The sequence below is a fragment of the Sabethes cyaneus genome, chromosome 1 (assembly GCF_943734655.1).
Source record: "Sabethes cyaneus chromosome 1, idSabCyanKW18_F2, whole genome shotgun sequence".
In the NCBI taxonomy this organism is placed as follows: Eukaryota; Metazoa; Arthropoda; class Insecta; order Diptera; family Culicidae; genus Sabethes; species Sabethes cyaneus.
In genome coordinates this window covers 17,743,569-17,815,657 of record NC_071353.1, presented here as the reverse complement: position 1 = coordinate 17,815,657, position 72,089 = coordinate 17,743,569, and the positions used below count along the sequence as shown (strand labels likewise).

General features: G+C 40.8%; 3 protein-coding genes across 3 annotated transcripts; 1 reads left to right on the top strand and 2 right to left on the bottom strand.

Moving 5' to 3' along the window:
* Positions 1-20,089: 20,089 nt before the first annotated feature.
* On the bottom strand, positions 20,090-20,846 carry LOC128745443 (odorant receptor 49b-like). The gene is made up of 4 exons (XM_053842518.1): positions 20,755-20,846; positions 20,433-20,691; positions 20,217-20,372; positions 20,090-20,149 (listed from the first exon to the last, which is right to left on the bottom strand). Exons 1-4 carry the CDS (start codon positions 20,844-20,846, stop codon positions 20,090-20,092), a joined length of 567 nt encoding a protein of 188 aa, XP_053698493.1.
* Positions 20,847-31,116: 10,270 nt separating this feature from the next.
* LOC128745441 (uncharacterized) lies at positions 31,117-31,899 on the top strand. Its single transcript, XM_053842517.1, has 3 exons — positions 31,117-31,276; positions 31,504-31,604; positions 31,669-31,899. Exons 1-3 carry the CDS (start codon positions 31,117-31,119, stop codon positions 31,897-31,899), a joined length of 492 nt encoding a protein of 163 aa, XP_053698492.1.
* A 12,226-nt stretch (positions 31,900-44,125) lies between these two features.
* On the bottom strand, positions 44,126-59,618 carry LOC128745440 (alkyldihydroxyacetonephosphate synthase). The gene is made up of 5 exons (XM_053842516.1): positions 59,539-59,618; positions 47,122-47,208; positions 45,847-47,035; positions 45,399-45,503; positions 44,126-44,515 (listed from the first exon to the last, which is right to left on the bottom strand). The coding sequence occupies exons 1-5, from the start codon at positions 59,616-59,618 to the stop codon at positions 44,126-44,128; spliced, it is 1,851 nt and encodes a 616-aa protein (XP_053698491.1).
* Positions 59,619-72,089: the final 12,471 nt, after the last annotated feature.

Below are 72,089 nucleotides of genomic sequence, written 5' to 3'. Positions count from 1 at the left end.
AACCGGGAGGGCTTACTCAGTTCTGACCTGGTTAATTTAAAGGCACCGGGAGAGTCAACTAAATTCTCTTGGGATTGCTGGCCATGTTTGCATGATGTTCGTGGCGCACCCGCCTCAGATATCTTGGAGGTACGTTCAGTGGGTCCACAGTAAAATTGAACCTAAGGTCTACCCATTTCATTTCCCAACTAGATTTGGGCTACTATACTTGGTCTCAATTCCAGTCATTCTATGCTCGAGTTTAGAATAGGCCTCCGACTACCAGAGGCTTTATTCGACAGTATTTTTTTTTAAAGGAGACTGCCTATTTGGCATTCGCCTCTGTTTATTGATAATAATTCAAATATGATTGTACAGTTTTGTAAGTTTTAAAAATTTTAGCACTTTTTCTTCCATTTTCTTGTTGTTACTTAAGGTCTTTCTCATGTTGTTAGGTAGTCCAGTTCTTCTCCTTTCATTGGCGTATTTGCAGCAATCGAGTAATATGTGGTGAACAGTAATTGGTTCGCTGCAGAGATCACATATCGTAGGGGTTTTCTTTTCGAACAGGTGTTCTTTATATAGCCGGGTATGCCCTAGGCGCAATCTCGTTAGTGCTATCTGTTCTCGCCTTATTTTTCTGTCGTTCTATTTCTTTATGGTTCCCTTGATGGATCTAAGGCCTCTTGTATCTATGGCATTCCAGTTAGATTGATGTTTTCTTTGCAACATCTTTTTACACCAGCCAATCGCATCTTTTGCAGGAAATGAGTGGTACACCATCTCCGCATTTCGTCCTTCACGAGCCATATTGTCCACCTCTTCATTTCCGTTGATTCCCTGATGACCGGGTACCCAGCAGAGAGTAATTTGCTTATCTTTTATTTCGTTTTCAATTTTTTGGATAAAAGGATGACGCGATTCCACTTTTTCTAATTCCTGTCGACAGCTTGCCGAATCGGTGAATATTACACTTTTATTTTGTATTTGTTTTGTGGCTTTCGCGATTGCAGCAGCTTCCACTGAATATACGGAACATTCATTGCGAAGGCTTCCACTGAGTCGGTAATTTGGGCCTAAGATTCCAACTCCAACTTTCGATTGTGCTAGTGAACCGTCTGTAAACCAAAGATCGCAATCGGCATATTTGTTTTCCACATGTTTTTGGAATAATTCTTGGGCAATACGACGCCCTTGACCAACTTTGAAGCGTTTTTTTTTAAAACCAGTCGATTTGTGGGTTCGCTTTATGCCAAGGTCTGCCTAGTTTAGTGTGGATTTTTGCGATTTTCGGCAGTTGTTGACTGGTTAGGGTATCGAGTGCTTGATTGGCTTTTTCCCATGCTGTTTTTGTTGAAGCCCTTTCTCTTTCCATGGTTCTGCAAGCCTTTTTTGCCAGCGTTAAGGTTGCCACAAATTCCCACGGAAGTTGTGCTGCTTCTACCATCATTGGTTGTATTGGTGTTGTTCGAAGGGCCCCTGATGTCGTGCGGATAACAGCGTTATAGATTGAAGTGAGCTGGATAACGTTCTGCCACTTGAGTACCTCAAGTCCATAAAACAATTTGGATAGGACGATAGCGTAGCCAATTTTTTCGAGAGTGTTCCTATCAGCCCATCGAGTAATGGCTTTCAGTAGATTAAGGCGACTTTTGCATTCTTCGACCAGTTTTTTGGTGTGACTGTTGAAGAAACATTTTCTGTCGAAAATCACACCAAGGATTCTAGCGGTTTTTGGTCTTTGGAGTTCGACTCCGTACATGATTATCTTCCCTCCTTCGAGTTGCCATTTTCGGTGTTTTTTTTAATTTGCAGCAGTGCATAGTTGCAGATTTATCGGCTGAAATTTCGAAACCAACGCTGGCAGCCCATTTCAAGATCGTTTGGGTGGCTCTTTCTAATCTTACTCGCAAGTATTTGACCATTTTTCCAGTACTTATAACCACAATATCGTCCGCATAAACAAATACGCGAACGTTCTTAGGAGCGGCACTAAAGATGGGGTTGATAGCCAACAAGAATAGTGTCACAGATAGCACCGACCCTTGGGGCACACCATTTTCTTGGATTTTGGCTTGCGATAAAGATCCTCCAAAGCACACTTGAAAGGATCTTTCGTCGAGGAAATTGCTTATGAATTGTATCATGTTCTTTCCTGGGTGGTTGCTGATAATCCTATCCATCACGTGACGGTGCCATACACGATCGTAAGCCTTTTTTATGTCCAGAACGACGATTTCACAGTGCTCTCCCTTATTTGCTGATTCCGTTATCATATGGTCTAGTTCTGAGAGATAGTCGCTTGTACCCATTCCTTTGCGAAAGGCAAACTGATGTGGGTGGAAGGCTCCGTTTGTTTCTAGGTGGGTAGATAATCTACGATTGACCATCCTTTCGAAGGTTTTGGCCATACAGCTGGTCAAAGAGATTGGACGAAATTGGTTGATATCCTTGCTGTTTTTCCCGGATTTCGGTATCGGGATCACAATACTTTGTTTCCATGAGGCCGGAATTGTACCATTAGACCAGATATGGTTAAAAGCCTTTAGAAGGGTGCATTTGCACTATTTGCAGTGGAGAGGAAGGCGTTTGAGCATCGGGTATCCAATGCCATCGGGACCCGTTGATGAACTTTTAGTGGCATCTAGAGCTTGTATTAGTTCGTCTATTGAAAAATCCTTGTCTTTGGGGTGAGGCTTCTTCGCAATTGTAGCCGAGGTCGAGTTCTTCACGATTTCGTTTCAGTTGTTGAAATTCTTTTGAGTAGTTGGCTGTAGATGAGGTTGATGCAAAGAATTCGGCAAAGTGCTCAGCGATTTCCTGGGGGTCATCCACTTGTTTCCCGTCAATCATGATGCTGTGGACTCCATTATGTTTTTTCTTTGCAATTCCCAGACCGGCGATTCCCTTTCCTAGACTCGCTGGACGATTATGTGTTATCCAGTTGTATTTATTGCACAAGAGGTTGTTGGTTTTATCGGTCATCATTTCTTGTAGACAGATTACCGCCGGTGTATTTTCATCAGCGAGTTTTTTGAATTCAGCATAGTTTCCCCATACGCTTCGTACATTCCATTGCAGAAGCAACGTTTTATTGTTGTTTGTGCTGGCTTCGGAGATATCGCTGAATTGGCTTTCGTTCTCGTTGTCTCGTATTCGTCTGAATTCAGTGCCTGGAGGAGGGGAGGTAACTGGGGAGAAACGTCGTTGCTTGATAAGCTTGGTTGTACTTGCCTGTACGGACAGGCTCCCCACACCGGCAGCCGCTGTAGGGTCAGTCCGGAGTTCGGGAACATCTACAGTCAGGGCCGATGTGAGGGCATGCCCGGGGTTAACGGACCCCATGCCGGTAGCGGTTGCGAATTGTGGGAGATGGAGCGACGTTGTAGGTGGTGGAGAATGGTAGTGATGTTGCGGTGTTGGAACTGGTATTCGAGAGCTTGAGCCCTCTCCTGGATCCCATAGCTGGTAGAAGTCACGCATAGCTGATGAAGGAAAAACAGCTACACGGAGAATAAAAATGTAGTTTCAACCATATTTATGGTTGTTTTACGCACAAACAAAAATTTCGTTTTGTTTCAAACTGAAATATATGATTGAAATGAAAATATTTATTGTTATATCAATCTTAACTTCAAATTTGAAAATACTTTACTTTTAATTCAAAACTGTTATTTTCTTGATTCAATCAGAATCTCGTTTTGAAACAACAATATTTTCAGGTTGTTATAAAAATATTTTATTGAGGCTTAAAGCAACAATCATTTTGTTTAAAGCAAACTGGAGCTTTTTCGCTCCGTGTAGGAAGTCTGGACGGTTTATTGAAAAAGTTGATCTACTTGCCTGTTAGTACAGGCCCCCCACACCGGTAGCCGCTGCAGGATCAGTCCGAGATTCGGGAACATCTACAGTCGGGACCAGCGTGAGGAAGTACCTGTTGGATGCGTTGCTGTGGTCATTGTTGGTGATGATGGTGGTGTTGAGTCTGGTGGGCTGGTTATTATGCATTGGTGGTGGTTTACTGGGAGTTTTGTTTATGGTAAGTTGAAGAATCTTCGCCAGAGTCTATTTCGTAATCAGAAATTTCCACCATTGGCTCTCCCCTGGGTTTGAAGCGGTGAGCTGACGTGTTGATGGCAGTTGCGGTTTTTTAACAGGGGGTCGGCTGTTTTCAGGGGAAATCTCTTGATTCCGTTGAGAGGGGGTCGATCGATCATTCAAGCGCTTTGATTTTCGCCTAGGGCCAGTTTCACTTTCGTTAGTAGTATTTGTTTCATATTGAGTTTTTTCTTGGAGTTTCAGAATGTAATTTCTCATGGCAAAATTTTTCTTCTCAAGCTGGTTGTATGCTTGCTCTTGCTGCTTGACAGTTTTAAGCAGGTTGTTGAATTCGTGGTCCGTTTGTGCTTACGCTTTGAGAATTGCGTCTAGTTTTTGTTCCAATGCTTCATTTTGTTTAACTTTTTCAGTTAGTAGAGCGATCAGTTCATCTTTTTTCTTATTTTCGTCTTATTTTCACATCTACGGCTAGACGGCCTGTGGCTTTCGTTACAGTGGAGGCAATGAGGGTTATCTTCGCATGATTCTCTACCATCTTCATGTGTTTGCGAGCAATTGTAGCATCTCGTTGGGCCAGAATATTTGGTTTTGGTGTGCCCATACAGGTAGCATTGGAAACAAAGCATGGGCTCAGGGTAGTACATACGCGTTTCGATTCGCAGCAGACCAACTTTTATATATTTAGGGTATGTTGCTTCATGGTCAAAATACAAACTGGTGTATTTTTTATTCGTTTCACCGCTTTCACTCGTTGATTCTCCAGCTCACTTAGTAGTTCATCATCGTTCATGTCAGCTAGGTCCCACGATGCAATAACACAACGGCAAGAATTAAGCGTAGGGTGCAGTTTAATTTCGATTTCTGTTCCATCTGATAAGTAAGTGAGATTGAGTAGCATTTCAATCTGCTTCGATTTTCTTGTTTTGAGTATGTATTGTGATCCCCTTTCTATTGTTCGTGCGCTTTCAATATGGCCAACTAGCGCTTCGATGCTTTTCCCAATTAGGACAGGTTTTTTTGGTAGCGGACCTCCATCTTTGCCTGTCATAAGTAAAGTTGTTACTGCTCCAAAATCATTTTGAGGGTCCAAGAATGCAGGAAAGCTTCTTCCGGGAGGTTCTCCGAAACCACCCCTCACTGCTGGAGGCCATCTGGCCTCGGTAGGATGAGGTATTTATTTATTCACCTTCTTGGGGCTCTTCGAACACAAACAAGTCGTTTTTTATTATTTTTAATCACACCTTTACACTACTAAACAACGGAACGGTTGAGTAAGCCGGTCCAAATACCATGTACCCCCGCTGGAATGACTTTCCTTAATCTGAACATATTTAATCTGAACCCCGTTGGTATGAATGCGTTCACATTAAAAACTAACCAAGCGTCATACACAATTGAGGGTTAAGTTGACCGGGCAAATTGAAAAAAAAAAAGCAAAGAACCTTAATACGTTTCCTCTTGCTCAGCAGTTTTGGCAAAATAGCTCATATGGAACTTATCTCTCTCCAACTCTCAAAATAGACCATTTTAGTTGATACTGTCGTGCAAATTTCCTCTTCTACAATCTGGGTATTCAGAATTTGCGCATATTCGACATGTTTTCAAAACGTTTGTTTTCGTCAAATCAAAACAACAAAGCCATAGGGTGCGCACCTGGCGCGTATGTGAAAATGAATAGAGTTACCAAATATTCAGATTAAAAATTAATTTACCTGATCTGAACGGGGTGTTTTTCAAATTAGCGAGGGTTGAGTGTACCACGAAATACACTAGGAAACTGATCGAGATTACGCGCCCGATTTAAGTCACGGTTTTCGTTGTTGCAACAATGCGACGCTACAACAAAACTAGCTTAAACGAAAAAACGATCAACGAATTGTCGAACCGAACTGTGATTCGACAGTTGGCTGCGACGACTTCCTAGTTTTTATGAACTGCCACATTCATCTATGAGCATTCGATGACTCGTGGAAGGAGGAAGTTCATATTAATATATAACTTGAGGGAATTACATTGGCAAGGCAAGTCTGTCGTCCTGGAAACCTAATAGGGATTCATTTTTAAAAGTTAAGGAAATTGCGTGCTGTGAAGTTTGGCGAGTAGCTCAAGCCGTGTACTGAGGCAAATTGTCTGATATTATTAAGTGCATAACTCTCAGTTACTTCATGGAGGTTGGGTATAAATTACGTCAGCCGGGATAAATGTTCGAAGTTGATGCACGATCCATGGTTGCGCGACCGAAACATTTTCTATGGAGATACCGTGAAAGCACCAGTCGCCGCGCATGTTTAGGTCGCCGCGCACTAGGTGATATTTTCATCAATTTCATCATATTGAGATCAAAACTCTTGATTCTATAGTCCAAACTCGTTTTTTTTCAGTCTTTGACCTTGAAGCGCGGTCAGGCATTAATATTAATATTCCTTTGAAACCATGGTTCTACAATTGATCGAAGGATGGTAGGGGAAAGTAATGAAAATAGTTGCGCTACAATGGCTCAGGACGTATTACTAAGGCAGGGCAAAAATAGCTGCACTTGATGGAAACAAGACAACGACGGCTTTAATGGGAATGGGAACTCCTATAAAATTAAGGTAAAATCCATCATAAAAGGTTAAGAGGAACGGAATATGAATCTCTTAGCTTCAAACGCTTACCATTTTATACAACATTGCGATAACTAGACTACTACGTGGCTTTATGACCAAGCACTTGACATTGTCTGATCTTGGAATCTCCAGAGTCAATTCGCTACTGCGTTTTACTGGCTGCCGTAAGCTGTCTCGGCAGGCAGAAATGAATCTTGGAGATCACCCCTCGGACCTAGTATAAAAGTAATGCGCTCAACCCCCTACAGATTACAGATACGTCCACTTCATTTTGCTTATTTCATATATCGCGTAAGAAATGCAGAGATTTATATTGAATTTTTGACGTAGGACTACGTCTTTGTTTACTGGCTGGGACTGGGCAAGGTGTAGAACAGAAGTGCGCGGAACGATTGGTTAGCAACCATCGACGTTGTTTATACATTCAACAGTTTCCGCTTTGAAAATTTCGGTGATCGTCAAGGGGAGCCTCCCCCCCCCAGCGGGGGTGAAAAACAAATTTCAACATCAGAAAACCTCTCTTGACTAACCTTGGGACTGGGTAGCACTTTGTGAAAACGAAAATGGAAGTGTAACGTCGGAATGAAAGATTTCAAATGCTAATAACTACCAAACTACTGAACGAAACTGAACAATTTATATGTCGTTGGAAAGATAAAATGATCAGCAATTTTAAGGAGGGGCGAAAGAGCAATTTTATGGACGGCGTAAGAGGGGGGGCTCCTATTCAAATAAAATACAAATTTCCTCAAAACTTGAGAACTATCAAGCAAATGGAACCAAATTTGGCATGTGGGTGTTTTTGGAGACAAAATTTTTTTCTATGTTGAATTGGGACCCCTCCCCACTTCAGGAGGGGGTGATCCCATATAAATGAAATTCAAATTTCCTCTCAACTCGAGAACTAATCAAGCAAATGGATCTAAATTTGGCATGTGGGGGTTTATGGAGGCATGAATTTATTTTATGATGGTATGAGCCCCTCACCCCTGTGGTAGAAGGATAAGAACTCTCATACAAATAAAACAAATTTTTGCGTATGTACCATATTTTCTGCTATGTAACAAGCGGTAAGCTGTGAAAGTAAACTAGTAAAACCTTTTTGGAGCTAAAGACAGTGAATCGACGCCGTTTACTTACGTGCCTGTTGCCATTCATGTCAAAAGAGAAGGACATTCGAATGGCACATCATACGTGCTTTGGCTTTAATGTTATTTGTAACCAATGGTTCTTTTAAAGGCCACAAGCAAGTAAAAGTAAGATGGTTGAAACATGTCAAGCTATGCATAATCATATTTAATACAATAATCTGGAGGCTGGTCATTCATTACTATTTCAACCTTTATGGTGCACACAAGTGATTTTTAACCCATTTCCACCCAGCGTTGCGAAAACGCAACGCACTTTCATTCGATTCTAGAGAAGGCCCGGTTTACGATATCAACTTGGACCCTGAGAAACAAAGAAAGAATGGAAAAAAATCTAATCGACCTGTTTTTGCTCAAAGGTCAGATGTTACATGTAACATAATTACAGCTATGACAAAACAACAGGTTTTTGCTATTTTTCAGACAGTTAAGGAAAAATGCTCATAAAACTCGATTTTGCCTCTATTAACGCCTGACCTATCAATCAGTGTTAGTAAGAATCGGTTGCTTGCCAAAAAAAAAACTTTGTTTCATAATTTTGATTATTTTTGTAATTTTAAGATAGGTTTGAACCTTTGCGTTGCGAAAACGCAACGCTAGGAAGTAAAGATATTCAAAATTTGCAACGGGAACGTTGGTTTTCGTTCGTTCGCTGCGGTGTTTCATTTGATGTCGTTGCTTTTTAGTAAACAAATGAATGTAAATTTTATCTTTCGTTTATTTAAAACTAGCTGACCCGACAAACTTCGTATTGCCACAAATTAACCTGTGTTGTACATAAATTATGAATCTCGGATGATCTTTATCACAATCTCGAGTTTTGCAAGCATCCCAGTGGGCGGCGCTTCCGTCTCTAACTATCGTAAAATAAATTCAAGACTCCAAAATCTCTCACATGCCAAATTTGGTTCCATTTGCTTGATTAGTTCTCAAGTTATAAGGAAATTAGAATTTCATTTGTATGGGAGCTCCCCTCTTAAAAGGGGAAGGTGTCGTAATTCACCATAGAAAAAATTTCTGCCATCTAAAACTGCCACATGCCAAATTTGGTTCCATTTGATTGATTAGTTCTCGAGATAAGAGGAAATTTGCAATTCATTTGTATGGAAGCCCACCCTCTTAATGGGGAGATGGGCCATAACTCGCTTTCTAAAGAAGAGAGGGGTCTCAATTCACCATAGAAAAAAATCTTGCGTCCAAAACCACTTACATGTCAAATTTGGTTCCATTTGCTTGATTAGTTCTCGAGTTATGAGGAAATTTGTTTTTCATTTGTATAGGAGCCCCCCCCCCCCTCTTAAAGTGGAGAAATCCATAGAAAATATACCATAGAAAATATTCTTGCCTACAGAAACACCCACATGATAAAATTGGTTCCATTTGCTTGATTAGTTCTAGAGTTATGAGGAAATTTGTATTTCATGTGTATAGGATCCCCCCTCCTAAAACGGGGAGGGGTCCCAATTCATCATAGAAAAAATTTTTGTCTCCAAAAACACCCACGTGCCAAATTTGGTTCCATTTGCTTGATTAGTTCTCGAGTTATGAGGAAATTTGTATTTCGTTTGTATAGGAACCCCCCCTCTTAAAGTGGGGAGGGGTTCTAATTCACCATAGAAAATATTCATGCCCTAGAAAACTTTCACATGCCAAATTTGGTTCCATTTGCTTGATCAATTCTCGAGGTATGAGGAAATTTGCATTTCATTTGTATAGGAGCCCCCCTTTCTGAAGTGGGGAGGGGTCCTAATTAATCATAGAAAAAAATTTTGTCTCCAAAAACACCCACGTGCCAAATTTGGTTCATTTGCTTAATTACTTCTTGAGTTATGAGGAAAATTGTGTTTCTTTGGTACAGGAGCCCCTCCTCTTAAAGTGGGGAGGGGTCCTAATTTACTATAGAAAATATTCTTGCCCTCGAAAACCTTCACATGCCAAATTTGGTTCAATTTGCTTGATTAGTTCTCGAGTTATGCAGAAATTTGTGTTGCATTTGCATGGGAGCCCCCCTCTTAGTGGGGGGAGGCGTCTCTAATCATCATAAGAACCCTGGCCCTTCACTGGCCCCAAAAACCCCTTCATGTAAATTTTCACTCCGATCGGTTCAGTAGTTTTCGATTCTATAAGGAACATACGGACAGACAGACAGAAATCCATTTTTATAGGTATAGATGACAAACAATGTCCATTTCAATTTTCGATCCGCAATTGTTGTGGGTTATGCGGACTTATTTTTAATAATGCCTTACAATGCCATATTCGTTAGTGCGCTAAGCCGGCAGCGTCACTAAATCACTGGTCACTCACGGCGGGTAAAGTGAGGCCTCCATTAGTGCGGTTTGTACTCCCCAACAGGTGTATTTATTCTTACAGTAATCTTCTACTGTGCGCTGATTGTGCTTGGTCGCATGAAGGTAGATGAATCTATCTTAATTCATGCTACGAAACTTCCTAAAGCGAAATTTCCCGTAATTACAAAACAAGAATACCAGCAATTCACGAGACTATTCATTTGAACAAATTGAATGGTGCGAAACGCAGGGTTGTTGACTTGTTGGTCGATACTAATAATGTGACTTGAACAGAATATTTTGCAGGAAGCCAAGAACTGGTTCCACCTGGAGGCGTTTTCAATTTAGCGTATATATTTCGAGATGGATTACTGGTAAACGGCACCGAGACCGACTTTCAGATTGTTTGCGTATGTCCTGATGCGGACTTAATTTGCTTCGACTGTCGGCAGTCGAACTTCTACCCACTGAGCAACTATCGGTGATACCGAACTGGTACCAGAGAATCTTGATGACAACGACAACGATGGTGGTTACCGAAAAACAAAAGGCCGAAACAGGCGGAGTTGTACTGGTCAGTTGGGTCAGTTGAATCCTAAATATACTTGGGATGAATGTCTTCGGTTGATGTTTGAACAAAATCTGCCGACTGATTCTGCTGGACAGATCGACACGGTACGTGAGTTGATATACGGAAATTCAGAAACAGCGCAATGCCAACGGGGAAATGGAGCAAGCAGAGGACAAAGCTTACGCATTGGCGTAGTTTAGTACGCCATGCGTCAAAATGAACTATGGTAAAACGGCTTTTGAGCTTAAGACTCCAAAGATAGGGGAAAACTCGGTTGCAAAAAAGCGCCCAATTCAAACTGGTGTGAGCAAAAATTCAATATTCTCAGCAGCTGGTAAGTCTATTAAACAATGATTTCTCACAAATGTACATACCTCTCTTTTTTACAGCTTGAAACTACAGCCGATTTTCGTGCACAAAATTGTCCCCAGCCATCTGTATAAACCTTCCTCCAAAATTAACGCTCCTGTTAAGCTTGTGAAGCTAATGGAAAATTATGTTAAACTACAAGGAGACTAGGGTCTGTCTGAGGTGAGACTTAATTATTTATTTATTTATTTATTTACTATTTCATGGGGCTTTCAACCGTTGGTTGGTTCGCCCCAACACTTAATTATGACGATTGAACTATTGTGTGGAATGATTGATTATTGTATGGAAATGATGAACGATTCAATTTAAATCGCTGTATTGTACGTACCGCAAGCAAATGTTTCTTTGTTATGCCGCGGTGTCATCTTATCCGGAGTTTTCATTTCGAAAATCTATACCTAGGCAAAAACTCATTTATCATACTTTTCCTATTGATTACTACATGCCAACTTTCTTTTCCGTTTTTCTTCTATAGGAGACAATGAGGAAGCTGCTGATGAGCAGCAAACATTACCACAGGAACACCAACCGAACTCCTCATCCGGTAGCGGCAGCAGCAGCAGTTGAAGCACCAAAAGTAGTAGCACATCAAACAGCACCCGAAACAGATATGATAAACTCTCGTCCGCCATCGAATCAAATCGATCCGGAAGAGGATCCGCCAGCAGCACAGCATCCCTCTTACGAAGATTCTACACTGTCACCAACGGTGGCAGCAAAAAGTAGTCGGACATCATCTGTAGATTTCCCTACTACATCTCCAACCGCTTCGAACCAGAACCCGCCAGAGATTTGTCTCTTCCAGAAAAGGTGGAAATAAAAATCGAATCCGACCTACTGATTGAGAACCAACAAGCTGCACCCGAAGCGGATAAGGAAAAAGAGAGTAAATCTCCAAAGCTCACCTTCGCTCACCTTGGACCTATGCTTACCTATGCTTAACATTGCTTAACTAAACATTGCGATAGATCTTAAAAACATCACCGTCAGTTGAAAAAATCGATCGAATCGGACTTCCCCGGAGCCGCTCCTCAACCACAGCCAGCTGCAGTCATTCGAAAGTCATGCAAGGCCGAAAACGTCACAATCCCAATCAACTTTCATTTGCCCCCTCAGATATCAGTGTCCATGTGTGGACTATGTGGAATTCGCTTTTCGTCCGCTTCAACGTTGGAAGCTCACCAAACCCATTACTGTTCTCACTGCAAGGATACCGACGAGACTGCCGGAGGTGTTAAAAACTCACGAACGGGTCGGAACAAGGCTGCCAAAACCGGTAAACAGTACGCCTGTACTCAATGGTCGTACAGCGCAGACAAGAAAGTCTAAATCGGCACGTGCTCCAATCATCACCGGCGCTTAGTTGCAACACTTCTAATGGTGAATAAGTACCGCTAGTCAACAGCTGCATCTGCAATTTCAGGCACAAGCAGCATCCGTTGTGCTTCAACACACGGCAGCAACAGATTCAGCAGCAGCAGCCCCCCAGGTCGATCGTTACTGCTCTAATTGTGACATTCGATTCTCCGGTACCAAGACTTATCTAGCACACAAGCAACACTATTGCAGCTCCTGGCACCGAGAAAGGTAAAACTAGACTAACCCATTCACGACCGATTCTAATTAGTTTTATCCTTTTACAGTCAGTCCAACAAAAGCACACCAAAGCTTCCACAAAAATCGGGTTCTCAGAGTACTCCGAATGTAGCTAAAACACCGCCAGTAACAACGCATCAGCCATTCTTGGCAGCGCACTAGAGTGAGAAAAAAGAAGCAAAATTTTCAATGGGAGCTTTTATTAGATGGTTTTGAATACTTTACTGTACTGGCATATCTTATTAGGTACGTGTTTTACGCACAACGATGTATTCGAAAAACTTTTAGCGTTATTTAAGAAATATTTAAGATTTTCAAAATGCCATCTTTCCAGATCGCACTAACGCTGTTTGATGCTTGCCATGCTTCGGCCCTAAGTTTAGCTAAGAGAAGGTTGAAAAATAAAGTCGCGTTACGAATATGCGTTCATTTTTTCATAATAATATAAATTTTTTATTTGCGTTGCATAATAACCACTGCTGAGCAGAGTAAAAATAAAAATAAAGTTATTTAGGCAACTATATATTATCAATTGGCCCAAATAGGCATAACATGCTCTTTTTGTTTCGTTTTTTGCTCTTTTGACTACAGCGCCTCAGCCTAACGAAATTCGAAAATTTGGTGTAGGGCAATTAAGAATTAATCATTATTGACAATATTGCCAAAGAACGTATTTATAGCTTTTCATTTGTACTTATAGCGCTATAGAGCGCTACATATGTGGTTGGTAGCAAAAAGCGCGCTCTTTTTCCTACCAACGGGGAAGCAGCCCTGTCATAAATATAAAAGATTAAGCTATACGTTCTTTAGCAACTTGTCGATAATGACTAATTCTACAATTTTCCTATACACCACTTTTTCGAATTTCGTATGGTTAAGGCGCTGTAGTAAAAAGAGCAAAACCGAAGCGAAAAGAGGGAGCCAAGCATGGGCCAAATGGGAATATTCTTTTTTGTGGTGTATAAATTTCATAAGACGATGTAATGAAATTTGATTTTTACTCAAGTGGTTTCATAAGGTAATGTAATGGAATTTTCTTTTCCTTCGAGTGGTTTCATAAGGTGGTTGAATGAAATCCTTAAAACAGCATTGATCTATTCATAAGGTTACATTTGAATGTTCAATCGGTTTGAAATCAAACTACAAAAGGCTTCAGATAGAATTTCATAGTGACATTTTATGAAAGCCATAATCAAGTAATTATGTTTCTATTCCATAAGGTAACTTGATGAAAATTTTATTTTTGCCTTGTGGCAAATTTTCATAAGGAATTTTAATGACTTTCACTCTGAAATTTTCCTCAGTGTACCACACCCGTCGCGTCGGTATAAATTCGCGAGAAAAAGCACTAAAATCACACTTTCGTAAGTAAATTTCGTACACTTACGTATGCAAATTACCGGATTTATGCTCGTCGCCAAATGTTTTAGCAGGCAAAGGGAAGCGAAGCGATTAAATAAAAAACCGGCACGAAAAGAACACAACACTCGTCGCGTTGCTTGGCTAGTACAAACTGGCTGTGGGTCAAAGTGAACTGCGATTTCAACTCGCGACGCGACTCTGTTCGGTTCCGCGTTCTCATGGTACCGTTCGGCGGGGGTTCATTCACGTGCTTGACGAGCTAGCGACAGCGATGAGCGACATCAAATCTGCGGATGTTTGTGCACGCATAAATTAGGGTCTTTTTCTTTAACTCGCGACGCGGGTCACCCCACAGAACCAACCTTAGAAAGCTGCAATTGGTGGTACCTAATAACGAATCTTTTGAACTTTGGTTTTATTCACGGAATAATAGTCAAAATGGGTAAAAAAGCCCAAATTAATGCTTCCACTGAGGCTGTAAAGATATTTAGAAAAGTAAACAAAATACGAAATTGTTATTGAAATCCAAAAATAAAAGTAATTTGACTTACTTAAATGACCTGTGTCCGCCAGCCCGGTAGAATTTACTCACTTTACTTTACTGTAGTCTGCCCCGAAGTCTACGGACTCTTTCTGGTTCTCTGCTGAAAATAAATAGTTTTGGCTACTTTTTCGTCGGACATTCTGGCCACGTACCCAGCCAACCGCGGAATGCCACATTGTACTACCTTCACCATCCCTAGTAGCACAGTTGTTACAAATTAGTTGTGGCAACCGATATGTAACTAATTTTAATCACAAATGAGTTGCTGCAACTAAAAGTGCCAAATGTGTGCTGCTTGGTATCTCAGTATATTTGAATGCTTGATACAGCTCGTAATCCCTGCGTCTGCACCGCACTCCATTTTCCATTTTGTCACCAAGTATAGATCGCAGAATTTTACGTTAAAAAATCCGAAGTACTCGTCAATCAGCTTCCTTTAATGTCCGTAAATGTAAATGAATCATGTCCGTAAAGGGCTACGTAAAGGGAAGATTTATGAGCCTCAGATCGATATCATTGGTCGACGACGGTCTAGATGACGGTTATGGCTTCCAGTATTTCTGCTGCGTTAAGGTTCAAACACAGGCAATTAATTTTCATGATGGTCATGATTTCCGCTGAGTGTGTACATACGCATACAATGCACACACCACTAAAGCACTTTTTCTTCCCGATTTTGAATAGCCCTACCGTAATTTCTACAACTTGTTTCTGAAAAAAGAAACAGTTTATACAGAAAATATATCCCACTTTTGTTGAAAAATATCTTGTATCTTCCAATAATCCTCTCAATGAAAAACAGTAGTGAAAATTAAAAAGTTTGCTGTACACCGCGATTGTGTTGTTTACATATACACGAATACGTTGTACTCTTTCTACTACCACTTATGCGGAATTATATTAAACCAGCGATGCCAAGTTTAGTAGTAGGGTAGTAGTAGTAGGGGAAAGCCACCATCATTTCAAGGACTTGCCAATGTATGTGGGTAGAATTACAGTAGATCCAAATTTGATTATCAAATGAATTTCACACTAATGCTGTTACAGAAGGGCCAAAAGGGATTGGGCGGACCCACAAGCAGAGGCACTTGTGCGCATTCCGGGGTTATAAGAGTCGCCTTCCAGCATTAGGATCCTTCCATGTAATAATCAATTTCGCTATACCAACTTTAACCCACGTGATGATTTGTTTGTTTTGAATTGAGAAGTGCCATATTTGCTTCAGACCTTAAGGATTCAGGTTGGCAATCCACTCCGTCATCCAGCCTTCCACATTTATGATATCAATAATAATACTGTTAATATATGATATGATATTAAGATGAAATGTGGTATAAATGATAAAAATAGAACAATCTCACCAGCAGTCCTTCGTATGGAATAGAGTAGCGTCCTTTGGGTTCCATAAATGCTTCTTATTTAATTTTAATTTTTAAAAGTTAATTTAATTTTTCATTCTGGTATCCATGTGCAGTATTAAAACTCGTTTTGGCCAGTTTTTACTATATAGCAGGAGATGCTTCATAAGCTAAAACGAAAAAAATAATTAAAATAACTTATTAGGCTTACCTATTAGCTAGGCCGTGTGGCTCCGCCGTCTGCCCAAAACCGCGGTTTTGAGACCAGGCAGCCGGGAACCACCCAGCAACGCACCTCCTAGCTTGGCTACTCAATAGAGCATTACCAGGTATGGCCACGTGGAGGCGCTAGGTAGGGGCTTGGGATGGCTAGAGCTATATTGGACGCTCATTTGCCTTCCCCATTTCATACCCTTAAACCAGCGATGCCAAGTTTAGAGCCAATACTTTTGTGACAGTTTTTATCAAATCGTTGTTTTTTTTCGAATTACTCTCCATTTAAGTAATTACAATCTAATGTTTTACTACTAAAAAATAAAAAAAATCAAAATTGATTTAAAAATCCATGTAAAACACAATTATTAAACCGTTATTTTTTTGATCCAAAATATTAATGTGGATGTACAAAAGCCATAAACTTGGCTCCTATGCTAGATTGGTTTCTACCTGAGATAGACATTACCATGAAAGGTTGTAAAATTGTCTGAGAACATGTTGCTTATTCAAGAATCATAGTTAATCTAATTAGCTTTTTCATGGTACTTTGAATAGCAAACGTCTTCATAAAAAAGGTACGAGTTACCATCGTTCTCGTTTCAATGTTGCGATGCATTTTGTATGAGTCTGCTGAAGCATTTTCAACTGACGTTTTTGAAATTTTGACTATGCGGTATAGCGTAGGCGGAAAGCTAAGGCTAAAGCTTTACTACGAGAGGTAAATAAGCGCCTCAAGCAAGCGGATAGATAGAGTCAGTAGAATTATTACACTGGCCCCGAAGTTTTCCTGTACTCTAACAGCCGGCTGCAAAGTCTGTCGATAAAGAAGGGTAATGTCTAATGACGGTTTAAGCCCACGGCTTTGCTTTGCAAGCAAGCGGATCCGGGAATTGAATTGATGTCCGATAACCGGTAGAGATGATGATTGTAAAGAAATTATGAAATAAGCTTTACGAAAGTGATGCGAGGAAAAGTTGATAAAATTTACCGGGATCGCACGTACACCGGTTAGTATGAGTGCAAGCCACCAAAATCAAGTGAAAAAAGCGAAGCTTTGGCCTTAACCGTCCTTCTAAGACTTGACCCTTTTTTATCGACAGGCTTCACAGCATTGGCGTAGCTAGGAAGGGTCCGCGCAATTACCAGATGTCCAGATGTCGGGTCGGGAGTACAACCTGTCCGCGCATCACGTCTTTATTGATTTCAAAGCAACATACGATACAGTCGACCGAGACCAGCTATGGCAGATAATGCACGAACACGGTTTTCCGAATAAACTGACGGAACTGAGCAGAGCTACATTGGAGAGAATGTTGTGTTTCGTGTGCATCTCGGGGATACTTTCGAGTTACTTTGAGACGCGGCGAAAGTTGGGACAAGGTGACGGCCTATTTTGCATGCTATTCTACATCGCACTTGAAGGGGTGATCCGACGAAATCGGAATCTAGGACAAGTGTTCTAAACGTAAATGCGGCCAAGACCAAATACTCAAAGGAAACAAACGCGTGCCTCTCGCGGACGGTAACTGTTGATGGCGACGAAGTAGAAGTGGCAGATGGGTTCGTGTATTTGGGATTGCTGGTGCACAAGGACAACAACACTAGTAAGAAGATCTAGTTGCGCATTTAAGCGGGAAATTAGGCTTCCTTAGCCCTTCGCAAAACGCAAGGCATACGCTATTTTCGAGCGGAAGGTACTGCGGACGAAATTTGGCGGAGTACAAACTGAAAGCGGAGAGTAACGGAGACGTATGAATCATGAGCTACAAGCACTGTTTGGAGAGATTGCCATCGTCATCTGGCGAAAGTCAGTAGGCTACAGTGCGGCGAAAATAGTTCTCTTTAACAACTGTACTACTGTTTTACCTGACTCACTGCGAATATGCATGTTATTGAAATAAAACGTCACCATGCGTTTTATTGGTTTATAACGCATATGCAGCTAATATCGATAACAACCGATTTTTTATAAGTTGTGCTTTTGTTATTGCATTTAACTTGTAAAAAGTTGCATAAATAACAATTCAGTTTCACAATACAATTATTGCGTACTACTAGCACTTGCAATATAACGTTTAAGTACGTTATTTTTAGTGATCAAAATCAACGATATTTTCGATACAAGGGCGATATTTTTCGAAACCTTTCGAACCAACACGATACCGCGAATACAACGCTATGCGCAGTGAGTCAGGTAACACAGTAGCATCAGGAACAGGGAGGCTCAACGTGATGGCTCGACCAGGTCGAAAGTAATATGTGACTTCTGTGAGTGGGAAATTTGCGACGAGTGGCCCAAGATGTAGTTGACGCTTGAAACAACATGAGTCGGGGGGGGGGGGGGGGGGCTACAAAGCTACTGACGACGACGACAACTACGCTTTTGCGATGCCTAGTGAAAAAGAAAATATCTACACAGCGGGAACATACACAGAGTTTTTTCCCGGTTTCCAATTCCAATGAGGAAAATTTATGGAGGGGGCCTGCAGAATTCTGGAGGACGTCTAGCTACGCCAATGCTTCACAGCCTGCTATTGATGCACAGAACAGTTACGGGGCTAGTGCAACAATCCTACTGACCCTATCTATCAGCACCGCCTAGCTTTGCATATAATATTCATGTAAACCCAACCGCTTAGTTGTTTTCGAGGTATGATGCCGGTTTAACAACCCAGTCGTCGTATTTTCGAATCTCGAGAGCTTTATAGAGTCAGTAGGATTGTTGCACTAGCCCCGTAACTGTCTTGTACTCTAATAGCTGGCTGTGAAGTCCGTCGATAAATAAGGGTCAAGTCTTAGAAAAGACGTCTAAGCCCGAAGCTTTTCGCCTAGCTGAGATTCGAAAATACGACGACTGGCTTGTTAAGCAGCATTGTACCTCTAAACCAACCAAGCGGTTGAATTCACGTGAATGTTACATGCAAAGTGCGGTGGATGAGAATTATCTATGTTTTCACGTAAACTGGACGTGACGATTTTTTTGGGTGTAGGGAGTATTCCCGGTCGCGCCGTCACGCGTCATTTTCAAACCTGAAACACTGTCAAGTAGCGCCTCAATCGCAAGAAAATTCCAAGGCAATCCGTGTCAATATATCCAGCAAGTACTTTTTTCATTACTTATTTCATCAGCAATAATTATATGCAATCTTGTCTAATAGTTATAGGGTCGTGCCTCTGTGCATCAAACTGTACGAGAACATCTACAATGCGATCAGTGGGGCAAGTATTAAATAGATCGACATAGGGGGGCTCCGTAGCCGTAAGGTTACCGAGTCTGCTTTGACAAGCGAGTGGTCGTGGGTTCGAATCTTAGTAGAATCAAGCCATTCGCTGTCAAGTGACTTTAGCATGGGTTTATTCTCAGGCCCCTCCATTTACCCTTCCTTCGTGCTGAATTCTATATTTACCCTCTGAAGCCTCTTGACAGTGCAAATGTCCCTCCTATAGTTAAGTGTACTGGTCAGAGGTACGAATGAGTCCTCGCCAGGGACGGCTATAATATGGGATAGTGCTGGCAGCGAGTAATGAGTGGGTAAAGTAGATCAAGCTTTGAAGGAAGGGTAAACCCCAATACACGCAAGCACGCATACAATTTAAAATAAGCATATCGCTCACTCAATAGCGATTATAGCAAAAAGAAATGTAGTGCAGGTCATACAGCAAACACCCGGGCGATATTACAATAGATCAACTATACTGGTCGCAGTAATGAGTCCACACATGAAAAAAAATAGATCGACATTTAGCATGCTGCATAATAATGTAAGACGGCACACGGTACTCTGCACAAATTGCTGTGCCGGAAATATAGACATTTGAAGTTGGAGTTTCTTCACCATTCTCCACACTCGTCCGATCCAGCTGCTATGGATAACAACTTCTTTCGCAATACGAAAAATTTTCAGAAGAGCAACAATCTAATTTCTATTATTTTACTATAACAAAACTTTCATATGATTTCTCCCAATTCCATCCATTTCCATCTTAGTGTGATGCAAAAAATTGTCTTAGAATGGTGAAGTATGAATAAGCCGATTCAATAGCCTAAAATTGTGGAACATTTGAATTCACGAAGATGTTTTGGGTTGCAGTTGGTATAAAGCTTATTTACCATGGCGAAGCTCGCTCTGTTTACGACGAAGAACTTAGTTGCTGTAAGGTATGCTCCCCGCTGTGATCTCAGCATAACAATCATCAGTAAGCGTTGTTCATTGACAGGTCTATTATACCAGCAAGTTTCGTAGACGGCATCGGCAATAGAAGAACTCTAGAATAAACCAATAGAATTGACAGAGAAGTCGACTTCTCAAGTTATTCAATTTTCTACCGCTTCCGTCAGCTCTGTGCCTAGCATTGAGAAGGAGAATATTAGAAAAAATGTATACCAAACTGAAACGATCATTTTAACTAGCAGTTGACCTCCTCCTGCCTTTCCGGAAAACTCCGTCTTATTATTCATATTCTCATTGAAATGTTTTCGACTTACTATTGTCAGCACCATCATCGTAGTGCAAAGCGAAGCAATACATGATCCGTAAAGCAACAGCAGTAATGGACTGAAAGCTCTTTTCAACCGCTCAGCACTCCTGTGACAGTGGTTTAACAATGGTTAACAATTAGGCTAAATTTTCATTCCAGTTAAAGTTCACCTGTATGCAGTCTCCTGCATCATGATGATTTCTTCCAACTTCTCACCAAATAGTTCATCATCCCGAAGCCCGTCCAATCTGCCAACCTTCATTCGTATGGTCTTAAACAAACAAGAAACATGGTGCACCATGCACCAGTTGAAACTATCCTGTACGCCTGCAACTAGGGTAATCAATTGTAGATTTACCGAACTGATCAATGCCATTGGTAACCATATCCAAAAATTTGATGTAAAATCAAACAATACGAAACTGAAACGAGATGAACTAGCTTTAACCACTCTAATCACGGCTTCAACATCGGACATACTCTGCTTCTACACATAATGACAGAGATGGAACGCCTTCAGTTATTGTATATTTGATGCAAGTGATGACTATAGGTACAATGGAGTAGATCAAAGCCGATACTATCTCGGAAAGTAGGTAGATTTTGAAAAACCAATTGGTGTAGCTGCGTAAGTTAAGTACTTTGACATCACTTGAGGAATCAACGAAACAACGCTGCAGCAGCATTTGTACCTCATGATAGACCTGCTCCAACAATGGGCGATAGTAAATTACACAAATAGTTTGAAACAGTATCCTGCCAATAACGGCCATCTCTAGTAAGGCTTTTATCACTTCGCGAAAGCCGGCCTGTTGGCGGCAGAGAAAAGCAGCTGCCGGAACAGTGTACCAAACGACGATAACAAGATAGGACAGTATAGCTTTCCATAATCCTAAAGTTCCGTCGGACTGTGTCCAGTATCCAAGGGCTTGCAGAAATGTAACAATCAGCTCCATCACCCTGATAGTTCCGGATGGGGAATGAAACAAATGGACGAGTTTTGGAGGATTTCAGCTGTGTACCATTGACACATGACTATATTTCCTTCATTCCCTCGGTGTTAGCACACTAATTCCATGGAAATGACTTAATTCTCTGCCTGCACCTGACATGAATCGAAGGATGGGAAACTGTGAACGGCATGTGAAATATAGCACCCGTTTTTTCGTTAACTACGGTTGGAAGTGATTAAGTTGCCGCCATAAGTGGTTTTGTGCTATTTTTGTATTTTATTTGTTTTATGTTTTTAACATTTCTGTAAATTTTTGTTGTATCACTTTTTGCCATTTTGTGTACTCTTTGACGGATTTCGCGCCAAATCGACCAGAGGTTGGCGTGACCCTTCAGAACCAAGTGCAACTTGGTGGATGTAAAAACCTCGTCTAATTAGGACACTTGGCATAAATAATTTTTCAGACATTGCTCCACACTAACCAGTGGAAATGGCTCAATTTTTTATAAAAATATTATTCGAAAATTATAAGATCCATAAAATATGATCGATGTGTGACTTTTACTAAATATTTTGAATTTTCATTTAAAAATACTGAAAAAATAAAACTAAAAATTTACACTGAACATTGAAAGAAAAGTATTTAAAAACATTGAGTTGCCAAAATTGACCATCCAGAAATGGATGAAACTTTTTTTCGAGACAGATAATTATGTGACCTACAGTGTGACACAGATATATTTGAACGAAGATCATTTAATGCTTGCAGCAACATATACAATTAATACAATCAAACTAAGACGATGTGTGTGTGGCATCATGACTTAAGTCTTACTTGACGTAGTTTCATTTTCGTATTGTATCTTGTTTGGTGTGCACGTACCAGAGTTTGAGTTACGGCCGTTGATAATAAATAAATTGTTAAACGGCGGCATTATTTTTCGTGACCTCAAACATCACGGCATAAAAAGAGAATTTATGTACTATACACTAAAAAGATTTGTCGATCCGACACTAAAAAGATCCGTTAAAAACCGCAAAAAACCGGAAGAAAACGAAGTGTTAGAACTGCAGAGGTCAAAAAGGTTGTTCGAGAACCAATTCGTCGCAGTTGCGACCGGTCAGCACGAAAAATGGCAGTTCTGCTGAATATCAAAAGGAAAACTCTTCGTTAAATTTTGAAAATGATTCTGCATATGGAATCATTCAAAAACCGTAAAATCCATGGATTAACGGAAGCAAAAAACAAAAAGGCGACATCCATTTAGTACGTCACGCAAATTTTGACCAAAATCAACCCCCCCTCCCCCCCTTGTCACATTTCGTCACACATTCGTGACCCCCCCCTGAGAAAGTACGTCACGTCAGGGCAACCCCCCCCCCCCCCTTCACAACAAAAAAATTAAATATTCATTACAACCTTTTTGCCTTTCTACTATATAAATATATAGTATAAAGGTATAGAAATCACTTGGAAAACCGAAAATGGAAAGAAGGTCCTGCGGGCCGAATGTTATATACCATTCGACTCAGTTTCGAAAACTGAGCATTTTCTGTGTGTGTGTATGTATGTGTGTGTGTGTGTGTGTGTGTGTGTATGTAACGCTTTTAATCTCACTCACTTTTCTCGGAGATGGCTGGACCGATTTTAATGTTCTTAGTATCAAATGAAAGGTCTAGGTGTCCCATTGGTCGCTATTGAATTTCATACTGATCAGACTTTTAGTTCAAAAGTTATGTATAAAAATACGAAAAATATGGGACTTCATTATCTCATAGATCCCTTAACCGATTTGAACAAAATTGATTGCATATGAAAGAGGAGCCTTACAAACCCTTAACTTCCAAATTTCATGATGATTGGACTTGTAGTTTGAAAGTTACATAAAGAAATGTGAAAAAATAGTATTTAAAACATATTTTTGTAACATTTAAGAATTAATTCAATGAAAAACATCACACATTTTATTATTATTTGAAAATTACTGCTGAGATCTATCAAACGAAACCGAGTTATTTAAAATCGGACGGTTCATTCAAAAGTTATTCAAACTTTAACACTTAAGCACCGTATATTAAACCGTTAAAACGTGTGAAACCAAAACGTATCAATCAAATGTTGATTGTATTCAATGTGTACGATGTATGTATGTATGTATGTATGTATGTATGTATGTATGTATGTATGTATGTAAGTATGTATGTATGTATGTATGTATGTATGTATGCATGAATGCATATATGTATGTATGTATGTATGTATGTATGTATGTATGTATGTATGTATGTAAGTATGTATGTATGTATGTATGTATGTATGTATGTATGCATGAATGCATATATGTATGTATGTATGTATGTATGTATGTATGTATGTATGTATGTGTATGTGATGACCATTTGCAATGAAATTCAAGAAAAGTGAGAAACATGTCAATAGTCAGAAGTTTTTGAAGCCTCTTAGTGGAATACGAACTCTGAAATAAAAGAAAAGAAAAAAACTTTTACCGACTAAATTCCACTATTTAATATTTATTCGCGACAGATACGTATACGCTTTGAAATAAGACACTGATGAAGCCTGCACGTCGTAGGCGAACTACGTATCTGTCGCAAATAAATATTAAATAGCGGGATTCAATTGCAAGGTTTTTTCTTTTCTTTGATTTTAGATTTCAATTGTCATTTTCTTCACTTGCTGTTACTCACAATTGTACACGAAAAGCAAAAAGCGGAGAAAAGCAGTTAATTTAAGTATATAAGTATAGTGGTGTATAGGATCAAAATACTAGTGAGTTGATTTTTCCTAATAAATTTATACAAATTTCAAACAAATTTTGCGCATCAATATATGCTCTTTTCAATCCATAGATACTAGAGCTTAGAAATGTTAAATGAAAAATATGAAGTAAACGTTGCACGGTAGTAACTTTGTAAGATTTGTTTTCGTTAGTGACATTTTAAAGGACAGATGTCTTATGTCATGTATCATGTTTTAATAAATAAATCAAAAATGACAAGCACTGGAAATCATATCGATCATATTTCCTATTCTCAAGCATGTTTATGGTTCAGCTTTTGCACTATTTTTCGACCTCATCTTGTTTTCCTAACCCTCTAACATTGTAAAAACGATGCGATCAAGCTAATGACTATCTTTTCATGAAAGTACATTCAAAAGAAGCTCAAGTTTTGATTTCCATGCAAAAATAATTATCTGAAGGAGCGCCAGCTAAGAAAAAGTTCCATTTCTCTTTTTCATATCTAATGCTCTATTCAGTTATTTTTTTGATTCAGATATATTGCACAATTGAAGCCAAGCAAACTAATAGTAAAATTTTGAGATTAATCATTTTGTTGTCGAAATCCTTTTTCTTCAAAAGTGAAGTATATAATACTTTTTCTGAACTCTTGGTTTTCAAAGATGCTAACTTTTGAACGCATGGTATTAATATCAAAATATCAAAAAAAAAATCTACCCTTTGGGCTAAAACCACTAAAAAAAATATCAAAAAATCTGCTATGAACATATATTTCATATTGTCAGTTCAAAACAAGTTTCGTATGTGGCTCTGAAACCCAAAAGTTAAGGCCGACCGATTATAAAACTAAATAAGGTGTTCATCAAATAACATAAATGACGCTTACAAGTATTTACGCACCCAAAGAAGCAAAAATATAATTATTCTACGCAATACATTGTGAATTTTACTGGCAAATAAGGATTTTGAGGAATACGGAACGGATATTTAAAAATATAGTCAAGTTAATTATAGATGTTCCTGAGAAATTAAATAATGATTATTGTGGCAGTAGAAAGGCTAGGTCACGCCGCTAGGTGGATTAATTCGGGTTTTATTTAAAGCTGTCAAATGAATTTCAGCAAATAAAAAAAGGAAAATTTTCGAGCTTATAAGTCATCGATTCACGGATTTTGAAGATGATCTTTAATTGCTGCAATCGGTTATGCTTCAGAAGTCGTTGATGTGCCATCGATTAATGTTTCGCGCATATCCACGCCCTTTACATTCATCCACTCAAATTCGTCTGATCTAGCTTAAAGAATCAGGACTTCCTGCTGACGGCTTGCAGCAACACGCCTTGGAAGAACCTTTCTGACGGATTTTGTCATTTTGTGTATTTCTTCAATCGTGTAATCATTCAACACTACCTTGGATGTGAAATTTAATCCGCAAGTGGCTTAAACTCTATTCTTCAGGGAGCTTTTGAGTGAGGGGCAGTATAAATTATACCGAAAAACCTTAAAAGCAATCGTGGAACTTCGGTATGAATATTTGTTCATCGATTGAGTTCAGCACGAATACCAAGGAAAAACATTGCCAAGGGTCTCTGGTAGCATCCCGTAACCCTTCAGGAGTTTGTGCGACTGCTATTTGCGGTTGCGAAAATCTTTTAGGCAGGACGGTACTCAAGCAGCTCTTCAGCGGTGTACTGCATATTCTGTAAAGCCTTAATAGAGCGTTCATACTACATAGAATAAATGAGTCCTGTTCATACATATGTTCATACATACATACATATGTTCAAAAAAGTGCTCATTCAAAAAATTTAACTATTTGTTTTAAAATCCATCAGTACGTTAATTTTTTAGAAGCCTTCAATAGTTGTATCTTAAAATGAAGGCTAAATTATAATTTCCCGAATAAATTTTCCATTTGATTTTTTTCATGTGACGTCACATAACTTCATACCCCCCTCCCCCCTACGTCACAAATCGTCACGATTAGGTCAACCCCCCCTCCCCCCTATAAGCGTGACGTACTTTATGGATGCCCCCAAACGGCAGGAAAGATGTAAACTGCTGCTCAGTCGGCACGGTGTTTCAGAAGTGATCTTTTCTGATGGGAAATTGTTTGTTCTTCAAGCACCCCATTATGCTCAAAATGATCAGTTGGGGTCGGTTTCGATCATGGACGTTTCAAAGTACAAACGGAATGTACGCGATACCAAAATTCATCAACGGTCATGGTATGGGGAGTCATTTCCAAGGAAAGGAAACTTCCTCTATTATTTATTGACAAGGCTGTAAAAATTAATGCAAAATACTATCTGGAAATGGTCTTAGATTAAAATTTGATGCCTTACGTTCGGGGAGTGTATGGTGAACGAGATTACGGCTTTCAACAGGATGGAACTTCAGCCCACACTGCAAATCTTGTGAAGACGTGGTGCAAAGCCAATCCGACGGATTTCATATCGAAAAATAAATGGCCTCCAAGTTCTCCCGATTTGAACCCACTGGATTTTTGTATCTGGCGGTACATGCAGCAGAAGCTCAAGGCTCTAATATGGCAATTTCCCATTCCTAGAGAAAGGTGGAGATCGGGTTCGGGGATCAATCCCAACGTTAAGTCATTTAAAACCGACGGCTACCTTCGGAAAGTTCCCAAGTGAAAAGCTGATCATCCGCGACTCTAAAGTTTGTGTATTCATCAGGATTTTTTGAAACTTTAGGCTTCATGGAACAATACCAGTCAGAAATAGCTGCTACAGCTCGGGATAAGGCATCCGGAACAACATTGTCATTACCTTTCCGGTGCTCGATCGACATGTCGTTGTGTTGTAATTTTAAACTCCAACAACTCAGACGCGAACTGGTTTTCCAATTGGTCTTCAGTATCCAGGTAATCGCTGATGAATCAGTGACAAGCCTTCCTCGATAGTAACCTCGAAAGCGTTCATCCGCCAAAATCACCGCCAGCCCTTCCTTCTCGGTAGCGTGATAATTCCTTTGGGGAGTGGTAAGCTTATGTGAAAAATAAGCCACCCCTTTTTCCCCCTCGGGATGTTCTTGGAGCAGGACAACCGCAACAGCGGTGTCACTGGCGCCTGTCTGTAGAATAAACTCCTTACAAAAGTCTGGCGGTACAAGTACTGGAAGAGTGACTAAAAGTTCCTTTATTTTCAGGAACGCGAGTTCTGCTTAAGAGTTCCAGCAAATATTCTTGACTTTTGTTTCAAGGAAATCGGTCAGAGGCGTGGTAACCTCACTGAACCGATCAATAAAACGACGATAGTAACCGCACATCCCAAGAAATCGTAGTTTGGTTACCGTCACAGGCCGCTCGTATTCGAGAATCGGCTGAATCTTATCGGGATTGACCTTCAGCCCATCCTGATTAAGCAAATAGCCAAGAAATTTGAGTTCTGGAACTTCGAAATATAAAAAAATTTCACAAAAAATAACACATTTTTCAATTAATTTTTTTTGAGATTCCTTAGAGCGCTCCTGATAATTTTTTTATAGATAAAATATAGTACCTTCACCTAATGGAATTTGCCAGAAATTGAAAAAAATGTAAAACTATTGTAGTATGTTTTGCAACATTTTGGAGAATTTTTTTTTAAATTGTTTAAAAAAACAAAAGTTCGTATCACCCTAATAGGTGAATTCACGGTCACCCTAATAGTGCAGAAAGATGCACTATATTTTATTATTAAACTTCTCCGAAGACACCACCCTTGGAAAATTACGCATTTTTTACCCAATTGCTAATGTCCGAATTTTTATGGCTCTAGCTACCTACCTAGCACCTCCACGTGGTCATACCCGGTAATGCTCTATTGAGAAGCCAAGCTAGGAGGTGCGATACTGGGTGGTTCCCGGCTGCCTGATCTCAAAACCGCGGTTTTGGGCAGACGGCGGAGCCTCACGACCTTAAGCAAGGTAGGCATAATATAAGCTATTTTAGTTATATTTTCTCGTTTAAGCTTTTGAAGCACCTCCTGCTATATAGTAAAACCTTTAACCAATACGAGCGTTAATACTGCAAATGGATACCAGAAGAAAAAATTAAATTAATTATTAGAAGCACTTATGGAAACTCAAAGGACGAAACTCTGTTCCATTCGAGAGACTGCTGGTGAGACTGTTTACCCATATATACAACATTTCAAACATGAATTAGAATCGGGAAGAGAGAGGGACTATCAGAGCACTTGTTTGAAGCGGTGTACCTAGGGAGAGTGAAAAGAGATTCTCTAAATCCCTGGTACGTGTAAGTGATGTTGCTTATCGACCAATTCCCTTTTGGCCCTTCAGGCAAGAGTTGGGAAGCATGACCAATCGTTGAATATGTACAACGCTTTTTGTAGAATCTGGACCACCGTGCACTGTAGTTGTTTCGGGTAATCCAAGAGAATGATTTTTAATCACTTGTATCTACTACTAGTAGTAGTAGTAGTAGTAGTAGTAGTAGTAGTAGTAGTAGTAGTAGTAGTAGTAGTAGTAGTAGTAGTAGTAGTAGTAGTAGTAGTAGTAGTAGTAGTAGTAGTAGTAGTAGTAGTAGTAGTAGTAGTAGTAGTAGTAGTAGTAGTAGTAGTAGTAGTAGTAGTAGTAGTAGTAGTAGTAGTAGTAGTAGTAGTAGTAGTAGTAGTAGTAGTAGTAGTAGTAGTAGTAGTAGTAGTAGTAGTAGTAGTAGTAGTAGTAGTAGTAGTAGTAGTAGTAGTAGTAGTAGTAGTAGTAGTAGTAGTAGTAGTAGTAGTAGTAGTAGTAGTAGTAGTAGTAGTAGTAGTAGTAGTAGTAGTAGTAGTAGTAGTAGTAGTAGTAGTAGTAGTAGTAGTAGTAGTAGTAGTAGTAGTAGTAGTAGTAGTAGTAGTAGTAGTAGTAGTAGTAGTAGTAGTAGTAGTAGTAGTAGTAGTAGTAGTAGTAGTAGTAGTAGTAGTAGTAGTAGTAGTAGTAGTAGTAGTAGTAGTAGTAGTAGTAGTAGTAGTAGTAGTAGTAGTAGTAGTAGTAGTAGTAGTAGTAGTAGTAGTAGTAGTAGTAGTAGTAGTAGTAGTAGTAGTAGTAGTAGTAGTAGTAGTAGTAGTAGTAGTAGTAGTAGTAGTAGTAGTAGTAGTAGTAGTAGTAGTAGTAGTAGTAGTAGTAGTAGTAGTAGTAGTAGTAGTAGTAGTAGTAGTAGTAGTAGTAGTAGTAGTAGTAGTAGTAGTAGTAGTAGTAGTAGTAGTAGTAGTAGTAGTAGTAGTAGCTCTGTTCCACAAGCAAAATTTAAAAAAGGGGTGCGTGTGACATTTGTTGAATTAGTTATTATCTGCAATATCGTTGAAGTAAGCATTGCTCTATGCCTTTTGTATTTATGGCGCTATAAGGTTACTACACGGCATTACTGTCTTCAACAATATTGTAGATAATTACTAGCTCTACAAATGTCCTATACACCACTTTTACAAATTCGTCTTGGTTGAGGTGCAGTAATCAAAAATACCAAGCCTGACAATAAGTTTATTATTATGGTCCGTATGCAACAAGGCCCTAAAAGTTGTTAATTTTTTAATAACTTTTCAGATAAGACAGCAGATTTGAAGATATCAACCAAATCGCTTCAAACTACTTTGCTTTATAAACTGTTTAATTTAAACAGCCTTTAATTTTGATAAAAGTAGTTCATTGCATTGACGGATTACGTATCATAATTGTTTATTAAAATTTATGATCGTATATGACGTATTATTTATGACTATTGACTGCTAGAAAAAGTACAGAAAATTGCAAATTAATTCCCTTCTGTTCCATCTTTAGTCTAAATGTTCTTATGTGCCTATTGCATAAAAAAGAAAATCTCATCAACAACAAATTCATGAGATACTCGACAGTTATGACAGTTACAGCAGAAAACATTTACATTATTCAGAGTGTAGACGATTTTCATTTCGGGTGTGAATAAACCAGATGTTCATATATCATGTAAATGACACATTTTCAATCACTTGTTTTTATTTGGAATTCTAACAGTGCAAAAATATATTGTGAATGTCTAGTCCAATACATTTCAGTAAGTGAGCTTATAGAGAATCAACCGTATCAACATTTTTTCTTTTTAAATATTTTCACTGGCATTGCGTAGTTCACTTGCTTGCCACATTAGAAACCTATGGTTTTTTGGCTGCAGGCAGAAAATTGGTAGCTTTCTACGGAAGTAGACGGAAGTGTACTGACATCGTAGTGGAATATGAACGAAATATAGACAGGCTGATGAAGTTGATTATTACGTTTCTGCAAGCCCTCGGATACTGGACGCAGGCCGATGGAGTTTTGCAACTATGGAAAGCGATACTTTCCTTTCTCGTAATCGTCGTTTGGTACGCCGTGCCGGCAATTGCTTTCCTCTGCCGCCAACAGGCCGGTTTTCGTAAAGTGATAAAGGCCTTGGTAGAGTTTATCTTGATTGGAAAAATACTGTTTCAGACCGTAGGTATAATCTGCTATCGCCCAACGTTGGAGAAGGTTCAACGTGAGGTTCAAACACTGCTGAACCGTTGTTCGGTCGATTCGCCGCTGGACGTTCAACTGACGGTACGCAATGTGAGCCGCTACTCTAACTGGTTTTTCAAAATTTACCTGATTTTCGACATATTAGACGCTTCGACTTACTCTTTTGTACCGGTAATCATCACTTGCGTCAAATATGTGATATCAGAAGGTATCCCACCTCTGTCACTGTGTGTAGAAACAGAGTATGACTTCTTGAGTTCGGGTTTTGAAAGAGTGATTAACGCTAGCTCATCTCATTGTAGTTTCGTGTTGTTTGATTATGCATCCAATTTTTGGGTATGGCTACCGATGGCTTTGACCAGTGCTGCAAATCTAGTAATGATCGATCTGCTAGCTTGCGTTCAGGACAGTTTCAACTGGTGCATGCTGCATCATATTTCATGTTTGTTCAATGTCATACGAATGAAGATTGGTAGCCTGGATGAATTAGGCGAGGACGAGCGGTTTGGTGAGAAACTAGAAGAAATCGTTATGATGCAGGATGTTGCATACAGGTAAAGTTTAAACCATGAATGGGTATGAATATAAACAGTCTTAACCACTTTTAAATCATCATCATAGGAGCGCCGAGAAGTGGAAAGGAGTTCTAAGCCCATTGTTGCTATTACTTAACGGATCGTGTATTGTTTCGCTTTGAAATTTGAAATTTTCATGAATTAAATCTTTCAAAGACAGGAGGAGACCGTGCGCTACTAATTAAAATGATCGTTTTAGTTTGTTACATATTTTTCCAAATATTTTCCTACTCAATGCTGGGTACGGAATTAACGGATGCGGTTCGGAACTGAATGGCTTATGTTGTTGATTGTACTATGTATGAACTCTATTACTTTATTCCAGAGCTCATCTATTGCGGAAGCCGTCTATAAAAGTAGATGGTATGATCGGCCCGTAACTGAGCAACGCTTGCTGCTGCTCATTATGCTGAGATCACAACGTGGAGCATATCTTACCGCGAGTGACTTCTTCGTAGTAGACAGAGCGAGCTTCGCTATGGTAAATGAGCTTAACAGAAACTGCTATCCAAAGCATTTACCTAAGCTCAAATTTTCGATAATTTCAGGCTATTGAATCGGCTTACTCATACTTTACCATTTTGAGACAATTATTTGCATCACAATAAACTGACATTACGTAAATGAGCCCTGCTTCAGGATTATTTGAAAATAAACTTACTCAAGGGGAAATGAGTGGTCATTGATTCTGTAGTTTTTTTTTGCAAAAAAACAAACCTCTTTTTCTTCAATTGAAAGTGTCTGCTCTTGTTGTCAGCTCACCCCTCTATTGTCCCTAACCACTTGTAAATCTATCTTCTTTTAGGTAATCCCTATAAATCAAGAGTCTTTTTTACGTTTTTGAACCTCTCCCTTGTCAATGGCCACCTTGTTCCCCCTTTCAGAAAATCCCTTTTGTCATTCAGTTCCTTGTACAACTGCTATCTGGCCAAATACAAAAGAAACGCAACCTTTTATCCAACTGAACCTTCCTCCTTCCTTGTAAGAGACCGTCCCTCCTCTTTTGACAACACCCATGTGCTGATACTTTTATGTTAAAGAACCTGTGTTGCAAGTTTGATAAAGAACCGTTCACGTGTTTTTATTTTTATTTACTATTTGAAGGGGCTTTCAACCGTTGGTTGGTTCGCCCCAAACCGTCCATATGTTACAAAGTTAGGGCGGAACATTTGGACCCCCTTATTTGGACCCCCTCCCCGTTGATGGGAACCACGCCCCCTTTTGTTATCCCCCCAGTGCTGTTTCCCTTATGTCAGTAAATATGTGTGCCAAGTTTGGTAAAGAACGGTCAAGGCGTTCTGGTGTTATGTATGAATAATTCCACGTCAAGTGATCGATGAAAAATACAAATTTGTGATTCACCTTCTCGGATTTTTACCAAATTCGGTCAGATTGTTCGTTTTGGCTCAAATCTCCAAAATCCCAAGTTTGGTGCCGATTGGACTCCCCCTCGATTTATAAAAATTTTCTAGGCAGTGTTGCCAAATTTCAAAATTTAAACTGAAAAGCTGGCAATGCTGTCAAGGATAATTATACTATACACTCTTAAAGGAGTCTACCTGTAAATAGGTTGAATTAGCTAAAACTTGGCAGAAACTTATCAAAATGCCCTTAAAGTGTACAAACTCAAATTTTGGGTAAAAAATTCAACTAATTTTGGTTACTTACTTACTGACGGCACAGAGTACCTCGTGACGATAAGTGATTTTTGTGTAAAAAAAAACTGGAGAATACGATGGAGTTGGGATTTTGACATCAAATTGTTTTCCTTCAGAGAAAAATAGAAATTTAGTTTTCAAATCGAATTAGAAAATATTTGGCAGCACTGCAGCTAAAAAATAATATCTTTTTCGAATTCCTTGAGAAATTTCTTTTGAAAATGTGGAAATAGTGACTTTGATATTTCCGAAGATATAAGTAAGTTGATTAAAACAAGACTTTTGCTTATAAAAGGGGGGCTCCCATAAATCGAGGGGGAGTTCAATCGGCACCAAACTTCTGACTTATTGGCGTTTTGACCCCAAAATAAAGAATCTGACCGAATTTGGTAAAAATCCGAGAAGGTCGATTACACGGGTCTCGGACACTATACTTGGAAGGATCCATAAAGATTACAATGTGGATACACCTGTACCTATGATGTATGTCGAATATTGGAGTGATTTTCATGCATTTTACATGATTACGTTGTGTAATATTCAACTGCAGTTCACACTTGACAAATAGTGACAATGCTTGAGGCTGGAGCGAAATTGATCTGGACATGTGTCAATGGTGCTTCCATTATCTTAAACAGGTACAAATCTTTTATAAATCCGGCGTCTGTTAGTTGTTTACCACTAGAAATTATCAGCCAATCCTGGGGTGATGGAGCTCATCATCACACTGTTGCAAGCCTTCGGCTACTGGACACGGGCCGATGGAGTGTTGCAATCCTGGAAGGCCAAAATTTCCTATCTGGTGTTTCTCGTTTGGTACGCTCTGCCGGCGTTAGCTTTTCTCTGTCGCCATCAGGGGGAATTTCGTGAGTTGATAAAAACCATTGCGGAGATTATGATTGCGGGGAAAATTCTGCCCCAGACTGTGGGCATAATCTACTACCGGCCAGTACTTGAAAAGGTCCATCACGAGGTGCAAACGCTGTTGCAGCATTGTTCGGTCAGCTCGTCCCCAGATATCCAGGCTGTGGTACGTAGTTTAAGGAATTATACTCGCCGGTTTTTTAAATTTTATATGGTAACCATGATATTGGCTTTAGTGGTTTATGCTATAATACCTGTAATCGTCACTTGTGTCAAATATGCGACAGCCGAAAGTGTTCCTCATCTGTCCTTGAGCGTGGAAGCAGAGTATGACGCATCCTCAATAGTTGAACCGGCGGGTAGAATTAATAACGATACTTATTATTTCAGTTTTGTCATATTTGATTATACATCCAGTTTCTGGATATGGCTACCGATGGCTTTGTTATGTTGTTTAGAGCTGCTATTGATTACTCTTATGATTTGCGTGCAGGATAGCTTCTGCTGGTGCATGGTGCACCATGTTTCTTGTTTGTTCAAGATCATACGAATGAAGGTTAGCGGATTGGACGAACTTCAGGAAGACGAAGAATTTGGTGAGAAATTGGAAGAAATTATTAAGATGCAGGATGTTGCGTACAGGTGAATTTAAAGTGATGAAAATGTTTACAAATATATTATAGTTAATAGCAATTACTTAACCACTTTCATAGGAGTGCTAAGCAGTTGAAGCAAGCCTTCAGTCCATTGTTGCTGCTGCTGAACGTGGCTTGTATTGTTTCGCTTTGCGTGACGATGATGGTTCTGACTATAGTAAGTGGATAATATTCTACTGTGAGCTTGAATAACCTCTAACGATTCATTTCTTTGAAAGGCTAGAGGAGATCATCAACTGCTAATTAACATGGCCGTTTTAGTTTGGTACAGTTTTTTCCAAACATTCTCTTACTCAATGTTGGGCTCGGAATTGACAGAAGCGGTACGGAACTGAACAGTTCAAAATGTTGATTTTTTTATGAATTCCATTATTTTGTACCAAATTTCAGAGCTCGTCTATTGCAGATGCGGTTTATAACACCTGTTGGTATGATCGACCCGTTACTTATCAGCGCCTTGTGCTGATCGTTATGATGAGATCACAGCAAGGAGCGTATCTAACAGCGGCTGAGTTCTTCGTTGTGGACAGAACGAGCTTCGCCATGGTAAATTGACTCAGTATAAACTGCGATCGAAAGTGTTTCCATAAGCTGTCATCTTCTATGATTTTAGGTTCTTCAGTCGGCTTATTCGTATTTCACCGTTTTGAGACAGTTTTTTGCATCAGAATAAAATGGAAGACTGGCCTGGCCAACATTTATTTTGAATCCAATGCCTAATATAATCTGCAGATTATAGCATGCAGTCTACATTTACTTGAAGAATAAATAAATAACAATGTTGTCTGAAATTAATGTCCTATCTTTTGAATTGATAAACCGTTCAGAGTAATTCTCGCTGAAACGGGGCCACTACTGACACAAGGTTTTCAAATATTGGAACTCTTGCGCTTAATTGGTTGAAAATGGCTAAAAAATAAGAATTTTTTGATAAAATTCAACATGGCGGCCAATTCCAAGATGGGCGCCAATTTTTTTTCACTTCGTTTATAAGCCCAATCACTCTTCTTTACAAAACCGTGTCGTTTGTAGTTTGTTTCATAGCAAATTTTGGAAATATCACAATAATTATATGAAAATTGTAAGCCTTGCTACAAATAACTGGTTGTTTTATTCAGTTAATGGCATTACATACCTAATTTAATGAATGTTTCTTGTAGCATTTTTTCTCAGCTTTTCAATGGTGGTCTTAAAATAAAAATCGGTTTGGGGGCCTATGGTGAAAACGGCGATTTTATGATAAAATCCAATATGGTGACCAAATCCAAGACGGCCGCCAAAAAAATTTTCATTCCATTTGAAAGCCCTGTTCTTCTTCACAGAACCGGGCCATTTGTTAGTTGTTTCATGGCAAATTCATGAAATACATGATATAGATCTCAAGGTTTGTTCAAAATTCAATTTTTTTTTGAAACTATTAGGCCCCCTAACGAGGGGTCCACTATTTCGAGGTATCAAAAGTGTAATTCTTATTTTTTAACCATTTTCAACCAATTAAGCGCAAAAGTTCCAATATTTGAAGGCCTCGTGTCAGTAGTGGCTCCGTTTCAGCGAGAATTACTCAGTAGAAACAATGCGTCTACAACAGTTTTGACGTAGGACTACGTCTTACTGCAAGTTTTGAGATAGGGTGTCATTCCAAAAAATCGAAAAATGCGAGCGTTACGAAAAATGAAAGGTTTTGAGCGCTTATAGCTCAGCGGTTTTCCGATCGATTTTCAATATTCTTACACCAATCGATCGAAAAATCTTCTAAGAACTGACCCAAATGAAGAAAAGTATGGATTCTTGATGTTAAACTATTGAAAAATTGAAAATAATGAACCCATGTTTTACCAGAATTCTCGCTTCGTGATTGGTTGGAAGATTCTTCACGATGATCTAAACCTATACCAATTTGATATCTGTGCTTGGGAAGTAAGCCAAACCAAGTGACAAAGTTTCCTCATTTCAACAATATTTCTTAACACCGCGGTTCAACCTAGACCATTTTGATGTCCGTGCTTGGGAAGTACGCCAGAAAGAGTAACAAAGCCCCCTCGTGGCAACAGATTTCTTACGAACGCGATTAAACCTAGTCCAATTCGATGTCTGTGTTAGGGAAGTGTGCCAGAAAAAATGACACAAGTTCGTTGTCCCAACAGATCGCAAATTCTTTACTGCGAAACGATTAAACCTCGGCGAACTTGATATCTGTGTTGGAAAAATGTGCTACAGCTGTAGTGTTCGGTTATAATACGACTCAGAATGAATACGCATGCTTGCCGTTTCATTAAAAGTGTAGTGGAAAGATGTGCTGTTGATAAAATAGGATTGAATTGGTAAAATCCCTTCAACGTGGGAAACCATGGATAATAAAAACAATCTTTAATTTCAGTAAGGTAGCAGGAAAGCAATAGCTTGTGTTCTTGATTTTGTTAAATTGTTTTCAAATGCACAATCTTTTGAGAATTGAACGTATGCAATGTTACTACTTTGATAAATGTTACATACAACGCATGTAGCATGTATATATGTTATATATATTATATGTATATATGTTGCATATAGCATGCATACATGAAGAATCGAATGATTACAAGCATGAATACATGCCACTATCACTACAAAGAGACTTACGTAGTCCTGCGTCACTTATATATGCGGTCGTGTCTTGTACACAACCCCTCTGATTTTTTATTGTGGACATTGAAACTTATGGTAGTTATTGTAAAAGTGTCTCAAATTTAAATTTTATTCCTATTTTTGTTTCTTATTTTATGGAATAGAAATGGTCACATTTCATCACAAATTTACTGCCTTTTTTAATTATAATTTGTTTTTTCGCCTAAAACGTTACCATAAAAGGACGATAACTTTTACTGTAAATGAAAATTTTTGTTCGTTTATTGTTTGCTGTATTTTATTGACTGAAGTTTTTGGAGCGTCTTAGTAGAATACGAAACCTAAAAATAAAAAATAAGAAAACTTATCCAATTTAATTCTACTATAAACTACTGTGTATTTTATTCACGACAGATACGTATTTCGCCTGCGATTTGCAGGCTTCCTCAGAGTCTGTTTTCGAACTCGAAAACACTAACGAGCTCGAAATTTCTTAGAAAAACTCGAATAACTCAGCTCTGGTACGGATTTTTGAAGCGAAATTTTTGCAGGACGATAGCCAGTGATGTATTTGCCATGTTTGGAGACATAATTGTAAAGTTCGAAAACAGACACTGAGGAAGCCTGCAAGTCGTAGGCGAAATACGTATCTGTCGTGAATAAAATATACATAGGGTAGACGCACCATTAGTGGTGGTAGTACCAGTAGTGGTTGAAACTTGAATTATTCCTTTATTTTTGCAGATTTTGGTACAAGTTTGATAAGTATCGAAGCACCAGTAACAGTATTATTTGATAAATATCTAACTTGTACCAAAATCTGCAAAAATAATGAAATAATTCGAGTTTCCACCACTACTGGTACTACCATCACTAATGGTGCGTTTACCCTAGTAGAATTAAATTGGATAAGTTTTTTTATTTTTATGTATTTTATTATTTTTACTGTATTTTGTATCTTACTGTTACAATAACTTTTATCTTCGTGTTATGGTTATTTTTTTCCGGGCTGCTACTAGTTTTTGCGGTGTCGCTCTCGCCTGTCAGTGCAACTCGAGCAGTTGATACCGATCGCTCGCGAGGCCCGCACTCTTAAACGAAAGAGAAGCAAAGCCTTTTTTCATATGCCTTCCTCGGGCACCCTTCTCGAATCCCCATACCACCATAATCCTCAGCCTTATTGTCCCCCAGCCCCTGGATCTCCTCTCTTGATAGGGACCACGACCCTTTCGTTAACCCCCCAGCGCTGATTCCCTTTTGCCAATGAACATGTATGCCAAGTTTGGTGGAGAACGGCCAAGCCGTTCTGGAGTTATGCCGAAACGTACAAACATACTCACGGTCACTTTTATATATAAAGATTACTTTGTGGATACACCTGTACCTATGATGTTTGGAGAATATTGAGTGATTTTCATGCATTTTGCATGATTACGTTGTGTAATATTCAACTGTAGTTAACACTTAATAAATTATGTCAATCATTGAGGCTAGAGCAAAATGGATCTAGACATGTGTCAATGGTACTTCCATCATCTTAAAGGAGCAGAAAAACCTTCTATAAATCCTACACCTGTTAGTTGTTTAGCACTAGAAATTATCAACCAACCAACCCCGGGGTGATGGAGCTCATCATCACATTGTTGCAAGCCTTCGGATTCTGGACACGGGCCGATGGAGTGTTGCAATCCTGGAAGGCCAAAATTTCCTATCTGGTGTTTCTCGTTTGGTACGCTCTGCCGGCGTTAGCTTTTCTCTGTCGCCATCAGGCGGAATTTCGTGAGTTGATAAAAACCATTGCGGAGATTATTATTGTGGGGAAAATTCTGCCCCAGACTGTGGGTATAATCTACCACCGGCCAGTACTTGAAAAGGTCCATCACGAGGTACAAACGCTATTGCAGCATTGTTCGGTCAGCTCGTCGCCAGATATCCAGGCTGCGGTACGTAGATTAAGGAATTATACTGGCTGGTTTTTTAAATGTTATATGGTAACCTTGATGTTGGCTTCAGTGGTTTATGCTGCAATACCTGTAATCGTCACTTGTGTCAAATATGCGACAGCCGAAAGTGTTCCTCATCTGTCCTTGAGCGTGGAAGCAGAGTATGACTCATCCCCAATAGTTGAACCGGCGGGTAGAGTTATTAACGTGAATTTGTATTATTTCAGTTTTGTCATATTTGATTATACATCCAGTTTCTGGATATGGCTACCGATGGCTTTGTTATGTTGTTTAGAGATGCTATTGATTACTCTTATGATTTCCGTGCAGGATAGCTTCTGCTGGTGCATGGTGCACCATGTTTCCTGTTTGTTCAAGATCATACGAATGAAGGTTAGCGGATTGGACGTACTTCAGGTAGACGAGCAATTTGGTGAGAAATTGGAAGAAATTATTAAGATGCAAGATGTTGCGTACAGGTGAACTTAAAGTGATAAAAAAGTTTACAATAGCGATTACTTAACCATTTTCACAGGAGTGCTGAGCAGCTGAAGAGAGCTTTAAGTCCATTGATGCTACTGCTGAACATGGCTTGTATTGTTTCGCTTTGTGTGACGATGATGGTTCTGACTATAGTAAGTCGATCACTTTCTACTGAGAGTTTGAATAACTTTCAACGATTTATTTCTTTGAAAGGCCAGAGGAGACCGTCAATTGCTAATTAAAATGGCCCTTTTAGTTTGGTACAGTTTTTTCCAAACATTCTCTTACTCAATGCTGGGCTCGGAATTAACAGATGCGGTTCGGAACTGAATGGTTTTAAACCTAGATTTTTCTATGAATTCTATTGTTTTCACCAAATTTCAGAGCTCATCTATTGCGGATGCGGTTTATGAAACCTGTTGGTATGATCGACCCGTTACTTATCAGCGCCTTGTGCTGATCGTTATGATGAGATCACAGCAAGGAGCGTGCCTTACAGCGGCCGAGTTCTTCGTTGTGGACAGAACAAGCTTCGCCATGGTAAATCGGCTCAGTATAAACTACGACCCAAAGTATTTCCATGAGCTCAAATTTTCTACGATTTTAGGTCCTTCAGTCGGCTTATTCGTATTTCACCGTTTTGAGACAGTTTTTTGCATCAGAATAAAGTTGAATTTCCAATATTTATTTCGGATCCAATGCCTAATAGATTCTGCAGAATTACTGTCTTACAGTTAAGCTTCTGTACCGCTGGTCGCAAGATAAAAATATTTTTAAATACTCGTTAGAACGATTTGCGCGAAATAATCATACTATGAGGCATTATACATTACCAGTATTGGAAATAATTATAGTGTTACCAAATTAACGAGCGAGTAACTTACAGAAATAACATATATTATATAAGTAAACACGCTATAGCTACATATAATTATTGTATGCAGTCTACATTTACTTGACGAATAAATAAGTAATAATGTTTCCAGAAATTAATGTATCTTTGAATTGATAAACTGTTCAGTAATTTTGCAACATGCTGGTTGTAGTAATCAAACTTAATGATTTGGAAACATTTTATATTTTTTCGTGAAGATAACTTTTGGTAATTTTTATTTCAAAACGAGGTAAACAGTGTCGCTGTTCTAACAAGCCGGAGAATGACTATTTCCCTTGAACTTGTTGGTGCTCCGAAAGTGAAACGAGTTTACAATATAAGCGACTCCTGGCCTGGTTCTTTTCATCTGTCACTCTCTGGCATTCGGCATCAAACCAGCTGTTACGCTGTCTTCCTCGCGTCGTGCCTACCACCTCCCTCGCAGCTGTTTCGATGGCACCATGGATGTTCCTCCACAGCCCATTTATATCTTCTCCTTCTACCTGCTGTTCTGCGATTCGTTGGTCAAGCTTCCTGGCGCACTCCACTGCCACGCCGTCTGCCATTTGGATCCATTTGGATGCCTCCAGGTGTGTTTCCGAATATTCAAACGTGAAAAATAGGTGGTACAGACGGCCATTCCTCTGGCTGTGGCAAAATTTATGAGCCTCAGACCGTCATCATTGGTCGACAGATGAAGGCTATGTCTTCCAATAACTGGACGGAAGAATTCCTCCCTCCCGATCTGCGCATTTGCATCGCCGATGATGATTTCCACGTCGTATTTTGGGCACTCTCCATAGGTCCTCTCAAGCCTGTCGTAAAACTCGTCCTTAGCATCATCGGATTTATCATTTGTCGGTGCGTATAAGTTGATTAGGCTGTAGTTGAAGAATTTGCCCTTAATCCTCAACTCGCATATATGGTCATCTACGGGCCTCCACCGGATAACTCGTTGCTTTTGCTTTCCCGACACTACGAAACCGACTCCATGTTCTGCTTTTTTACCGCCACTGCAGTAAATGTGGTACTTGAAAGAAGTGCCTGCAATAGGGTCTACTGCACGGAACTCCCTTTCTCCGGAATTTGGCCACCGAACTTCCTGAAAAGCAGCGATCTCCACTCCGAGTTGACGCAGCTTTCGAGCAAGCAAGCCAGCCCGTACCGGTTCATGGAAAGTTCAGACATTCCAGGTACCAAGTTTCCAATCGTTATCCCTTAATCGTTTCCTTGTCCCTTGCCGTGTCCTATATCGATTGTTCCGTCCTGAATTTCTTTCTTCATTGTTCGTAGTAATTGTGTTTTCGGTATACTACCTCACCGGGGTCACGATATCTACATCCCACTGATGGGTCTGCCATCTTAGGTATAGCTTGCGGGATACAGCATTTCATATTCAGCCGCCCGTTTCGAGACAGACGCTGTGTGAGCCGCCCCTCACCTGGAGAATAGGCGCTCTAGTTTGCACCTCCTAGCTTAGCTGCTTCAGTAAGTACATGAAGCATTTCCGGGTAAGGGACGATTCAAATATGACGTCCGCCAAATTTCTGCTTTTTTAGACCCCCCTTCCCCCTCTGTCCGATTGTGTCACAAAACTCAACCTCCCCCCCCCCTTTGGACATCACACAAACTCAAAATAAAAATGAAAAGCGTGTTGAAAGTAAAAAGTGGTTTATAAAAATAGCTTAACCTTTTAAGAGTTAATGTAAGATTAAAAAAAATATAGAAAATAACAATTAATAAAAAATAATAACTGCGAACAAGGGCTCTAACAACATTCAATTGCAAATTGTTACAAATCAATGAAGAAATGAAGCTTTGGTTTCAATTGAAGTAGCACGGCTCCGCTTCGAAACAAGCTTCAATCTGCGTCGGCGAAGCAGGTTTCACTACATCGTGACGATAGCTATTAGAGTTCATTGTACTTTTCTATCCAATATTTAGCAAAATGCTAGAAACTTTGATTGCAAATGAGCTGAAATTGATGTGTACATTGATCCTTCAGTGTAACGCGTGGTCTATCTAGTTAACATTGACAAATTGTGCCTGACTTTCAAGTGCCGTCAGCTGGAACTATAAGTTCGAAAATCGAAATAAATCAATGAGTGATGAATGACTGAGAAACATATTTTTGCTGCCTTTTGATGAAAATGCAATTTTTTTCGACGGATGTCACATTTGCCAAGACCCCCTCCCCCCCTTTGTCACAACCTGTCACAAATTTGACACCCCCCTCCCCCCATAAGCAATGGACGTCATTATTGAATGATCCCTAAGGTCATCGACCGCCATCATTTGACTTAGATCTGCGTGGGGCGCTAGGTGGGAGCTTGAGAGAACCAGAGCTATGTTTGACGCTCCTTCCTGGTAACTCTCTCCAGTGTACCACTATTTGGTGGAATTTTAATAATAATGGCAGCTTGGATAAGTCTGACCTAGATACCAATGCTCCAGAAAAGAAAGGAATTGATTCTAAAGGGTTTCCTTTGAAAAAATTTAAGAGTGAATCTTTTTGCTAATGAGTGAGTGAACTGCGAACTATCTGTTCTGGAATGTCGTTGAAAGAAGGGTGAAAACTTTTTATATTTTTAGTACATATGTTTCAACTAATCGGGATCTCTAGTGCCCGGCAGTGCAGAGACTAGTTATAATTTGCTCCTTCGACAAGAGGCTTCGTTACACACCACGTGCCAGTACCACTCCTAAAACTTGCCCTGATAGGCTAATGCAAAAAATGATTCATTGGATCAAACTGGAAAACTTTGATATAGACCAAAAGTATATTGGGTTGTGCCATCGCAGGTGGAAATCGCACCGGCGCTCTTTCGGTTGGCATTAGAATGTTTTACTCACTAAACTAGTGCCGCCCGTTATATTAGGTCTAGGTGTTATACCTAGTTTTGTTTTATTCTTTCAATTCTACCATTTCCGATTTTTCACTCATCCAATATTTATTAAAATTTCACCCATCCAATCAGGGGTGACATTGCGATTCTCGTTTCGAGTGATTTTGGTTCGTTTCGCCCATTTGTTTAACGTGGTCGAAACGAACCAAAATCACTCGAAACGAGAATCGCAATGTCACCCCAGCTTTGAGTATCACTCTTTGTTCGGGATATGATTTTGCGGCAATTTGTTAGAAGGGAAAATGCAACAGTTGTTTACGGCATGTGGTGAATAAAAGATACCGTGTGAGTAACCATTCAAAATAGACTGCACTATTAATTACAGTGTCAACATTTCTGTTCACATTGTAGAATGGATTGTTATTGATTTGTGGGTAGTCGGTTGAGAACAAAATTATACATGCTTGTAGGTCATTTCACGCGAAATTTGGAGTCAGTTTTTTTTGACAAAATAATATTTGGACGTTTTATTGGTCGTTTATTGCCGAATTTTTCAGTTTTGAAGCCATTTTTCTACAGCCAAGAACCCCGACCCAAACCCGTATTAGAACGAGGACATCCATCAATCAACTCGCAGTAGCTCAAAAATGGGTTTCGAAGTCGATGAAAAGCAAATGTATAGAATGAAAAAACTTCATTTTACTAGTATCCTAAAGCCACTCGTCAACATAAACTATCAACGAAACTGGAATGTCTTCGCTAGTCACGTCAAAACTTACACTAAAGCCATAATTGTACTAGCATTGGTGTCCTCTCTACACAGAACAAGCATTTACATACTCTAGATGGCAAATCTACAGCTTGGAAACAAGCTTCTGATCTTCGCCCTGGCGGTGTTCCCGTTCACCGTTCTCCTCCGGCGGGAGAAAATTCCCCGCGGCAAAGATATTCCTCGGGTCTAGTTGACGCTTGGTGGCCCGGTACAGGCCGACACCGACGTCGGACACGGTTTTCGGATACCAGCGCGAACGGATCTTCCCGACGCCGTGGTGGTGCGAGATCGATCCACCGCTGGCGAGGATTTCGTCCCGGGCTTGCCCTTCGATCGTTTCATAAATGTGCACCGGACTGGCAAACCCGGTGTGGTTGAAGCCAAAGTAGAAGTACACGCACGCTCCGGCATCGTACGATTGCGTCACCCGGCACGAGATGAGGTAGTATTTTATGCTGTGTTTGGCACATTCCTGCGTGGTAAAACAATAAAAAAGATCGTAATGAGAGTCAATTTCTAATTTTCAAGGGCAGATAGCGTTTATGTGCACAAGGACCATCAATTTCGTGTTTTTCGCGTGAAGGTTCCAGAAGCATATGATTTAAAACAAAACTTGAGCTGATACATTCTGCGTAACGAGTGATAATTCGTTTTGAGTTCGTTAGTTCCATCGGTTAAAAACAGGGATTAATCACACCTTCTGGTGTGGAACAGCGGCTACTGGTTATTTTTGTGGCAGACCCCCAATTTAGGATGACGTTGGAAGTTTCACGGTAAAACATTGCGTCTAAACGCTGCTGAAGGAAGCAGCAGCGAACGAACGGTTATGTTTTTTACTCGCAAACATACCTACATTGCTAAGATTCCGTAAGTCCTATTTTGCTGGTCATCTGCGAGCAAAGTATGTGGAAAGATTTACAAATTTGCTTCTTTAACCCCTAGCAGGAAGCAGCGGTCCTGTGCAAACCGAAGAATGTACGAACAGGCAAAATGAGTCGCAATACAGTTGAACTAACAAAAAGTAATTATACAGACGAAACAATTACTACGCATCAGGAGGGATGTACAGCAAGCTTGGTTGATTATCTGGTTGTTTTTTTACTGTTTAGCTCACAAAAATTGTAAGCACTTTTTATTTTAGTGCAAAAACTTAGCCACTGACGCCTGTTAAACAATTTACTCAAACTCAAAGTCAGTTAAAAAGTTTAATACGAATTGAAAAGTTTCAGTAATCCGTGTTGAATTTTATTGCGAGTCATTTGGTATTAACAAAAAGCTAATTTTTTCAAATGGAAATGCATTACTTATAGACAATAATTAATTTTCTAGTATGAGGTCCAGTCTGGGTGGCTTACCTTTCGAATTCTGTTTTTCACATTGGTGCAGAGCGTTTCGCACCGATCCCACGCAACGGACGTTTCGAACGATTCCGCTACTACACTATACTCGAGAGCTAGATCCTTGTGTAAATAGCAACAGCAAAAAAAAAAGACATAAAACGAAGGTAAACGTTAAAGTTGTTACATTGCAAGTAGCACTAAGCAACAATTGCATTTCCGTGTTCATGCTCCATGTGCATGGTGCATCTTTACGAACTTGTAGCGGCAACCCATCAAGGCAGCGCAAATATTGATTTATTCCCTCTCGAAAATGGAGTGAACGTTTCTTCCACGCGAATGTTTACCGCGGATAGTTGCACTGACTTGTCGACTGCCACTTAATGAGTCGCAGTCGAGAAGCCGCACAAAAAATGCAATTATTGACAAACTCGTGCTAACCGCAGACAAGACACATTTTGCTTACCCTGATGTAGGCGATCACGAAGGTAAGAATGTAACCTTTTTCGCCGTTGGTGCTTCCGGCAGAGAATCCACCGTATTTCATGGCGATCCCCAGGATCTGTTCCTCGTGATGTTTCACGTCCTTGGCATTGCCTTCGAACAGCAGAGTGGCTATCGCTATCTTGTCCAAACTCATACCTTTGAACTTGCTGATGTACGCCTTCTGCAAGGCGCCTGATAAGTGAGTCAAAAACCCTCCCGCAGGTTTAAGGGCCTGTCCGAACACAAACTGTTCATTGTCGATCAGTCGAATGCTGGCCGGTTGCAGTCGGTGCTTGGCTATCTCCCGAAGGCACTTTATCCCGGACCCAAAGTCCGGAAACACGAGAGATCCGTACTTTTTCACCTCCGGCAAGGGACGCAGTTTGATCACCACCTCCGTCACAACTCCAAGTGTTCCTTCCGATCCGAGCACAATGTGGTCAAAATCAGGACCACAGGACATTCTAGGGGTGGTGACATTCTTGTCCAGCACTCCCTGAGACGTCACCATTCTCACTTTTACCAAAATATCCTCAATATTCCCGTAAAGATTTTTCTTCATCCCGGACGCTCTGGTGGCTACCCATCCGCCCAAAGTAGAGAATTCATAACTGTCCGGCTCATGCCCTACGGTGTATCCTAGTTTTCGAACGACTCGTTCCAAGTCCTGTCCTACAATTCCAGCCTCAAAGCATGCGGTTAGATTTTCCTGATTAAACCACAGTAATTTGTTCATTTGGCTTGTATCCAGTAATGCAATGGGTCGACTTTCGTTTTCAGGACAGGTCGACGCACCGGACACCGAAGTTCCTCCACCGTACGGAATCACCACAACATTACACTTATTGGCTGCGTTTACCACATGCACAACCTGCTGATGGCTGGTAGGGAACACAACGACATCCGGGATCCGTTTGAAGCTTCCGGCACGCAGAGTGTGAATATCATGCAGCGTTTGACCGTGGCATCGAACGAGTCGATCTTCGCCAGTTTGACTGTACTCGATTCGGTGCTGCTCGAGCTGTGACGTGAATTCCGAACATTGAACCGGATCGGGGTAGTGTTGTGGCAGGGGATTGCCTTCATGCCGATTATTCAGATCCACCCCCAGATACTTTTCGACGTACTCCTTAAAGTATGGCAGCGAGAGCGAACCTCCGATCGGGTATCTGTCACGAAAAAAAAAAACAAGTAAAGCAAAGCAATTAGTTCCGGTCGGGGCCGGCAGGTGATAGATCTTGTTTAAAGCATTTACCGATCACCGGTGAAAATCAGCGTGCCGTTGACGTACTCGAAGCGTGAGTCTTTGTAGCCCCAACCGTTCCATTTCAGCAGTTGCTGCCTGAGGGAGAGAAACGACGCGACAGGTTTAGTGGAAATTATTCATGCTTTTTTGTTGCGATGAAGATTGGCTGGTGGTGTAGGCTCTTATGTGTTGGTTCTTATATCGGCCGAATCGAAAGGATGCAATCAAGGTATCAAAACGTGCCCAATTGTTAAAAATCTTTGTTTTTTTTTATATAAGTGAACACGATGCTCAAAGTTACGGGTCGATTGAATTTAAATTCAGTGCTTAGGTCTTTTTTTTTCAATACAAAATTTATGGAATATAAAATAAGAATACTTGGTAATTGAGGATTTTTTCGGGTATTCTGTTATTTTCAGCTCAACTGAGTAACGTGAATTTTCTTTATGCAATATTATTGGAGTTATTATATTTACTTTTCTGACCAAACAGTTGTTTGGTTTAATTTATTCAACTAACTAATTTACTATATGTTTGACGACTACTGGTAATTAGTTCTCGGTTTTTTTCTTTGTTGGATCAGTCTTAAAATGTCTTAAAAACGAGTTTGATCTCTACATGAAATGAATCATCGTAACAGTCGGGTGTAAAGATCACACTCGTTTTTGACATTTTAAGACTGATCAACTCGAGAGAGAAACCCAAGAATTAACTTACTAATGTAATAGAGCGATGGAGTCTTTTCCATCTACAGTGTGGCACACATATTGCCCCTTTTATGACTATTTAGACTACTATGATAATCATTTAATGAAACAAACCGCATTTTGCATTGTTAATCTGACACTAGAGTGGCTTTTAGTTTAATCAACTTATAAGTTTGACTTCGTTTTCCTTCTTGCCCTTCTTTTTCACTTCATTTTCTTTGAGCGAAAGCGTGTGCGAAATTCGCCTGTGATATTCGTGTAAATCGGGGTTTTCTAAATAGGGGTAAACGCCACTCTATATTCGAACAAAAATCAGTTTATGCTTGCAACGGCATATACAATTAATACAATCAAACTAAGACCATGTGTGTATCATCATGACTTAAGTCTTACTTGACGTAGTTTAATTTTCGTATTGTGTCTCGTTCGGTGTGCACGTACCATTGCAATGCATTGTTTGAGTTACGGTCGTTGATAATAAATAAATTCCAAAACGGTGCTACATGCGGCGCTATTTTTCGTGACCTCAAATATCTCGGCATAAAAAGAGGATTTGTATATTATACAGTAAAAAGCAAAAAAAAAGGTCAAAGAGGTTGTTCGAGAGCGAATTCGTCGCAGTTGCGGCCGGCCCGTACGGAAAATGGCAGTTGAACTGAATATTAACAGGGAATCTCTTCGTCTAATTTTAAAAATGAATCTAGATATGAAAGCATTCAAAAAACGTAAAATACATGGATTAACGGAAGCAACAAAACAAAAATGGCAGAAAAGATGCAAACTGCTGCTCCGTCGGCCACACTGCAAATCTTGTGAAGACATGGTGCAAATCCGATCCGACGGATTTCATACCAAAAAAAGAATGGCCTCCAAGTTCTCCTGATTTGAACCCACTGGATTTTTGCATTTGGCGGTACGTGCAGCAGAAGCTCAAGGATTATAAATATTATAATTTGGATGCATTTAAGTTAGTTATCAACAAGATAAGGATGATGTTCCGATGGAAGTAGTGCTTGCTGCATGTAACGACTTCAAAAAGTGTTTGAAGCGTGATATCCATGCAAAAGGCGATTTAATAGAGTAATGATTATTTGTTGTGTTCTTTATCTATGAGTAAACAACTTCTAAAACTGAAAATCGAAATAAAGCCTTCATTTACAAAAATATATGACTTTGTTATGGGTCACACTGTACAGTTATTTGCTTATAAATTTGTACAAATTTGCTATTTCTGCATATTTAGTTATACTAAACAGATTTAAAATCTTCTACCTAACTGTAGTGTAATGCGTTAGCCCTAACATAGCTATAATCATTTTGATATAAGTTTACTATTTTGACCCACTGTTCAACTACCCTACCGGTGCCCCTTTATATTTGTTACGTTTTATTTGATTATTTTGAAGTGCCATCTTTATCAGGCAGACATCCGTGAATAGCGCTAATGGACGATACGATAGGACTGTATTATTATTCGCCTATAGCTCTTTAGTGGCCGCAAAGGAAATAGCTACTTCGTCACTAAAATGTGCGAAATTACATTTTTTTTGTTATATAAATGCGCTAGCTCAGAGGAACATTATTGTGCGATCGGTGATAAACAAATTAAGGCTTGTTCGCGATAAAATCTGGACACAATTTTATATCATTTATGTGTGTATCATTAATAATTATCAAACAAGTTAACATTACTTATTTGGTCTGCATGAAAAATTGGCGAACTTTGGAGTTTATGAGGGCCCTGAGGGTCAGTGCAGACTTGTTGGCAACCAATTTAGCTGTGTTTGTCCAAGATTTTCGAAATTTATCTATAGTTGTTGCTTGTGCTGGGACGGCTCTCTCTTCACCAAAGCCCAGTACCGCTCGATGGGGCGTAACTCTGGGCAGTTAGGTGGATTCGTCTCCTTCGCTACAATATGGACTCCATTAGCATCATACCATTCCAAAACATCTTTGGCGTAGTGACAGGATGTCAAATCAGGCCAAAACAGCCAAATAATAATAATAATAATGGCTATGTAGGAACGGTAACAAACGTTTCTGAAGGCATTCTTCACGGTAAATTTCCTTGTTAACCGTTCCCGTAGTGATGTAACTTTTGCTTGCTCGACCACAGCTGAACATGGCCTGCCATACTAAATATTTTTTGGGGAACTTGGCTTTCTTATTTGTCCTAAAATGCTCTGCAACGCCATTCCGTTTTAGGGCAGTGTAAAAAGACATACCAGGAAGCTGTTTAAAGTTTACTAGGACATACGTTTCATCGTCCATTATAACGCATGGAAACTTCGTAAATATTCGCGATAAAGCTTACGAGCGCGTGTTTTGGCCGTCGTATTTTGCTTATCATTACGGTTTGGCACAGTCCTCGCCTTGAAAGACTTCATGCCTTGTCATGAAGTGCGCACGAATGTTGGCGACATTTTTATTTTACGAGCAATGGTACGTACAGAAAGATCTGGTCTCCTCCGTAATATTTGTTTTACCTTCGCATCCTTGTGGTGGTTCCTCAGATCCGTTTTTGTTCCATTTCACTTGTTCCTAGCTGTTGTCAAGCGGGTATCGAACGATTTTAAAACACTGTGAACAGTGCTTGGAGGAAGTCCAAGCTTTTTGGCAAGTGTTCTTAACGAGAGATCCGGATTTTCATTGCGACCGTACACAACTGCTTTTCGCACCTGCTCTTCTTTCGACGCCATTTTACGCCGAGCGCTTGTAATATAAACAAGTGTTATATTTTCTACCACGCTGCAAAATATTTCACCCGTTGTCAATGTATTTCCGAAGCTGTGTGTGTTTAGGGGTGTCCAAATTTTGTCGCGAACAAGCCTTATTTGTTTTCACCGCGTTAAGGGATATCACTTTTATTGACTACTAGCAGACCCGAAAAACTTCACATTGTCACAAATTAAACTGTGTTGTACATAAATCATGAGTCTCGGATGACCTTTGTCATAATCTCGAGTTTTGCAAGTTTCTGAGGAGTTCATGGGTGGTTTTATATACAAATTTTCCTCACAGTAAAGTAGAAAACAGCTCCCCCCATTGCTTAGCTTGATAAAATAAATCGGACAGCATTAAAATATTCGCCATGATTATATAACATTTCGCCGAATACCATTTTGCGGAACACCACTTTCGGTATTCTTTGCACGCTGATAGGTTCTTCCGGTCCTAAGGCTTTCAGCTTCCCAAGTGCCTCATTCCACCAGTAAGCAGAGGTCCATTTGTTTCTAGTCACCCATTGTTTAGGCATTATTACATGGCATGCCTTTGCTAGCGTTTCTGTCAGTTCATCCACGGTCAGGTCCTGGTCCAGGGAGCCACTATCGACAAGTATAGCTTCAACAAAGAGATCTTTGTCAAACACTTTCGTCTCTGTTTTCCACTTCCGTTCGCGGTCTCTATTTCTGTGTAGTACCACGGAGTTCCAACAACCGATGGTATGGTTCACTGTACGTGAAGTCCACACAGACTCTCCAGTAGTATGCTTACTACTAGCAATGGACTGCAAAAAGATATCGACAATGGATTACGGCCGTTTCTGCCAAATATGATACTGTTGCCATCGTTATACTGTGTAACTTTTATTTTCCTACTGGTTGCCATGGAACCGTAATTACCGAGTAGCGCCAAACTACTGCATCCAGAATCTGCGTAGCGATTGCTGCATAGTCCGCCGAGAATGTCAGACTTACAAGAAGGCTAGAGGTAAACCGCAACCACTTCTAATGGCGGATTTTCTATAATTTTCGCAGAGCACAACTTTATAACCTACAGAGCAACCGCGAAAAGAATTTTGTGGACGTGAACTAGGAGAAGCATTGCAGTCCATAGACTAAAATAAGCTGAGGGAAAAAAAGTCGGAAAACTATATACGAGCAAACCTCAAATGGGTGGAAGCTGGGAGAGATTAGTAAAACCCGCCAAAAGAACTATTCTTGCGTCCCTCCACGATGACTACACTAACGAATTCTGCAATAAGCATAGTCTAGTACTGGATAAGGAGCACCATACGAATCGTGCATGGTTAGCTTAGAAATCCCAAATTTTTGGATGCCAATGTAGGGCACGGGAGAGTATTTTCAGCCCATTAAGCGATGGCATCTATTTTTTGGGCCTATAGCCTAGTTCTAGAGGTAGAACAGGTGGTTTTGACGTTCTTTGAATACAAAATAGTAGATTACTTACATTCTTGAGAAAATAGTTATAACATACTAAAATTGTATATCGGCAAAGTATTTTTATTGGCGAAAGAAAAGGCAAATCGGCTGAATTTAGAAACCTGCTAAAAATACCGAAAATACCCTACATGTTTGTTTCGAAATAAGTATAATGATCACGAAAATACGTATCTTTCATACCCAAGTAATAATTAGGATTTTATTACACTCTTATGATGGTATTTGAGACCAAAATTGGCTTTGAAAACCACAATAAGAGTACAATAAAACTCACATTGTTGCTTTGGTAAGCCAAGTCCGATTTAAAATGGTGATGTCCTGCCTCTGGACACGCCCCTAGTTGTATAACCCAAAATAATGGCAAGTAAACTTGAAACGCACTCGACGCGAGATTCAGAATTGTGGGTTCAAGTCCCACGTGGACAGTCATAGTTTGCATGTAATTTTTCCAAGTTCTTTCAATAGTCATTCTTCAAAACAAAAAACACATTTACTCCCGCAATATGAAGTACTTAAAAAGAAAACTAAATTATTATATTCCAGCGTCGAATTTCCGGATCAGCGAGAAAGTTGGTAAAAAGTTCTTATTGATTCTATATGACTAATTATGCCGATGTTTACAGATACCCCTTTTTCGATTACTACTTGTAAATTCTTTAGTGTGGACAGTTACGGACTGTTAGTTTCGTTCCCAGGTTTCGGCCCCTTCGACTTCCGCTTCTTCTTCGCTTTTTCCTCACATTTCACGCAACACCATGGCTTATCTTCGATATCTTGACCGAGTACACAGCTGTAAAAATGCCATTCATCGCAGTTATCGCTCTGTACCATACGGTTATTGTCCATTGATATACATGTCCGACAATTATAACCAACATTTTTGGCCTTATAGATGTGGCTATAGGGAGACGAGTTGAAAAACGATAGGGGGTTCTTCCGACTTGCCTTACAGAGGAAGAAACCGAACAGCGAGAGATCGGCGAATAAAGTTGCGGTGTTTGATGTCAGAGGAAAGCAGGAGTTAGGGCCTTTGCCAAAGCCCCTAGTCCCTGGTCGAACCACTGGGGACTCTTTGGGGTGAGGTTCCCAAGACTTCTTTTGTTTTCCAGTCGGCCGTGAGCGACTCGAAGGTTCTCAGGGTCGGCTCCGGGGCTACTTCAGAATCAAGCAAACAACGGAATAACTCTTTAGGTATTTATTAAACCCTCTCACTCGGTACAATTCTGGAACGCACGATCAGATCTCCACGTGGTCGTCGCCGCTGCTGCACTATGCTAGCGGTACTGCTGCTCTGCTGCTCCCTCTGAATGAGGTGTTACCGTGTTTAGTACAAGATTACAAGAATCAATCGAAATACGCGTATACGGGTTGGTAAACGGCTGGATAATGCGGAATATAGACCCCATAGTGGTCGTTAGCCTCTTATCCAGCAACTCCAATCCCGACCTCCTCGGGGTACCAGCCGGAATACGAGCAACCTTAGCGGAGATCGGGTAACTAACCCCGATGGAAACTAAGGTCGTATACTTACCGGGAAGGAGGTATAGTGAGTCTCGGAACTATAAGGTGGCAGCACCATCGCGAGACTCGGTAGTGTTGCCCCAGTACGGCTACACACCTAAATTAAACTTAAACTAACAACATTCAAGCATATTCGGAGCCGAATATTCGGCATCGACCTAGGTGACGGAACAAGAACGACGAATGGAGACTCGGGACTTGGAACTGCAGATCGCTAAATTTCGCAAGTTGCGAGCGGGTGCTGATTGAACAGCTGGAACCCCGCAAACTCGGCATCGTTGCTCTGCAGGAAATCTGTCGCAAAGGAGAAATGGTATGGAAAATCCGTGGCGGAAAGGCCCAGTTTTACCAGAGCGGTGGCGCTACCAACGAACTGGGAACGGGCTTTGTAGTGCTGGGCGGAATGCAGGATCGCGTGATAGATTGGAAGGCGATCGACGACAGAATGTGTGTATTGAGGATAAAGGGCCGTTCCTTCAATTATAGCATCATTAACGTGCACTGCCCGCACGAAGGTAGACCCGACAATGAGAAAGAAGCGTTCTACGCAAAGCTGGAGGCAACGTACGACAGCTGCTCGTCACGGGACATCAAGATCGTCATCGAGGATATGAACGCCCAGGTCGGTAGGGAAGAAATGTATAGACCGGTGGTAGGACCCCATAGCCTGCACACCGACACAAACGATAACGGCCAACGATGTATAAACTCCGCAACTTCTCGAGGCCTGGTGATCCGAAGCACCTTTTTCCCGCGCAAGGATATCCACAAAGCCACCTGGAGATCACCTGACCAACGTACAATGAACCCAATTGACCACGTTCTCATAGAGGGTCGGGTTTTCTCTAACATCACGAACGTACGCTCCCGTCGGGGTGCGGATATTGATTCTGACCATTACATAGTTGCAGTACATGTGCGCTCAAAGCTGTCCACCGTATACCGGACGCGTCAAAGTCGCCCTCCTCGGCTGAACATCAGGTAGCCAGATAACCCACAAGCTGCCGAGAACTACGCGCGAGTACTGAATGAGGCACTGCCTTCTTCCGAGGAGTTAGGTGCTTCAGACCTCGAAGACGGTTGGGGCACAATACGCTCGGCCATCGGAGAGGCCGCTACCGCGGCACTAGGGATTAGGCCTCGGAGTACACAAAATGATTGGTTTGATGGCGAATGCCAACAAGCGGTGGAGGAGAAAAAAATGCTTGGAAAAATTATCTAAGTATTGCCACTAGAGAGAACCTGGCCAAATACCGACGAGCTAGGAACCAGTTGACCACGACCCTGAGGAGAAAAAAGCGCCAAAATGAGGACAGAGATTGTGAAGAATTAGAGCAACTATTTCGAGCTAATGATACGCGTAAGTTTTATGAGAAGGTGAACCAAACTCGGAAGGGCTACACACCGAAACCTGACATGTGTAGGGACGAGGAAGGGAATCAAATTACAAACGAGCGCGAGGTGGTCGACAGGTGGAAGCAGTTCTTCGATGAACACCTCAATGGCGAAGTCGCAGAAGGAGGCGGAACGGAAATTAACCTAGGAGCGCCCATGGAAGATAGTAATGTCCTATTTCGAGGATTTGGGAGGAGGAAAAGCTACCGGAGGAGTGGATGGAAGGAGTGGTTTGTTCCATCTACAAAAAGGGTAATCGGCTAGACTGCTGCAACTCTCGTGGTATCACGCTGGTAAACGCCGCCTACAAGGTACTCTCCCAGATCCTGTTACGCCCGCTGTTACCGATAGCACAAGGTTTCGTAGGGAATTATCAGGCGGGTTTCATGGGGGCTCGCGCAACTGAGGACCAAATTTTTACTATCCGACAGATCTTGCAGAAATGTCGGGAGTACAATGTGCCCACGCATCACATCTTTATTGATTTCAAAGCAGTATACGATACAGTCGATCGAGACAAGCTATGGCAGATAATGCACGAATACGGTTTTCTGGACAAACTGACGGGACTGCTCAGAGCTACATTGGATCGAGTGATGTGTTTCGTACGCATCTCTGGGACACTCTCGAGTCCCTTCGAGACGCGACGAGGGTTAAGACAAGGTGACGGTCTATCCTGCATGCTGTTCAACGTCGCTCTTGAGGGGGTGATCCGACGAGCGGGCATCGAAACGAGAGGCACGATTTTTACCAAGAGTAGCCAACTTCTAGGCTTTGCAGATGACTTCGATATCATAGCCAGGAACTTTGCGACGGCGGAGGCAATCTACGCCAGACTGAAAGCGGAGTCTAGGAGAATTGGGCTAAAAATAAATGCGTCGAAGACCAAATACATGAAAGGAAGAGGCTCAAAGGAAACAAACGCGCGTCTCCCACGGACGGTAACCGTTGACGGCGACGAACTAGAAGTGGTACAGGAGTTCGTGTATTTGGGATCGCTGCTGTGGTGACCGCGGACAACATTTCTAGTAAGGAGATCCAGCGGCACATCCAAGCGGGAAATCGGGCCTGCTTTGCTCTTCGTAAAACGCTACGATCAGGAAGCATACGCCGCCGCACGAAGCTAACAATGTACAAAACCATTATTAGACTGGTAGTTCTTTATGGACTTGAAGCCGTGACGCTGCTTACGGAGGACATACGCGCCCTTGCCGTGTTTGAGCGGAAAGTGCTGCGGACGATATTTGGCGGAGTTCAAACTGAAAGCGGAGAGTGGCGGAGGCGTATGAATCACGAGCTACAGGCACTGCTTGGGGAGACTCCCATCGTACATCTAGCGAAAGTTAGCAGGCTACGGTGGGCCGGACACGTCGTAAGGATGCCGGACAACAGTGCGACGAAAATAGTCCTCTGCAACAACCCCACCAGGAACAGGGGGGCCCAACATGCACGATGGCTCGACCAGGTCGAAAGCGATTTGCGACTTCTGAGACGACTAGGAAATTGGCGACGAATGGCCCAAGACCCAGTTGAATGGAGACGAGTGCTTGAAACAGCACGAGCCACCCCGGTTCTATGCTGCTGAAGAAGAAGAAGACGCGTATACCTAACGATTGGTACATACTTCGTATAGTAGAATTAAATGGAACTTTCTCTTAGGAAAACTGAGTTAATATTTTTTGAAACGATGGTTCTACAATTGATGAAGGGACGGTAGGGAAAGAAATGAAAATTTTTTTGGTGAAGGTGAGGAAGAGCGGAAAGGAAGGGGGGGGGGTATTGGTAGCTATGCTTGACAAGTAGTCATTTTGACTCCTACCTTTTGTCCAATACTGGAAGGTGCATGAGTCGAACCAAGCTGTAATCTGAGATTACAACCGGATTCGAACCCACAACACCCGCCAGGGCATGTGGTTCGCTGGTACTTGTACCTTTGAACCATAGAGGCGCTGTACAAAAGGAGACCGCAAAATCCACTTCTCAAGGATAGCGACGCGTTCGGTTGGGTTATCGACACATATTGTGCCGCTTCCTACATCAATTGCAGATTACCACCGAGCGAGAAGTTTTTAATCTAACTACTGTTTACTTTCAGGACGACGACACTATGCCGGCCCTTACGACTTGCAACGTACTGCACGTGACGTTGTTCGTCTGTCACCTTATGTTAGCCGCGTTTCTCGGCGCGGGTTTTCGAGGGAAGGCCCCGTTCCTATGTAATACACTAATCTCAAGTTTTTAGTCTTGACCTTGAAATGCGGTCATACATATATATTAATATTTTTTGAAACGATGGTTCTACAATTGATGAAGGGACGGTAGGGAAAGAAATGAAAATTTTTTTGGTGAAGGTGAGGAAGAGCGGAAAGGAAGGGGGGGGGGGGTATTGGTAGCTATGCTTGACAAGTAGTCAAGAAACGCCGAGAAACGCGACTAACACAAGCTGACAGACGAACAACGTCACGTGCAGTACCTTGCAAGTCGTAAGGGCCGGCATAGTGTCATCGTCCTGAAAGTAAACAGTAGTTAGATTAAAAACTTCTCGCTCGGTGGTAATCTGCAATTGATGTAGGAAGCGGCACAATATGTGTCGATAACCCAACCGAACGCGTCGCTATCCTTGAGAAGTGGATTTTGCGGTCTCCTTTTGTCCAGCGCCTCTATGGTTCAAAGGTACAAGTACCAGCGAACCACATGCCCTGGCGGGTGTTGTGGGTTCGAATCCGGTTATAATCTCAGATTATAGCTTGATTCGACCCATGCACCTTCCAGCATTGGACAAAAGGTAGGAGTCAAAATGACTACTTGTCAAGCATAGCTACCAATACCCCCCCCCCTTCCTTTCCGCTCTTCCTCACCTTCACCAAAAAAATTTTCATTTCTTTCCCTACCGTCCCTTCATCAATTGTAAAACCATCGTTTCAAAAAATATTAATATATATGTATGACCGCATTTCAAGGTCAAGACTAAAAACTTGAGATTAGTCTAAACTAATTTAACAAGCGAAGAGGACGCCGAATTGGGTCTTCACTAATAGCGCCGAAATGTTACGCTGTGCGGCTCTGATGCCAATCCGGCTTGGTGACGTATAGAGTTATCAACTGAAGTGAAAACTGCATTTAAAGGTGAAACGGTACTGAATCCCAACATGGCCGAAAAAATGGCGTCCATGAGAAGTACAGAGACAATAGATTACAGAGGCGACAAGGCACGGCAATCAAAACGGAGAGTACCGTCACAAATAAAGATAACTCTCCGTTTTGATTCAAAATTCAGCGCTTTTTGAGTGCCTTGCCGCCTGTAATGTGAGGATACGGCTGCCATAGATCCGGCCAAGTTGGATTCAGTACCGTTTCACCTTAATGAGCGGTTTGTGGTAAAATTTATTAAATAATTTAGTGAAGGATTTGTGGTAAAATAATTAGTTTGTTGAAGTTTGTGGTAACCTTGAATCTTTTTGTATTTAAAGTATTTTGACAGCATGTTTTAAGAATATAAAGTTGATGGTCCAGTAGTTGTGGTTGCACCAGTTAGTGGTGGAAACTTGAATTATTTAATTAATTTTGCAGATTTTGGTACAAGTTTGTATCAAAAAGTGAAAAAGTTTTAAAAAGGCACGGCAAAATGTCCAAATTGATGAATTTTTAAACGCAATAAGGTTCACATCACTTTATTCTAGCTTGAATAAGCAAGCATGAGCATGTTGTAAGATTTTCTTATCATTATCAAGCGCCAATTAACAGCTTTGTGATAGGCACTGAGGACTACATGGTCACGTCTAATTGTAATGAGATAATCTTTTAGCGCAACGCCGTATTTACGATTGTTGCTTGAGAAAAAACCTAGTAATCATAGATCACTGAGTGGATTATAATTGATTTTTCGATTATAAATCCAACTCTATACCCCTTAAATGAAATGTGTGGGCTAGTATATTCCGGTTCGGTCGGTATCAATTTTAAATTTATAACTGGTTGTGCGATAACTAAATATCTAACGTTCATGTGATCGATGGGTTTGGTTGGATCAGTCTATATACCTCTTATCAGGCTAGATTACTCACGAATTTCGCAAGCTTCGGAGAAATGTGAATCACCGAGTATTTAACGTGGGTACCGGAAAAATATTTGAAACACGTGTTTTAGTTATTCGGTAACCAGAACAGATAACAAATAATTTAGTAGAGTTGAAATGCACGATTGAGTTTTTGTCGTTGACCTTTTCCAGTGAATACAGTCTGTTACTCATCCTATTTGTGAATGCATGAAATCGAGATGTTCTATTTTTACTAGCAACTAACGTCTAACCCAATTCTCGACACAAGTGTATGATTCTGGACGAAAAAAAAATACACAAAACGCGCGGCTAATAAACAGAGAGTACCGAGCACGCAAATTCCCTGCCCTTCCCCAGTCTTCACTTCCGTCTTCAGCAGCACACCGCGTGAGGCAAAAAATCGAACATTCGCTCACTCTCCCTTAACAACAAACAAACGCGAGAAAAAAGTCACCTTCTCCCGTTCACTTTTTCCGGTTTGTCTCAGTTCGATCCAGCCTATTTTCCGCCAAGAAAATCATTTCGGAAGGCCAGTTTTTCATCGACCCCTGTCGAAACTTACCGCTGCTTTGGAATGGCACTCTCGACGGCAATGACGGCGTCCGGATCCAAGCAGGGCGAGTTCTGCTGTGGCTCGCTCATTGTCTCGCGTTGCACCAACAACCAACCCTCTTCCCGGTTTGCCGTTCACGTTCGATATCGATTTTTGACTACTGTCACGTTTCTTGTATCCTGTATCTTGTACTTTGTACAGAGGGTTCACGGTAATGAAAAACTTCTCTCTAGAATGTGATGCTGATTCTAACTAGGTCACTGCAAACGTCAGCTAATTTTACGAATTGCGCTACGTTAATTAGTTAATTACTTATTACGGACACACTTGGGTCGAGAACAGCTACGGTCGTTTTGTTTCGTTTTTTTCTTTATTCAATCCAAGAATACATTTTACATTTGACTAAGTGACAGAACTTAGTTTTATTATGTCACCATAAACGGATCACAAATGGCACAAAAACCGACTAGACTAGAAACGATGATTCACGGCGACTTCGGCGACTACTTTTGGGCGGTATTCACCGGGTTATTCCTACCGGCGGCGGCAACGGTGGCGGTGAGACGATCCAAACTGGAACCTAGCAAGCTGCTAACTAGGTTCCGACTAGCGCATATAGTCACTGTACTCCTGGAATACGCTACGCGAAATGTGTTACATATCTTGGGCTTAGGCCCGTGCAATAATGCGTGAGTTATGGCATCAGCCAATGCGAGAAAGAGAGTTTCGGGTGAGAGCTGTCACGCGTTCACGACGCGACGGGAAGCGCCTGTACCCTAGTGACAGTATGCCATGGGGTGGTAGAGGCATCCGAGGGGTTTCGCAACGGTCTGTTCACAGTAATAGCGGTAATCGGGCAATTTTCTCGAGCATTGTAGAACAAACCTTTGTTTATGAAAATGAAAGAATATTTTTTCACTACTCCCGGGAAAATGTCATCTGATAAAAGCTTTTCACAAAATGTTTACATCTTTACACGTTTTCATAGTAAAAATTTTTGTTTACATTTTCATTAAACGCAACGCATTGAAAAGTGTTTTTGTTCATAAATAATAAATAATAAATAATAATAATAAATATTTGGAGAAAACTTTTGCAACTTTTGAGATTTGTAAATGAAAAGAAAGAAAAAGATGAAGGCTGTACAATTTTGATCCCTACATGTTTTTGATTTTGAAATACTTATCATCAAAATCAAAACCGAAGAGCGTCAAATGAAAGCAGCATTCTTCCTTGCTGTGGTTACTACGATGCTGTATCAAACAGGCCGCAAATCCGCAGATAATTACCATAACCGTCTTTGTTTGTTCAGTTTCAGAATGCAGTGTGGTCGAGTTCCTACCATTCATTGTACCGAACGTCGTCGCATATTGTAGAAAATCCACTTTTTTCGCACACCATGATATGAATCACGTTTATTATGCACCACTTACGAAGGATTTTTTTTATTTTTTTTTTTTTTGATTCGTTTAGAACCCGTTTACCGAGCTTTGACCTTTTAACTTTTAGGTAATTAAATTTTTCCACGAACGAGCGATGCATGGAAATTACCATATGTTTAATACAGAAGCAAACTATCGTCACTTCTCCTTCTTCATCAGCATAGAACCGGGGTGGCTCGTGCTGTTTCAAGCACTCGTCTCCATTCAACTCGGTCTTGGGCCACTCGTCGTCAGTTTCCTAGTCGTGTCAGAAGACGCAAATCGCTTTCGACCTGGTCGATCCATCGTGCACGTTGGGACCCCCTGTTTCTGGTGCCGATTGAGTTGTTGAAGAGGGCTATTTTCGTCGCACTGTCGTCCGGCATCCTTACGACGTGTCCGGCCCACTGCAGCCTGTCAGCTTTCGCTAGATGTACGATGGGAGTCTCCCCAAGCAGTGCTTGTAGCTCGTGATTCATACGCCTCCGCCACTCTCTGCTTTCAGTTTGTACTCCGCCAAATATCATCCGCAGCACTTTCCGCTGGAACACGGCAAGGGCACGTATGTCCTCCGTGAGCGTTTTGTACATTGTTAGCTTCTCCGTGAGGAGTTTTGTACATTGTTAACTTCGTGCGGCGGCGTACGGTTCCTGATCGTAGCGTTTTACGAAGGGCAAAGTAGGCCCGATTTCCCGCTTGGATGCGCCGCTGGATCTCCTTACTAGTGTTGTCGTCCGCGGTCACCAGCGATCCCAAATACACGAACTCCGCTACCACTTCTAGTTCGTCGCCGTGTACGGTTACCGTCCGTGGGAGACGCGCGTTTGCTTCCTTTGAACCTCTTCCTTTCATGTATTTGGTCTTCGACGCATTTATTTTTAGCCCAATTCTCCTAGACTTCGCTTTCAGTCTGGCGTAGATTGCCTCCGCCGTCGCAAAGTTCCTGGATATGATATCGAAGTCATCTGTAAAGTCTAGAAGTTGGCTACCCTTGGTAAAAATCGTACCTCGTTTAGATACCCGCTCGTCGGATCACCCCCTCAAGAGCGATGTTGAACAGCATGCAGGATAAACCGTCACCTTGTCTCAACCCTCGCGGCGTCTCGAAGTGACTCGAGAGTGTCCCAGAGATGCGTACGAAACACATCACTCGATGCAATGTAGCTCTGAGCAGTCGCGTCAGTTTGTCTGGAAAACCGTGTTCGTGCATTACCTGCCATAGCTTGTCTCGATCGACTGTATCGTATGCTGCTTTGAAATCAATAAAGATGTGATGCGTGGGCACGTTGTACTCCCGACATTTTTGCAAGATCTATCGGATAGTAAAAATTTGGTCCATAGTTGCGCGTGCCCCCATGAAACCCGCCTGATAATTCCTTCCGAAACCTTGTGTTATCGGTGATAACCGGCGTAACAAGATCTGGACGAGTACCTTGTAGGCGGCGTTTACCAGCGTAATACCGCGATAATTGCGGCAGTCTAGCCGATCACCCCTTTTGTAGATGGGACAAACCACTCCTTCCATCCATTCCTCCGGTAGCTTTTCCTCATCCCAAATCCTCGAAATAACCCAGTGTAGAGCCTTTGCTAGCGTTTCTCCGCCATATTTATACAGCTCTGCCGGTAGGCGGTCCTTCCCAGCGGCTTTATTGGTCTTCAGCAGCCCGATTTCTCGTTTGACTTCTTGGAGATCAGATGCTAGGACATTAATGTCTTCCATGGGTGACACCTAGGTTAATTTCCATTCCGCCTCCTTCTGCGACTTCGCCATTGAAGTGTTCATCGAACAACTGCTTCCATCAACTATCGTGACTACAATTTAAAAATAATCACTATATATTCTTTTTGCTTTTCTACTATCATAGAAAGGTACAGCAATGAAGCTAAAAAGTGAATTTAGGGTTATAATATATACAGCTAAAATTTTCGAAAAATCGACTTTCTGTGTATTTAATTTATTTATTTTTATTTATATTTGTTCAATAATTCATCTGACGCTGAACAAAAACACTACTAACTAACTTAATTACGTGCGCTTGAGAGCAGCAGTTGTTCTTTGAATTTACTACATGAAAAATGGAAATCAAAATAATTGTAAAACACTATTAAACAAACAACACATAACACGAATGGTTTCATTCTGGCCATATTCGGTGCGTCTGAAGTCCGGTCGAATAAATTCTCTGTTTCGTAGAAAACTTGGGATGGGGGTTATTAGTAGCTACGCTTAACAAGTAGTCGTTGTGACTGCTACCTTTTGTCACATGCTGGAAGGTGCATGGGTTGAATCAAGCTATAATCTGAGGTTATAACCGGATTCGAACCCACAACACCCACCTGAACATGTGACTCGCTGGTACTAATGTACCTTTGAACCATAGAGGTGCTGAATTGTATGTGTTTGGATTGGATGGCTTCCAATCTGGACGACCCAATACCTGTATAAAGGCTCCACATCACAGCTGCGTATTCAATTACGGTTCGCACAAAGGAGTAGTGAAGAACGCGCAGGCAATAGGATCCCGAAAGTCCGTATCAAGAATTCCTCTCCATTGGTTTGGTACTCGGTTCTGGGCTACTCGTCGCTAATTCGTTGCGCGTCTCGACACCTGGTCGAGTCATCTAGCACGTAGGGCCACTCTCACTGATGTCTTCGGTAAGCAAAGTTAAGGCCTCAAGTCCATAGATGGCTACGGGTCTGATTAGCGTTTTGTACATCGTCAGCTTTGTGCGGCGGCTTATGCTCCTAGATCGAAGCGTCTTGCGGAGGAAAAAGTTGACTCGATTTCTAGCTTGAATGCGTCGTTGGATCTCCTTACTCGTATTATTGTCGGCGGTGACCAGAGATCCTAAATATACGAACTAATCAACCACTTCCATTTCATCGCCGTCAATAGTCACTGTCCGTGGGAGGCAAACATTGCTTTCTCTTCAGCCTCTTCCTACCATATATTTGGTTTCGACGCATTGATTTGTAACCCTATCCTCCTAGCCTCCATTTTTAGTCTGGCCAGATTGCCTCCGCCGTCCCATGGTTTCTAGTAATGAAGTCGAGGTCGTCTGCGAAGGCTAGGAGTTGGCTACTCTTGCTGTAAATCGTTCCTGTCGTTTCGACGCCCGCTCGCCGGATCACACTTTCAACAGCGATATTGAATAGCATGCAGGACTGTCCATCCCCTTGCCGCAAACCTCTGCTCGATTCGAAAGTATTCGAGAGTGTCCCCGAAACGCACACGCTGCACATCATTTGCTCCAGAGTAGCTTTGATCAGCCGCGTCAGTTTGTCCGGAAAACCATACTCGTGCATTATCTGCCATAGCTGTTCTCGTTCAACTGTATCGTCGTATGCTGCCCTGAAATCCACGCAAATATGATGCGTGGGCAAGTTATGCTCTCGACATTTCTGGAGGATTTATCGAAGAGTAAGAATTTGATCCGTAGTAGCACGGGCCCCCATAAAACCCGCCTGATACTGCCCTACGAATTCTCTTGCTATGGGGGATAGACGACGCAACAAAATCTGGGAGAACACCTTCTAGATGGCGTTGACCAACGTGATGCCGTGGTAATTACAGTAATCTAGCCGGTCGCCCTTTTTGTAGACGGAACGGACTACACCTTCCATCCACTCCTCCGGTAGTTTCTCCTCCTCACAAATTCTAGGAATCAGCCAGTGAAGTGCCGTTACTAGCGGTTCTTGGCCATCTTTGTGGAGTTCTGCCGGGAGTCGGTTCTTTCCGGCGGCTCTATTATTCTTCAGCTGATGAATTTTTCGCCGGATCTCTTCGCGATCAGGAGCCGGCACGCTGTTGTCGTTTGTAGGTACTCCGAGGTTAACTTCCATTGCGTCTCCTGCTGCTATATCACCGTTGAGGTGCTCATCGAAGAACTGCTTCCACCTGTCGACCACCTCGCGCTCGTTTGTGATTAGATCCCCTCCCTCGTCCCTACACATTTCTGGTTTAGGTGTGTAGCCCTTACGAGTTTGGTTCACTTTCTCGTAAAACTTGGGCGTGTCATTAGCCAAGTTTTTATTGGCCTTTGCTATTATGTACGAGTAATCCAGCGGCTGGCCATCGATAGTGTAGTTCCATTGAATCGGGCGTTTTTTTCGGTTGAAAGAGATAGCCGAGCAATTATGCACACTAATGAGGAACTCGTCGACGAAGTTGTTGAGAAGCCGTTGAAGCTCGCGACAATCTTCAATAGACTTTACACTGAGGAAGATCTTCAAATCATCCGCATACAGAAGTCTGCATCCTCGAGGACAGCGCAGGAGGACTAGCGCAGGTGGACTAGCACAGCGCATACATCATTGAAGAATAGTGAAAATAGCAAAGGCCCAAGATTTCTCCCTTGTGGGACACCAGATCGATTACAAAATAGATTCGAATGTGTCTCACAGAAAGACGCCGGTTAACCAGATATGACCTCAGCCAGTTTACAAAGGTTGGTATCGCGTTTTACTTTGACCAAAAGCAAATCATGGTCCACACACGGCCAAAGCCCGACTTAAAGTCTGTGTAAATCAGTGGTGGCTACGCTATAAGCTTAATGTGGGCTAAATCAGATCTCCTGAATAGATCCGCCGGCCCGAAATGACTTCTGACATTGATAAATTCAACCCGTGGGCCGCAGTTTGGCCATCACTGGTATAAATAGTATCTATTGAGTGTCGTTTTCCATGTTCTGGATACAGAATGCTGTGAACTCTGTGAGATTTGTAGTAGTCGACCGTCCTGGAAAAGATACATTACAGCCTTGTCTGTAATTAAAACCAGGCCCCTGATAGTGCACCATATTTTCGAAACGCCCACATTAAGCAAAGACTCAAACCAATTATACCAGCCAGCGTAGCGTTATATAGTGTACCTTCGATTCGCTCTAAATTGGACACGGGTTACAGCTAGTGTACATATATTTAAGTAAACACACAGATCGTTTCATGACAAACCGTGTAATAGTTACAAAGTTATACGCACATTTGTAATGATACGTCGGAGCGATCCAAGAAGGAACGCGAAATTTTGAACGCGTTTTTTCCCGAAACTGTGTTTTTAAAGTTGGTCGGCATGATTTCAAAATAAAGTAATAGGGTAAGTCGAGTCACTTCCAAATTTAACACGTTTATTATTTTAACACGTTTTTATTAATTTTAAGTTTTCGAGAATTTCCTAGATTCTAGAAATTATTTTAAAAAATTTATGCCAAAAGCTGATTTTGTTTTGTGTTTGAGAAGCCACCAATTTGTTAAAAATTATTATTGACCGTAATTCCTTCGATCAATTACAAGATAATATACTATATCATCGATTACTTTTCGGCTTTTTGATTTCCGATGTTTAACCGCTTACCGCAAGACGCCTTATATTAGAAGTGTTCCAGGAGAATAACTATAACAGCTGTTTCAATAACTATTTCTTGAAATAAAATATGTTAAAATATAGTATAATGTTCCATCTTAATCGGTTTTTCTCTAGAAAAATTACACAAAAATCGACTGTTTTCGGCTTCCGAATTGTAACTTCTTAATTGATCTGAACCGATTACTGAAAGAAACATAAAACGGAGAGAAAGACGAATTTTTACTACATACAAATGTCAAGCTATAGTATTTACCTACTGTATATGGAACCATTAAAAACCGTGATATCAAAGAACATATTAATCAAGAGCCAATATGTTTGTAACTTATTTGAGTCTGTTAGATTTTGAATACAATCGAAATCTTTTCCCCCAAATATTGCACTGTAACTAGTAACCCTATATTTTTGACGTCTTATTTCTGCACCAACGCGATTCGGTGCAGCATCCGGTGATATCTTAATTATTCTAATTTGTTTGCATTAAAATACAGCTGAACTGAGTACCGTTCACCTTCAAGTAATTTATCATTTAAAACAAAGACGATGGGATTTTTGCGCCTACTTGAGGGAAACTTCACATCAAGTGGGCTTTTTCCCATCCTTTCGTAAATTCACGTAAATCGCCGTCGGATGAATTGAATAAATAAGTAATAATATATAATAATATTAATAATATTCTGACTGTCTCCGCCATATTTTAGGGATATAAGGATCGCCATAGAAAAGAACAAGTTCCAGATTGCGTCAAACCGTACTAGAAGCACGAACGCGAGTTTTCATCGACGGTGTTTTTACGGTCCGAACTTAGTGAATGTCTGCTAATCTTATGTGTGAAGTGTTCCTTACGAGAAAGTGAACCGTAACGATTTAGTAAAGTCAGAAAGTGTCAATAGTTTTTAATATTACGGTGGTCTTTTTGGTCGCTTCCCCGCTACGTTGATTTATGATAAACAGAAAATGTATTTGTGGTATTTTTTTACTGAACAATATTTACACATGTTTCGCTTGCTATATGTACATTTACAATGTTTACCTATGTCGTATTTTGCTGATCCGTTCATGACTGTTTATTTCCTTAATTAAAAAGCCAATGTGACGTGGAGTGTACAAAATATAATGTCTCCAGAAGATCATCAACTATTAAAGACCACAATAGAGGTTATACTACGCCTTCTTGGCACCAAGATTTGCTGATAGCTATCTTTTTGATAACATTTCGCTAATCCAATAGATGATGAATATATCGAAACCACATGTTGTCATATCCGTAATCATTGAAATATAAAATGCGCCTTTTATGTCAAGGAAGGCAACTAGTGAAATTTCTTTCGCTTCAAACGACTTTTCTTGTTTTCTTATTATCGCTTGTACTGCTGTTATTGAAGATTTGCCTTCTTGATATGTAATTTGATCTTTATCACTTTATATCTTATCAAATATTTTTCCTAAAGTTTTTAACAAAACAGACAATAACAAGTGTTGGCCTGAAGGATTTTGGTGAAGTGTTGTCCTACTTGTTTGCCTTCTGGATGAACGTGACCCGTACTTTTCGCGCTGCTGCTGATATATGGAGATTTGATTTGTTTCTATCTAACCCAGTAGTTTCATTCACTATTTCAAGAAAGTCTGTCCTGGTTTCAAGAGCAACAGTTCTCAATACCAGTGTACTTTGATTTTCGCATAAGTCAACAAATTAAACAGGGAAAATAAGTTCTCATCATTAACTCTGTTTCTTTAGTTAAGTTAGTTAAAGGGCCGACTTCTTTTTTCAAAATACCTAACCAAAGTTTTTTCTTTCAGTGTATTTTTTTTGTGAAAATACACTTAGTTTCCCATAGCCTTTCCTTCGACGTCATTTTGATCCAATAAGTAGTTTTCCAAATACGATTTGTCGAAAAAAAAAGACTCATTTCTAAATGTACGCCGTTTTGAAATGCAACTCTTGACGAAAAAAATTGTGTTTCGTGGAAAATGATTCCTTATGTGGTATCCAACATGTCAGCAAAATTTCATTCCAATCAAAAACAGCCGAGACAAAAATGTCTTTTTTTCAGCTTTTTTATTTGAGCTGAAAATGCTCCACAGCAGCGTTCTGGTGCAATGTCGTCGGATGATAGTTGTATTATGCTGATTTTGTTTGCATTGAAAATCAGCTGGCACTCAGTTCGCCGTTAAATTAATTTATATTCTGACTGTCTTCGCCGTGTTTTTTTCGCGATATAAGAATCCCCCAAAGAAATGAACAGGCTCCAGATTGCATCAACCCGTATTAGAAGCACGATCGCGAGTTTTCATCGATGTTTTTTGTGGTCCGAACTGTAGTGAATGTGTCTGCTAATCAAATGTGGCTGTGAAGTGGTCCTTACCGGAAAGCGAGCTGTGATAATTACTAGGGTCTCAGAAAGTGGCATTAATTTGAATATTACGGTGTTTATGTTCGTTCTATTATACTGACCCATGAAAGATCGGAAAATTGATTTGTGATATTTATTGAAGAACATCTACAGGATTTCCGCTTGTCCAATGTGCATTCGTAATACTTATTGGTGGCGTATTTTGCTGATGGTGTCTTCTGCCAAGTTATTCAGTTAATCACAACGTTCAGGATGAAGAATAATATTTTACAATTTTCTTGCTGCGTGGCGCATATTTCTAGTGCAATATTCTTATTTATGTTGTATCTCATTATGCTGACCGTATAGAGAGATGATCTATTCGGGACAATCGTTCAAGTGACTGAGGTCTTCAGGATAGAAAAACGATTCCGGATTGTCTCTATTGTGCGGCGCATGTGATAAGTGAGCTTCTTGAACATTATATATCTCGTGAGTCTGTCCAATTGCTGAATTTCTATCTTCAAGAAATCTCGAGAAAGGCAATGTTCCATTAAAATGGTAATCCAGTTTGCTGCCAAGCACATTGTGAGGGGCATCGCCAGTGAAGAACCTTCGCTTTCAGAGTCTCTGAGCCAGAGCTCAGATAATATGTTCGTAACATTTTGGCATAATATTACAACATTCGCAATCTGGCCATGCGTTCAAGAGTTATCATCTTTCAAAAACAAGTATTAAGGGCACTACAAAAACTATTTTATTATTAGTATTAAGGGAAATTGAGACAAAAATTATTTTGCAAATATTGCCCATTTCTACTTTTGAGAAAAAGGGACATCTAGAATACAATGATCGACCTCAAAAGCTTTATGAAAGTAATTTGAGTAGTTTAGCATGAGCTTCTTTGAATTTTATAATATAACTAATAGCCGCTCTTGTACCGAAAAGTCGTTTACTTATTGTAGAGGTTTTTGTAAAATATTTGAAACAACTGCCTGTTGTCTTGGATTTCAAAAGAGCTTCAAACATGGTTTATTAATATCTACCCAGTATTTTTTTTCGTTCTAAAACAAGTTACCATTATAGGGATTCGAATGCAAAATATTGAATAAATGCCATCTTGGAATTCAAAGTGCTACAAAAAACAAATCTGGGGTTTTAGGGCAAAAATAATAAAATCCTTCGCCATGTTGGCGAAAGACAACCTTCTCAATTTACAAAATATTGTTGGGTGCAAATCCCAATTGCGTAGCAACGAAGCAACAAATCACCAAATCGAATCCAATCTTAACAATATCTGTATGTTGAAGAGAAAAAATTTACATTCGCTGGTCAGTAACCGTTCAAACCAGTTGAGATTTGCTTCAGTACCACTGCTGCTAGCACAATACCCAGGTAACCATTTAACTTAAGCAGTAAATCAGTCGCTTAGTAGCATATCTGGCATTTTATACTGCCACGTTGCTGCTTATTAGCATTTATGACTGCCTAACTGCATCAAATCGGCATCCAAAATTCTATTCAAATTCTTCTTGTCGGTAATCAGTCGCAAATAAGTATTGTCAGCACTATAATTGGATTGGATTAGCAGTAAAGTAGCTGTATATTTTGCCAAAGTAGTTTTTAGGAAGCATTCAAAGCGACTTAAATGCTTATTGGCTTGCATTTGAATGGCATGGATCGTGGTTATTGGTTTTGGAGCCAGGAGCGACTAGTCACACCGTTGTAAGCCGCAAATTTTTCGCGGAGCTCCACGAAAGCGAGATGAAATATGCCACATTTGCCAATCTTGCGAAGCGAGCTATCGTCCAAGGGGAAGGTCTCGGCGTGATCCAATGCTACAACAACCATGTTCGGCATATCTACCTTGAACCTTGAACAAGGCGTTCTACACACCTACACTGGTAATAAATCTTTTGTCTATTCCGTCGCTGTTGGTGCAAAAAATTATTATTTTCGACATCAACGGTTGCCGGGTAATGCGTGGCAACCAAACGGCAGCCATAGCAACTGTCAAACAAGGCCTCTACTGCCTGAAGCAACCGAAGGAGGTCGTCCTGCTGACCGGTTGGAGCCACAATAAGGGCTGCAAGCATGAGTGGAACTAAGATTCGGTTACCGGAACCAGTACGCGTTTTCCTGAACAGGGAGGAAGCTGATTGGAGATCCACGACTGCGGAGTGAAGGCAATCTGCGAGTGTTACTGCCAAGGTGAATGCTGACGTACACCCTTTCCGAAGGAATCGAAATCGAATACTAAAGTGCCTTTGGACCATCTATAACCGGATTCTGGTGTACTTCATGACGAATATCGACGACTTTTCAAGGCACTGCATGCTGTTCCTGGTGAGAGTAGGAAGCAGCGGCCAACATTCAAGAATATGTCGAGGCGGTCAAAACCCAGTTCGGTCGTAAACCAAAAGTAGTACCGAGTCAGCTTTGACAAGCGGGTGGTCGTGGGTTCGAATCTTAGTAGAATCAAGCCATTCGATGTCAAGTGACCTTAGCATGGGTTTATTCGTCGGTCCCTCATTTACCCTTCCTTCATGCTGAATTCCATATTTACCCATTGAAGCCTCTTGACAGTGCAAAAGTCTCTCCAATAGTTGAGTGTACTGGTCAGAGGAACTCGCTAGGGACGGCTATTGTAATATGGGATTGTGCTGGCAGTGAGGAATAAGTGGGTAAAGTAGATCAAACTTTGAGGGAAGAGTAAACTCCAATACGCACAAGCACGCATAAAATTTAATAAGCATATCGCTCATTCAATAGCGATCATAGCAAAAAGAAATGCAGTGCAGGTCATACAGCAAGCACCAGGGCGATATCACAATAGATCAACTACATATACTGGTCGCAGTGATGAGTCCAAACAGGAAAAAAACCAAAAGTAGTACGCTCCGATCAAGGAGAAGAGTACAGCAGCGAGAGGCTAGGATCGTTCTACCGTTGAGAGGGCAGCAAGGCGCAATACACGGTGGCCTATAGCCCGCAGTAAAACGTGGTAGCAGAGTGACCAAACCCGTACTTATCGAGAGGACCAGGACTAAACCAGTGCTGTTGGGCTGAAGCATTGAACACGGCTGTCTATCTTCAGAATATAAAACCATCAAGGTCCGTTCCAGTCTCGTCAAGCGAACTGTAGAATGACCACAAACCTGTCATCAGCCATCTCTGAGGTTTTGGTGCCTGCGCCTGGGTACACATCCGGAAGCAGCAGAGAAAGAAGCTAAGTCCTACATCCCGGAAGCTAACGTTCGTAGGATATTCCCAGCGTCGTTTCTTGGACAAAACCACCCGGAAAGTCTATATCAGCGGGGATGGAAGGATTACTGAAGGCGACCACGATGAGCCTACCGAATGCGTTCAAGAGGAGAACACTATTGAATCCAACCGCAGCAGAGACACCACATGATGAAAATAATGAAAACGTTGGCGAC

Coding starts and splice junctions, on each gene's coding strand:
- LOC128745443 (XM_053842518.1), bottom strand. CDS start 20,846: ATGAAGGTTGGCAGATTGGACGGGCTTCGGGATGATGAACTATTTGGT. Junction 20,373..20,432: donor GCACAGAGCTGACGGAAGCG/GTAGAAAATTGA, acceptor GGTTTATTCTAG/AGTTCTTCTATTGCCGATGC. Junction 20,150..20,216: donor ACAGAGCGAGCTTCGCCATG/GTAAATAAGCTT, acceptor CCACAATTTTAG/GCTATTGAATCGGCTTATTC.
- LOC128745441 (XM_053842517.1), top strand. CDS start 31,117: ATGGCTTTGACCAGTGCTGCAAATCTAGTAATGATCGATCTGCTAGCT. Junction 31,277..31,503: donor AGGCGAGGACGAGCGGTTTG/GTGAGAAACTAG, acceptor TTTCAAAGACAG/GAGGAGACCGTGCGCTACTA. Junction 31,605..31,668: donor GTACGGAATTAACGGATGCG/GTTCGGAACTGA, acceptor ACTTTATTCCAG/AGCTCATCTATTGCGGAAGC.
- LOC128745440 (XM_053842516.1), bottom strand. CDS start 59,618: ATGAGCGAGCCACAGCAGAACTCGCCCTGCTTGGATCCGGACGCCGTC. Junction 47,036..47,121: donor CTGATTTTCACCGGTGATCG/GTAAATGCTTTA, acceptor TTTTCGTGACAG/ATACCCGATCGGAGGTTCGC. Junction 45,504..45,846: donor TCGTGATCGCCTACATCAGG/GTAAGCAAAATG, acceptor TATTTACACAAG/GATCTAGCTCTCGAGTATAG.